General features: G+C 41.7%; 1 protein-coding gene across 2 annotated transcripts; it reads left to right on the top strand.

The window, feature by feature from the left end:
• Nucleotides 1-11,738: 11,738 nt before the first annotated feature.
• On the top strand, nt 11,739-41,916 carry rspo1 (R-spondin 1). 2 transcript variants are annotated; one of them, XM_024414974.1, is made up of 6 exons: nt 11,739-12,228; nt 25,713-26,412; nt 28,870-29,061; nt 33,425-33,568; nt 34,717-34,923; nt 40,120-41,916. In XM_024414974.1, the coding sequence occupies exons 2-6, from the start codon at nt 26,313-26,315 to the stop codon at nt 40,383-40,385; spliced, it is 909 nt and encodes a 302-aa protein (XP_024270742.1). In that variant the 5' UTR covers nt 11,739-12,228; nt 25,713-26,312; the 3' UTR covers nt 40,386-41,916. The 2 variants fall into 2 exon arrangements, with proteins under 2 accessions (XP_024270742.1, XP_024270741.1); XM_024414973.1 differs by having other exon boundaries at nt 25,710-26,412.
• The last annotated feature ends 30,173 nt before the right edge of the window (nt 41,917-72,089 follow it).

The raw sequence follows: 72,089 nt of genomic DNA, 5'->3' as shown, positions 1-72,089 counted from the left end.
GTCTTTCAGCATGACAATGATCCCAAACACACCGCCCGGGCAACGAATGAGTGGCTTCGTAAGAAGCATTTCAAGGTCCTGGAGTGGCCTAGCCAGTCTCCAGATCTCAACCCCATAGAACATCTTTGGAGGGAGTTGAAAGTCTGTGTTGCCTAGCAACAGCCACAAAACATCACTGCTCTAGAGGACATCTGCATGGAGGAATGGGACAAAATACCAGCAACAGTGTGTGAAAACCTTGAGAAGACCAAATACTTATTTTCCACCATCATTTGCAAATAAATTCATTAAAAAATCCTACAATGTGATTTTCTGTATTTTATTTTCTCATTTTGTCTGTCATAGTTGAAGTGTACCTATGATGAAAATTACAGGCCTCTCTCATCTTTTTAAGGGGGAGAACTTGCACAATTGGTGGCTGACTAAATACTTTTTTGCCCACTGTATGTCATGCAATAAAATGCAAATTAATTACTTTAAAATCATACAATGTGATTTTCAGGATTTTTGTTTTAGATTCCGTCTCTCACAGTTGAAGTGTACCTATGATAAAAATTACAGACCTCTACATGCTTTGTAAGTAGGAAAACCTGAAAAATCGTCAGTGTATCAAATACTTGTTCTCCCCACTGTATAAACAAATCCATCACCGAAACCCAATTGATTGTATGCTCATGACTTATTTAAAAAAATTGTTTTTTGACCAATCCACACAATAGCCAGCATCTGCCTTTCACAGTCACACCTATCGTTGAAATAGCGAGCGGTGTAAATAGGCTGTACTGTGAGAACGAGAACCTTCCCTCCTACAAAGCCCATGGCAATGCCAGTGCATGGTGTAGAGGTTAAGCCATCCATTAGTGTCTAATCCAGCAAGTTCAGTACTGCATCTGTGTCATTCAAAGTGAGCATAGCAACTGAGATACTGTTTGTGTGCACTTTGGATATGATAACATGGGGTCATGAAGATTTTTGCACAGATGACTGGGCAGATAGCTAGCTAGCTTCACCGTAAGCCTCAGCTGTAGTTTTTTTCTGTAAATAGGAGACATAAGCAAATAATTGATTACTGACTAAATAATGTTGATCTCTTGGGAAGAAGACTGTAAGGGACCTAAAATCATGCAGCGCATACATTTAACACTTCGCCAGCCAAATGCAGAATAACATCACACGTGGATAAACCATCAAACTCATGTGCCACATTGGAGGGTACAGTGTAGGCTAAGGCAAGCCACTATGGTAAAATGGTTACAGCTCTGAAGGAGTTAAATAATGTCAAGCATGCACTCATCATGTGAATGAATGAGCTAGTAAGATATTGAACAGGGTTGGCAAGAAGTGTGAGCTAGGATTAGACTTTTGAAGAGACGTGCATGTTCGCATTACTTATGCTTTATTGGTCCCCGTTCTCAATAAATTGCCTCGTGCATTGTCTACCAAGCTGTCTTTGTCGCAGTTTTAAACATTTCCCAGCCAATACAAACCCCCTAAACTCCAGCAGCAGTAAGTGTGATGTCATCTCCGGTGGGGAGTTGAAAGCCCAGTTTGTGTCTGATTGAATGAGAGCTCTGTATTCATTGCATGCGGCAGTGGAAAAGCACATAACTCATTTCAGAGGGCCTTGAGCAAATTTAAAGTGGCTGCAAGTGTAGTAAGTGTGCCTGACTGAGATTTCTTTTAAAGACTCCACTGAACTCATTGGTTCAATCAGACAAGAATGAGACATTCTGGAAGATAGCATTTAAGTTAAGACTTTATCCAAAAAACACTTTTTTCCGCCACCCAAATAAAAACATCACAATTTCTTCCCAATTACATTGACTTACATCTAGATTGTTAACTGCTGTATACAATTTCAGCCAACATAAACTTGGGATGTTCTGACTTATTGAGCAGCATCTCATATGAACAGAATATGTAAAACCAACCCCCTCTGTTTTCCGTTTTTTGGGCAAAAAGATCAACTTAACTGCAGCCAGTAGAACATTTATCCATCTACAGTATCTGTGTTTTATATGACATTCGACAATTATTCCCAGCCAGTCCCATCTATTAGTTTTGAAGTGCTCATGATCAAGCAAGGCTTTGTACATGCCCAAAAGGTTAAAGTACTTATGTTAGCACAGTAGTCTGAGAAAGGCTGTTCTTATATTCTGCATGCTAGGAACTAGGCATGTTTTTGCTATTACGTGGTGAACAACAGGGATTGTGCTTTATTTCATACATTTTTTACAATTTATTTCTTTCCTCTCTTTGGCAACTTAAGTTGATATTATATTCCTTTGTGTGTGATGGATTTGAAGCACATTGATATATTTTATTTTGACATTCATGTCCCGCTGTTCCGAACAGTCCGATTTTGGAGTCATAAACCTATCATTAGGCATCATTAATCCCCAGGCCCCTCGTTAAACTGGCTCTGCTGCACTCTACCCTGGAGGTATTACGACGACCTTAACTACCGTTGGCTGATAGACTTTGACAGAAATTATGACCTTAATAAAGTCTATTTGGTAACATTTGCATGCATAAAAAAATCTCATATCTGACACCAAAAAGACTGTCTGACTCGGTTTTAGGGCTCCCTCAGGACGTCTCTTGGCAGGCGGAGCGAGATGTGGCACTCCAACTTCGAGAGGGATTGCAGTGGATGTGCGTATGACTAAATGACCATTACGGTCGTTAACAGCGACTTATAAAGTGCTTAGGGATCTCCGGTCAAAGTGGCCCCATCACACATGGTTTGTGCTGCTTGTTATTTTCTCTCTCTTTCTGGTATAATGTGAAAATAACAGTGTTAACTAGAAAGTGGTAATGTTCCTTCTGATGCTCCAACTGAGATCTTAAGTACATGGCTTATAGAGACTGTGTGGTCACCAAATGTAAGGCTCAAGAAAAACACTGTGGTCACATCAAGAATATACAGACAGCCGGGTTGGTGGGTTCAAATGACGGCATTAACTTATTCTAATCTTTGACATGTTACAATCTGACATAGAAGGTGCCAAATTCAATTAAAATGAAAAGTTGACTTTGAATATGTTGAATAAACGATTAGAAGCTGATCAAGATGGTTGTTTGTTACTAGGGCTCTGCTATACAGTGTCAATATGTATGCTTTTGTTCATAATAGAATCACCTATTACAAAAAGAGGAAAAATCAAACGACTTGTAAATAGGGTCCAAAAAGACATAGGCATGCCATTTAGGACCAAATGTATGTAAATTGAAGAATCTTTCTATTTTTCTCCTAGGCTCCTAATAAGAATTTGCCCCCAACTTGTGCTTTGGAATGTGTACAGAGTTCTCGTTTTCCAAATTTAGACATTTAACAGAACAACTGTAAAGAAAGTACAACAATAAAGCTGGGCTATGATGCTGTAAAACAGAACATGAGGGTGCCCCATGCTGTCTATATACACTAACTGAGTAGTTACAGGCAACTTAAGTTGAGTACCAAGTCAAAACAATAGCAAAAACAAAATTACACTTAAATCATAAAAAGGGTTATAAAACCCAACAAATTGCCCAGCATGTTGTGAAGACATGCTACTGTAATTATTATATCTAGTCCATCAATCAAACAGACTTGCATCATCTTCAACTAGTGTCTGCATCCAAAACATATAAATCACAAACAAATGTGTGGCAGACAGTACATACAATCAATCTACTACATGGCCGATCATTGGTCGCCACCACAGTGCATACTGTCCCTACCACATGATAATCCCCCTGGTAACTAAAGCTCAGCTCGTTACGGTTTATATAGTGAGGGAAGGAAGACAAGCCAAGTAGAGGCCTGAGGATAAACATGCATAGATGCTCCCTCAAACTCAAACCACATGCCACAAATCACAAATAAGCAAAGCTCACTCTGAATATTAGATTATGCTCACTGTTTTTGATATTTCAAACTGATTACCCCAAATGTATTTGCTCCTGTACTTTCTATATCATTGACATGTTGCAAAACTACCATCTGCCTGTCCATCTACTTTTGTGTTTACCCTCTTGAAATGATGCGCAGGACACATTAATAAAGAGATGGCTAGTGGGGAAGATGACTGTATTAAAGTTGTCCTTGGGGAGAATGTTTCTGTTACTGTTTAAAGCTGAAATATGTCACTTTTCTGGCGACCTGACCAAATTCACATAGAAATGTGAATTATAGATCTGTCGTTTTCCTTGGAAGCAAGTCTAAGAAGCGATAGATCTGTTCAATGTGCACTGTTTCTAGGCTTCCTGTTCTTAAGTTTCCTTTCATTTCATTTCACCTCAGCTTCAAACAGCTGAAAATATAATATTTTTGATGATGGAAAAGATATTTCACAGCGGTTTAGATGGTGCAATGATTCTTTACACTATACATTGGTTGTTTTGTCACATTGACTGAAATTAAGTGAACTATTAGAAGTTAAGCGACCAGGAAATGGCGAAGCGATTTGTGCATAATGCACCTTTAATGTTTTGTGCAAGGCCTCTTTTATTGGTTATAAAGCAATTATTCTGTTTGGCATCAGTTCAGCTTTTGAACTCCAGTCTTCTCTCAGACAACATGAAGGGTCACTACTATCTTGCAGAAACTGTGAATGCCATTAATATGTAAACTCATGCTGTAGGACAACCATATGTTCCTCAACATAATAATGGCCACTGTTGCTACACTCTTTTTCAGAATGCATTGGATTAAACACCTGGGGGGGTGGATTTCAGCAATCACAGATGATTAATTTACTCATAACTGACTGAAAAGAACAGCCTGGTCCATTGAGGAAAACTAGAGGAGAAAAGGACACTTTCTTCAGGCTTGCTTCTGCAAGAGTCATTACTGTGTGCAGTTCTTATACAAAACGGTATTAAAAGAAAAATCATATTTTTGAACTGAGACCGTTTTTCAAGCACTGTTGTATGAGTTGGAATTGCCTTATAAGAAGTTAAATCACCTCTGTTCGCCTTCTTCAAAGACTGCTCCCCTTGTTGGGATCTCTCCATGCTTATTTTTTAATACATTTTTTTAAATTTCACCTTTATTTATCCAGGTAGGCTAGTTGAGAACAAGTTTAGAACTGGAAGGAAAGGCGGCCAAAGGAGGTATTGGCTTTGGGGGTGACAAGTTAAATATACCTGCTGGAGCACGTACTACGGGTGGGTGCTACTATGGTGACCATTGAACTGAGATAAGGCGGGGCATTACCTAGGAAAGACTTGTAGATGACCTGGAGCCAGTGGGTTTGGCCACAGTACAAATTATTACTGAATTGTATATTTTGCATGTAAAATTGTTTGTCTACTACAGATTTGGAGAACTACATAATGAAAATGTATGCCTGTAAAGTAGAAACATAAAAAATGATATATACTCCAATGTACTACTATGATGATGACTATTATGATTTTACTTAACAGTACATTTTTTAAACATTTGATATTAACAAGATCAGAGATGTACTGTATGTAACAAATCAAATCAAAGTGTATTGGTTGCGTACACAGATTAGCAAATGTTAAAACAGGTGCAGCTTTCTTGCTCCTACAGTGCAGTAATACAATATCAATAGAATACAATACCGATACGCAAATAATCGAGAACGTCCGAAACAAGCGAGAAATGCATCCCCTATATACAGTAAACATGTTTTACTAAAATTGCATTGGCCAATACAGTAATATATACCATTTATGGAGCAGAGACATTTATCCAAAGTGACAACGGTCCACACATTTTGGTATGTGACCCCAGTGGGAATCAAACCCGCAACTCTGGTGTTGCTAGTGACATGTTCTTATGAACTGAGCCACATACAGGACCACTACAATACATAAGAACAATTCAATACTGTACATTACAATACACGATTCTACATCCGATTGCTTGCTCTCTGGGGTTTTAAGCTCGGTTTCTGTATAAACACTTGGTGACAACTGCTGATGTAAAAAGGGCTTTATAAATACATTTGATTGATTGTATTACTTGATTAAAAAACAGGTGGAAAATGTATGATTACCATCCCCATGAGCAGACCACCCTCCGACAGGCCATCGATGAGGCATGAAATGATTTCAATCCAGACCTATGTTAGGCTTGGATTCGCCATGCCAAAAGGTTTTTCCCCAGGTGCATGAACAATGAGGATATTTACCGCAATTTCGATGAGAACCTAATGCCAAATGCTCAATACATTCCCCATGAGCGTACCACCCTCCTCCAGGGTCCATTTTAATGGGTAGTGTAAGTCTATTGCCAAATGTGAAAACAGTGTAATGTACTGTAATTTACAGTACTGTAGCATACAACATTCAAAGGGCAATTTTGAAATGTATCTTACAATTTTTGCTATTGGATTAACTGGTTGTTAAAATAACTAGATTGAGAAGATATGATTATGTTGTGTTTTGGCGATTAACCAATGTACTCATTTTATTTCACAGTATATTTTGGATCAATGGTCACTTACATTTTGGATCAACGGTTGTGTGGTGAAAGATGTCTACAAACAAAATTAATACACAATGAAAGGTTTTGAATGTAAGACTGGCTGTGTTACAAGTGTTACAAGTTTGGAGTTTTTACTAAGAGTTTTAAAAAAATCACCACATACTTGTGAATATAGTACCAATGCGATTTATAAACTGTAAGTTGTCTCACATATTGTGGTTTGAGCTAGAGGAGACAGGGAACCTCTAGCCCAAAATTCACAGTTTACAAGGATCACTGCTCTGAAGAATCTCCAGGAATTGATGTTTATGGCCCCCTGTTGGATTATGAGGAAATGGAAACTGTGTTGAGATTGATGTTAATTTAACATACACTGAGTGTACAAAACATTAAGAATACCTTCTCTTTCCATGACATAGACTGACCAGGTGAATCCAGGCAAAAGCTATGATCCCTTATTGATCTTACCTGTCAAATGTACTTCAATCACTGTATCAGGTATTCCCAAACTGGGGTACGCGCAATATAAATGTGATTCACATTTAAAATATATATAAAAAATAATTTTTCAAACAGTACATTTATATTTTCCAATGGGGCTATTACATTTGGGTGAGTTTTTTTTCCGCCACAGTAGCCTCGTTTCACTGCCCAAAATAAAATATAACCATCTAGTGTTCAGTGAAATAACAACACAATGTCAAATACAGGTAGCCTAGTCAAATAATTAACATCCAATCACAGAAACCATTACTCTCTCGCCTTCACCTTCACTCTTGCGCAGAAATTTAGAAACGAACAATGACAATTTGAAAGATAATCCATGGGAGTTTTTTGAGCGAGAATAAAGATAACTTTCGAGTAGAAGACATGTATAAAAGCAACAGATACCATTAACAAGAAGGGGAAAGAAGCATCTTATATGGTGAGCTACCGAGTGGCTAGGACAGGCAAGACCCATACTATTGTGGAGGACTTCATTCTTCATTCTGCCGCGTATATGGCTGGGACAATGCTGGGGAAAGGGACAAAAAAACTATACAGACAATGCATTCATCAAACAACATTGTTTCACGACACATCAGTGACATGCAGGAGATGTTTTGAAACAATTACAGCTTCGCATACAAGCCAGTGAATTCTATGAGTTACAGCTGGATGAGTCAACAGACGTGGCGGGCCTGGCACAGCTCCTGGTATATGTCTGTTCCTTTTATGGGGGGTCAAATAAGGAAGACATCCTCTTTTGCAAACCACTGGAAACCAGGACAACATGAGAGGATATTTTAAAGTACTGGACAGCTTTGTGACATCAAATGGACATTGATGATCAAGATGTGTTGGTATCTGTACTGATGGCGCAAAAGCCATGACAGGGAGATATAGTGGAGTGGTAACACGCGTGCAAGCAGTTGCTCCCGACGCCACTTGGATACACTGCAGCATCCACCAAGAGGCTCTTGCTTGCCAAGGGAATGGCTGAAATGAACTCAAGCTTACGGACAATGTCAAATGGGATATAGCGAAGCACCTGAGTGAGCTGGGTGCGCAATTACACAGGTACTTTCACAAAACAGACGACACAAACAACTAGATTCGTTATCCCTTTCATGCCCTGCCTCCAGTCCACTTACTGATATCTGAACAAGAGAGCCTCATCGAAATTGCAAGAAGTGGTTCTGTGAAAATGTAATTTAATCAGAAAACACTGCTAGAATTCTGGATAGGGCTGCACTCAGAGTTTCTTGCCTTGGAAAATCATGCTGTTAAGACACTGATGCCCTTTGCAACCACTTACCTATGTGAGAGTGGAGAGTTATTCACAATTTTTGATGAACAAATAAGGTTTTATATGTAAGATGGCTAAATAAAGAGCAAAAGTCTTTATTATTATATTGTTATTTGTGCCCTGGTCCTATAAAAGCTCTTTGTCACTTCCCACGAGCCGGGTTGTGAAAAAAACTCACACTCATTCTTATGTTTAATAAATGTATTGTATTGTGTGTGTGTGGCAGGCTTACAATGATGGCAAAAAACAACATTTGAGAATGCGCTGACCCTGGTGCTAGTGGGGGTACGCAGCTGGAGGTTGAATGTTTGAAGAGATACATACGGGTCTATAAAACGTTTGGGAACCACTGTTGTAGATGAAGGGGAGGAGACAGGTTAAAGAATTGTTTTTAAGCCTTAAGCCAATTGAGACATGGATTGTGTATGTGCCATTCAGAGGGTGAATAGGCAAGACAAAATATTTAAGTGCCTTTGAATGTGGTATAGTAGTACAGTAAGTGCCAGACTCATTGGTTTGTGTCAAGAACTGCTGCAACGCTGCTGGGTTTTTCACGCTCAACAGTTACCCATGTTTATCAAGAATGGTCCACCACCCAAAGGACATCCAGCCAACTTGACACAACTGTGGGAAGCATTGGAGTCAACATGGGGGTAGGGGGGGCAACTCAATATTTGGAAGGTGTTCTTAATGTTTTCTACACAATGTATACTGTCAGTGCCGAAGCTTACTAAGCTTGTCATTACTTCTACGCTTGTCATTTCTCTCTATCTTCTCTCACTCTCATCCTCTTAATCTATTGGGACAAATACTCTGATTGATTTGACATTCTGCAACACTTAAGCAAGAGAAACAAGTATGCTAACTGTTATTCATCACTGGGAAAGAGAGAGAGTGAGAGAGATTGATGGAACTATGAGTTTCCTATTACTAAACAACACTTTAAACATGATCATTCCATGTCATGCAAGATTGGTTTATATGAGGCCAGTTCTGGTATAAATAATACATAATCTCTTTTAGGTTGATTGGTGGGCCAAAACTCATTAGAAAACTTTCCTGCTCCTTATTAGTGAATAGCACGCACTCTCAACCTTGCCCCTCTGTTAAATGGAGAGGTGGTAGGAAGGAAATATGTGGGCAGCGTTAAGAGATACATGAAGTACACCATATTAGTTTTAAAAGGCCCATGGTTTTAGAGGTAGATATAATATTTGCAACTTTTCTGTTGAAATTGTGTTTATTTTGTTCTCTGACTGGATAGATTATTGTTCATGGCAATAAGTGCAACATTTTGGGAACTCAATGGCTTATTCAACAACTTGCCATGACTCCAGGACCACTTTCCCTACTAGTCTACACAGCATAGCCTCCATTTAATAATGCCCCTTCTGTCACAGTTCTATAATCTTATGCCAAACAGGTGGTTTTAAATAAGTTATTGAACATTAGAAAAGGTAGTACTTTTATACCATATTATAGAGGGCAGATAATTTGAATTGTATTTTATGTTACTTATTTATTTAACTAGGCAAGTCAGTTAAGAACAAATTCTTATTTACAATGACGGCCTACACCGGCCAAACCCGGACGACGCTGGCCAATTGTGTGCCGCACTATGGGACTCCTAATCACAGACAGGCTATCAATTGAGACAAATGAACTAACCTTGCTCTTCGAAGTCATACTGTATGTCCGAGTCATGCCCATGTAACAGTTTCTTCCATCCTTCTCATTGCCTTTCTTTTCTACCTGAAGACAAGGACAGTTCTTTTAAAACAATGATTGGCAATCAGTGGTGTAAAGTACTTACGTAAAAATACTTTAAGGTACTACTTAAGTCGTTTTTTGTGGTATCTGTACTTTACTTTACTATTTATATGTTTGACTACTTTTACTTTTACTCCACTACATTCCTAAAGAAAATAATGTACTTTTTTCTCCATAAATTTTCCCTGACACCCAAAAGTACTCGTTACATTTCGAATGCTTAGCAAGACAAGAAATTTGTCAAATTCACACACTTATCAAGAGAAGGTCCCTGGCCATCCCTACTACCTCTGATCTGGCAGACTCCGTAAACACAAACGCTTAGTATATAAATAACGTCTGAGTGTTGGAGTGTGCCCCTGGCTATCCTTAAATGAAATAAAACAAGAATATCGTGCCATCTGGTTTGCTTAATATAAGGAATGTGAAATGATTTATACTTTTACTTTTGATAGTTAAGTATATGTTGGCAATTACATTTACTTTTGATACTTAAGTATATTTAAAACCTAATACTTTTAGACTTTTACTCAAGTAGTATTATACTGGGTGACTTTCACTTTTACTAGAGTCATTTTCTATTAAGGTATCTTTACTTTTACTCACGTATGACAATTGGGTACTTTTTCCAACACTGTTGTCAATCAATATTACTTTAGCAAAACTGGACACTTCAAAAGAATCAAACATACTTAGATTAGCTTGGCATTTTTCACCTTGTTCGCACATGGCGCCAAAACGCCCAGTTCTCGTGGCAAGCACCTGTCAAGGACAGTTAAGTGTTATCAGCTACTGCAAATAAAATGACAGATGCACAACTACCATGGACGATATATTTTGGCTACTATCCTAGATAATAAGAGAAAGGTAGCACTTTTGGTAAATTACAACTTTTGTATCCTGTATAGCCTTTGGCTATGAGTAGAAAACATTGCCCCTCAAATTCATCCAGTATGTACTCTAGGATGATAGCATGGTAATGGCATAGCCTAGCTTGTAACCAAACGTTGTTACCTCAAGTCAATACTATTTCATTTAACAATTCAAATTGGCAGTTAATATTAGCCTACCACAAATATGGCCAATTCTAAAAAAGAAACCACAAATATGGCCAAGTCTAAAAAAATATCATAAAAAAAATAATAAACGAACACCTAACTCAACATTTGAATGGTGATTTCGATTTGGGCATAGTCTACATTTCTTTTGCATTTTTTGCACCGTTCTTACCCTGCGCCAAAAATGCACATTGACGCGCTGGCAGAAAACAGACGTCTAGGAGATATATAAATGATCAAATTTATTCAATAGTCTTATTAGTGTAGGTGTAGTTGTCAGTAAAAATGACTAGGCCTGTGCACAGCCACTAAAGATGATGTATTTAAAAGTAAAGTCAAAATATAATATCTTTTTAGGAATGAAAATATTATCGTTATAAATATTATCGTTATAAAATAAGATTGTATCCAATCGGTTGTCGGAATATGCCTAATTTAAATGTCTCATTTAAGCGTAAACCAATCCAGCTGGGCAAGGCTTGATGGCCGAACGTTACGGATATTTTTGCGTGCTTCATTATAACACAGATTAGCACTAATGGGATTTTCCAAGATTTGATGACATTAACAAACAGTACACTCCAACTGAGTTCCACCTCTGGTTTTTCGTCTCGCAGTCTGTGTGAGTTTGAGGGGTGGGGCCAACTCAACTTCATGCATGCGGAGACTCCGGCAATAGATGGGGTTGGACGCAAATAACCCAGGATTATGAGTGACTTGTCTGAGTTGGAAGGTTTCCGACGCTTAAAAGTGGATTTATGTGGAAATTGCATTAAGAGAGTGACTTACTATCAAGAGCCTTCTTATAAATAACTGCGCCGACTGAAAGAAATAGCAAAATACATACAAACATTTTTCAGTGGATTGCATTTGAAAGATTACTTTCTCATTTTATTTGAAATGAGTTGCAGATTTTTGAATTGCCATAAATAATGCACATGGAGAGTCCAAATGTTTGATGGCAACATAAATTGCCAACTGATAAAATACAACAAAGGGAATGATTTGTCTCTCTATAATGATGATGGATCTCTTTCCCATCTCATGTGGAGGTGTCATGTAGGAGGAGTTCTTTGAAACCAAACAAGTTACGAATTTTCCCTTATAAAATAGGAAATTGAGACCCGACACCTCACTGGATCTCACCATAAGAGGTTCGCAATGCACAGGTAGGTGGAATATTCCAAGATGTTATTCCGCTGTGTATTCTGTATGACTGGATACTGATAATGCATTTTGGAATAGTTTAGATCTCTGTAATTATGGGAAATATTATGGGATCTCTAAGTAATATGGGAAATAAAGTATATCATCATCTGAATTACATATTTATTAGGCTAGCCTATTAGCTTACTATGGCTTAATTAGCTTTGAATTAATGATGAATAATAGGCCTACCTCTAATAAACAACCCTCATTTAAATGTCAAAATGAAAGTATTTTTGAAGTGTTATTATTATGATGTTTTTTTTTTCATTATGGCAATCATGTTAGTATTCAACTTTTCAAATGTCAGTGACATTGAATTTGATCTTGTTTAATTTTGTCTGCTGTTATTATGTAGAACCAGGTCAGGTGTAAGGAAAAATAGTGTTTGTCTGAACAATATATTTTCTGTTATTAACACTCAAAAATGCATTTTCGAAAGAGGAATCATCTAATTTTCAGTAACCTATGTGCATGAGGAACCCCATGATGTTTAATAAAATAGATTTCTCACTTTTTCTGGAAAGAAATCTGAAATTTGAGACATCCTAAATGCCTCCGTTTGTATCTATTAGGGGTGCCCTGATTGTACGGAGGCATGCTTTTGGTTCTGCTGGTCGCTATTCAAGCATATTTAGGGAATAGAGTGCGCAGAAATTGAGCATTTATTTTGGCACTCCACATGTGGCAGCAGCAATTTGGCAGTTAATTAAAACAGCACTGGCCTCTTTTATCTCCCTCTCTCCTTCTTGCTCTCCTCGTTCTCCCTCTCTTTCTTTCTCTCCATTTTTCTGTATCTGTCTGTCTCTGTCTGCTTCTCCACCAGTCTTACATAAATACTGACCCCTTGAGTTCCGCTTCAAAGAGAGAGTGATAGGAAAGGTGGGAGACAGACAATTGGAGACTGAGATTATGGTAGAGAGAGATGCTGGAGTGGACTGGGGCAGGTGGAGATCTCCAATAGATTTTATTTTCTCCTCAGAAGACCATTGTAGGCGGCTGAAAGTCAGCATGGTGTGCTAGCATGTGCAGCATGCAGACACACAGTGCAGCTAACCCTGACTGCTGGCGCCCCATAGACTATGAGTGCGTTTGAAAGGGCAGGGTGGTGCTGGTAACACAGAGGAATTCTCCTCCTTGTAGATCTCAGTGGGAGCTACCAGACAAGGAGTTGGAGGAGGAAGTAAGGAAGGAAGGAAGGAGAGAGATCTACTGTACTGTACAGAGTAGGCAGTCATGTAGTGTTATAGTCAACATCTGTAGCACATTTTACCCAGCTTTCCCTGTACAGGAAGTGATTACCCAAATGGGCTGTGGAGGCTCCTGAAGCATTCCAGTGGCAGAGCCAGGTGTTTTTCAGCACACGTGCACATGCAGATGCCCTGCATGGTGCTACTACTACCTGCTGCTTTACATTAGAGAGTGTTGATGGTGCTGAGCAGTCTTTCGGGCCTAGAACATGAAGGAGAGTGACTACTGATAACGCTTTCCTACCAACTACAGTTGAAGTCAGAATGTTACATACACTTAGGTTGGAGTCATTAAAACTCGTTTTTCAACCACTCCACAAATTTCTTGTTAACAAATTATAGTTTTGGCAAGTCAGTTAAGACATCTACTTTGTGCATGACACAAGTAATTTTTCCAACAATTGTGTACAGACAGATTATTTCACTTATTATTCACTGTATCACAATTCCAATGGGTTAGAAGTTTACATACACTAAATTGACTGTGCCTTTAAATAGCTCGGAAAATTCCAGAAAATTATGTCATGGCTTTAGAAGCTTCTGATAGGCTAATTGACATCATTTGAGGTAATTGGAGGTTTACCTGTGGATGTATTTGAAGGCCTACCTTCAAACTCAGTTCCTCTTTGCTTGACATCATGGGAAAATCAAAATAAATCAGCCAAGACCTCCACAAGTCTTGGGGGCAATTTTCAAACACCTGAAGGTACCATGTTCATCTGTACAAACAATAGTACGCAAGTATAAACACCATGGGACCACGCAGCCGTCATGCCGCTCAGGAAGGAGACGCGTTCAAATCATTCCCAAAACAACAGCAAAGGACCTTGCGAAGATGCTGGAGGAAACAGGTACAAAAGTATCTATATCCACATTAAAACGAGTCCTATATTGACATAACCTGAAAGGCCGCTCAGCTAGGAAGAAGCCACTGCTCCAAAACTGCCATAAAAAAGCCAGACTATGGTTTGCAACTGCACATGGGGACAAAGATCGTATTTTTTGGAGAAATGTCCTCTGATCTGATGAAACAAAAATAGAACTGTTTGGCCATAATGACCATCATTATGTTTGGAGGAAAAAGGGGGATGCTGGCAAGCCGAAGAACACCATCCCAACTGTGAAGCACGGGGGTGGCAGCATCATGTTGTGGGGGTGCTTTGCTGCAGGAGGGACTGGTGCACTTCACAAAATAGATGGCATCATGAGGGAGGAAAATTATATGGATATATTGAAGCAACATCTCAAGACATCAGTCAGGAAGTTAAAGCTTGGTCACAAATGGGTCTTCCAAATAGACAATGACCCCAAGCATACTTCCAAAGTTGAAGCAAAATGGCTTAAGGACAACAAAGTCAAGGTATTGGAGTGGCCATCACAAAGCCCTGACCTCAATCCTACAGAAAATGTGTTGGCAGAACTGAAAAAGTGTGTGCGAGCAAGGAGGCCTACAAACCTGACTCAGTTACACCAGCTCTGTCAGGAGGAATTGGCCAAAATTCACCCAATTTATTTTGGGAAGCTTGTGGAAGGCTACCCAAAATGTTTGACGCAAGTTAAACCATTTCAAGGCAATGCTACCAAATACTAATTTAGTGTATGTAAACTTCTGACCCACTGGGATGAAAGAAATAAAAGCTTAAATAAATAATTCTCTCTACATTATTCTGACATTTAACATTCTTAAAATAAAGTGGCTATCCTAACTGACCTAAGACAGGACATTTTTCCTAGGATTAAATGTCAGGAATTGTGAAAAATTGAGTTTAAATGTATTTGGCTAAGGTGTACGTAAACTTCCGACTTCAACTGTATATCCTCACTATCATTGCTTCTCTCCCTCTCTTCCTTTCTATCTACTCTCCTCACTCACTCACTCACTCACTCACTCACTCACTCACTCACTCACTCACTCACTCACTCACTCACTCACTCACTCACTCACTCACTCACTCACTCATTAATTTCAAAGGGATTTTTTTGGCATGGGAAACATATGTTTATATTGCCAAAGCAAGTAAACATATAATTTCCACGTTTTGTCACCAAAGCCCCATATACCACCCACCACTGTGACCTGTATGCTCTCGTTGGCTGGCCCTGGCTAGATATCCATCGCCAAACACACTGGCTCCAGGTCATCTATAAGTCTTTGCTAGGTAAAGCTCCGCCTTATCTCAGCTCACTGGTCACCATATCAACACACACCCGTAGCACACGCTCCAGCAGGTATGTCTCACTGGTCATCCCCAAAGCCAACACCTACTTTGGCCACCTTTCCTTCCAGTTCTCTGCTGCCAATGACTCGAACCAATTGCAAATATCGCTGAAGTTGGAGACTTATATCTCCCTCACTAACTTTAAGCATCAGCTATCTGAGCAGCTTACCGATCAACGCACCTGTACACAGCCCATCTGTAAATAGCCCATCCAACTACCTACTTCATCCTCATATTGTTTTTGTTTACTTTTTTTGTTGCTCTTTTGCACACCAGTATTTCTACTTGCACATCATCTGCACATCTATCACTCTAGTGTTAATTTTCTAAATTGTAATTACTTCGCTACTATGGCCTATTTATTGCCTTACCTCCTTACTCCATTTGCACACACTGTATATAGATTTTTCTATTGTGTTATTGACTGTACTTTTGTTTATCCCACATGTAACTCTGTGTTGTTATTTTTTGTCGCACTGCTTTGCTTTATCTTGGCCAGGTCGCAGTTGTAAATGAGAACTTGTTCTCATCTGGTCTACCTGGTTAAATAAAGGTGAAAAAATAACATTACATTTTTTTATAAACAAAAGTGAAATAAACAATAAAAAACTAACAGCAAACATTACACTCATAATAATTTAAAAGGAATAGACACATTTCAAATGTCTTATTATGGCTATGTACAGTGTTATAACTATGTGCAAATAGTTAAAGTACAAAAGGGAAAATAAATAAACATAAATATGGGTTGTATTTACAATGGTGTTTGTTCTTCACTGGTTGCTCTTTTCTTTTGGCAACAGGTCACAAATCTTGCTCCTGTGATGGCACACTGTGGTATTTCACCCAATAGATATGGGAGTTTATCAAATTGAATTTGTTTTTAAATGATTTGTGGGTCTGTGTAATCTGAGGGAAATACAGCGCCTTCGGAAAGTATTCAGACCTCTTGGCTTTTTCCACAGTTTGTTAGGTTACAGCCTTATTGTAAAATTGATGAAGTTGTTTTTTCCCTCATTAATCGAGACACAATACCCCATAATGACAAAGCAAAAACGTTTTTTAGACATTTTTTCTAATTGATTAAAAATAAACAACTGAAATATCAAATCTACATAAATATTCAGACCCTTTACTCAGTACTTTGTTGAAGCACCTTTGGCGGCAATTAGTCTTGAGTCTTGAGTCTTCTTGGGTATGACTCTACAAGCTTGGCACACCAGTATTTGGGGAGTCTCTACCATTCTTCTCTGCAGATCTTCTCAAGCTCTGTCAGGCTGAATGGGGAGAATTTCTGCACAGCTATTTTCTAGGTCTCTCCAGAGATGTTCGATCGGGTTTAAGGCCAGGCACTGGCTGGGCCACTCAAGGACATTCAGAGACATGTCCCGAAGCCCCTCCTGCGTTGTCTTGTCTCTGTGCTTTGGGTCGTTGTCCTGTTGGAAGGTGAACCTTCAACCCGGTCAGAGGTCCTGACCATTCTGGAGCAGGTTTTCATCAAGGATCTCTCTGTAATTTGCTCCGTTCATCTTTGCCTGCTGCTGAAAAACATCCCCACAGCATGATGCTGCCACCACCATGCTTCACCGTGGGTATGGTGTCAGGTTTCCTCCAGACAGTGTTGTAAAGTACTTAAGTAAAAATACTTTAAAGTACTACCTAAGTATTTTTTTGTTGGTATCTTTACTTTACTATTTTTATTTTTGACTTTTGCTTTGTACTGGAGTACTTTTTACTCCATACATTTTCCCTGACACCCAAAAGTACTTGTTACATTTTGAATGCTTAGCAGGACAGGAAAATGGTCCAATTCACACGCTTATCAAGAGAACATCCCTGGTCATCCCTACTACCTGATTTGGAGGATTCACTAAACACAAGTACTTTGTTTGTAAATTATGTCTGAGTGTTGAGGTGTGCCCCTGGCTATCCCTAAATAAAAATAAAAAAACGAAAATCATGCTGCCTGTTTTATGTAATATAAGGAATTTAAAATTATTTATACTTTTACTTTCACTTTTAATACTTAAGTACATTTTATCGATTACATTTACTTTTTATACTTAAGTATATTTAAAACCAAATACTTTTACTCAAGTAGTATTTTACTGGATGATTTTCACTTTTACTTGAGTCATTTTCTATTAAGGTATCTTTACTTTTACTCAAGTATGACAATTGGGTACTTTTTCCACCACTACCTCCAGACGTGACGCTTGGCATTCAGCCCAAAGAGTTCAATCTTGGTTTCATCAGACCAGAGATTCTTGTTTCTCATGGTCTGAGAGTCTTTAGGTGCCTTTTGTCAAACTCCTAGCGGGCTGTCACGTGCCTTTTACTGAGGAGTGGCTTCATTCTGGCCACTCTACCATAAAGGCCTGATTGGTGGAGTGTTGCAGAGATGGTTGTCCTTCTGGAAGGTTCTCCCTTCTCCACTGAGTGACCATCGGGCTCTTGGTCACCTCCCTGACCAAGGCCCTTCTCACCCAATTGCTCAGTTTGGCCGGGCGGTGGTTCCAAGCTTCTTCCATTAAAAAATGATGGAGACCACTGTGTTCTTGGTGACCTTCAATGCTACAGAAATGTTTTGGTACCCTTCCCAAGATCTGTGCCTGGACACAATTCTGTCTCAGAGCTCTACGGACTATTCCTTCGACCTCATGGCTTGGTTTTTGCTCTGACATACACTGTCAACTGCGGGACCTTATATAGAGAGGTGTGTGCCTTTCCAAATCATGTCCAATCAATTGAATTTACCACAGGTGGACTCCAAGTTGTATAAACGTCTCAAGGATGATAAATGGAAACAGGATGCACCTGAGCTCAATTTCGAGTCTCATAGCAAAGTGTCTGAATACTAACGTAAGTAACGTATTTCTGTTTTTTGTTTTTAATACATTTGCTAATTCTTCTAAAAACCTGTTTCACTTTGTCATTATGGGGCATTGTGGATAGATTGCTGATGAAATTGTTTTTTAAATCAATTTTAGAATAACGCTGTAATGTAACAAAATGTTGATAAAGTCAAGGCGTCTGAATACTTTCCGAAGGCACTATATGTGTCTCTAATATGGCCATACATTTGACAGGAGGTTAGGAAGTTTCCACCTCATTTTGTGGGCAGTGTGCACATAGCCTGTCTTCTCTTGAATGCCAGGTCTGCCAATGGCAGCCTCTCTCAATAGCAAGGCTATGCTCACCGAGTCTGTACATAGTCAATGCTTTCCTCAATTTTGGGTCAGTCACAGTGGTCAGCTATTCTGCCACTTTGTACTCTCTGTTTAGGTCCAAATAGCATTCCAGTGTGCTTTGCTTTTTGGTCAATTCTTTATACTTTTTTTTATTTTTCATGGTTCGGTTGGGTCTAATTGTGTTGCTGTCCTGGGGCTCTGTGGGGTCTGTTTGTGTTTGTGAACAGTACCAGCTTGCTTAGGAGACACTTCTCTAGGCTCATCTCTCTGTAGGTGATGGCTTTGTTATGGAAGGTTTGGGAATCGCTTCCTTTTAGGTGGTTGTAGAATGTAACAGCTCTTTTCTGGATTTTGATAATTAGCGGGTATTGGCCTAATTCAAATGTTATGTTAGTTTTGATGGTGTGGTGTAGAAGGCCCTTCTTGCCTGGTGTTTCAGATCGTTCACATATTTGTGGAAGTTACCTGTGGTGCTAATGTTTAGATCAAGGTAAGTATATTTTTTTGTGTGTTCTAGGGCAACGTTGTCTAGATGGAATTTGTATTTGTTGTCCTGGTATGTGGACCTTTTTTGGAACACCATTATTTTTGTCTTACTGAGATTTACTGTCAGGGGCCAGGTCTAACAGAATCTGTGTAGAGGTTCTAGGTGATGCTGCGGCCCCCCTTGGTTGGGGACAGAAGCACCAGATCTTTAGCAAACAGTGGACTCTCTCTCTCGCTCTCTCTCTCTCTGTTTATGCTGGACTGTTGTCTCGAGGCAGCTGGCCATTGTGTTTGACTCCCCTACCATCGACCTGTGGGCGGGTTTGGCTAATGCGACTGGAGCTTACAGCTCGGAGGCAGAGATGGGAGTATAATAAAATAAAAGTAAATCAAACATTGATGTACTGTATGCCTGGGTGAAAGTGCACATAACCTCCCTGTTTCTTCGCTGCCTGCAGTTGTTGAACCAAATAATCTGGATCTGAATCCAAAGAAAAGAAAAAAGGCTCAGTTAAAAGCCCTTACACTGGAGCCAATCTCTCCATTCGGTGCCTATGTGGCAGGCACCACCTAGCAGTAATTTCATTATATTACAAAAATAGGAGGTGTGTTGGAGTCCATAAGTAGCACCAGAGCCGGCTCTGTAGGCTGCCACAGTTTTTAGGTGTTTCCCTGTGTCTGTGTGGAAGCAGAGGAAGGCAAGGCAGCTTGTGGGGTGGACAGGGCCTGAAATTTGGGAGTGGAATGAAACGCTTCTGTATACTCTTACTTTATTCAGTGCTTTTAGGACCCCAAAATGTACAGTGTTCTGGGAGTCACCATCAGAACATTGGTTTTGGCTAACCATAATAATCAGGACTATTTGAATGCACTTTTGGTCTCTTGAATGTCGTTGAATTAACTTAATTTAGAGTGTGGTACAGTGTCACTCCGTTACTGCTTTACTGAGCTCACATTTTCTTGTACTGCTCCTACCACATCAGCCAGTGAATTAGGCCTCTGAGATCTAAATTACGTTATTTTGACAGGTTCATCGGTAGGCTAGGTTTCTGACTCTGAGCTCTGTGTAGTGGCACTTTCTCAGTTTCGACAAATTCCCAGAGGGCGGGAGCTCCCTTTCACTGGAGCCTGCCTGATTTAATAATTGATTCATCAAAAGGACTTACAAAGCAGGGCAATTGAATCTCCTGACTATTTGATGAGGGAGTTCAGTTCCATTCAGATGACTGGAGCCGGCTGTGAAGAAGGGGACACAGTGCTTGTGTCTGTTTAATGGATGAGGGAACCGAGACAGAGCACATAGAAAACTGTCAAGAAATGGCACTGTGGCCCCAGAGTAGCTCAGTGAGATGTTCCTCATATCCAGAGGACAGGTCAGCTGTAAATGTGGAAGGATGACTCTCATGTTGTCATGTTGTGTGTTTTGTGTCCATCTTGCTCTTCATCTGTTTTACTGTCTTATCACTCTATGTAATTTCAACCATCTTTCGTCCTCATATCTCTCTCGCTCTCTCACACGCTGCACTCTCTCTCGTTATCTCTCTCTCCTCTCTAGCACCCCTTCTCTCTCTATCTGAGTATCAGTCGTCCGTTGCCACTTCTAGGCTTATCGCCACGCCGTAATATAAAGGTAGGATACGGATGGATGGGACAGAGTGTGCTTCATTGGCAGGTAGTAAAGCGTCGTAGGGCGGAGTGCGGTATGAAACATCTCTTAAATGACTCAGCCCTGGTCTGGACGTGTTGTTCTAGGTTGTTCATTCCCCTGGTCCAGGACATGTCCCCCTTGCTCTCCAAGCATCCCTCTCAATTAACAAACCTTATCGTTTTTGGCTCTTGACTGTAAATATAGGGGTAGGTGTTGAAGAAATGTCTCTAATATTCACCTCAAAAGGCAAATAAACCCGGGCAGCAGCAGAGGAGAAAGCTGGGGTGCAGGTGGGTGTTTTTGGAGATCATTTAAAAAATGTTTTAAATCCTTAAGCTGGTTAACTGAGATCTTTGACATGGCTTGGCAAGGCTAGTCTGCCTAAAGGAGTATTTAGGGTGTCAAACTGTTTGTCCGTATGTATGTGGACCACAGTATGCGCAATTGCCTTCATACTGTGTGCTGCTGTGGTGTGTTAGTGTGTGTGCCTGTTGTTGTTCTGTTTCAGCTTCTTTGCTGTGTGTGTGTTTGAAGTTTGACGTTTTATTAGTCGTATGTACAGGATACACATGGTATACGCCATCCAATGAAATCCTTACTTGCAGGTTCCTTCTCGAAAATGCAACAACAATAAGAACTAATAAAATATGAGAATATGAACATAAAGTAAATGGCTCAGTAGAATATAATACATATTTTAGCACAAGTATAATACAAGAGGGCACAATTTACAGTCCAATATTTGCACGTGTTTTGGGGAGCAAGTATTTAAATTGTGCAGTATATAGCAATCATAATAAGGGTCTGGTAGCAGCAGTTGTGATGTGTGTGTGTGTGTATAGCATGAATGTGTGTGTTTGTGTGTGTGTGTGTGTGTGTGTGTGACTTCTTCACATACTAACTCGCCGCAACAGAGGGACCCAGTCAGCGGCCCTTAATCTCAGAGACTCCCCTCGGAGAGACACTCTTATTCATCATGATGGACGAGACCCCTTAATTAAATACTGTCCCTGCTCACATTAATATTGTTTTACAATAGCAAGACATTTTTACACAAATGGGCTCACTAGGGAGGGGCTGTCTGGTCGATCTCAGCCACACTGGCTATCAATCTGGATTCATGTTCTGCCGTGTAGTTCAAATCAAATCCAATGTTATTTGTCACATACACGTGGTTAGCAGATGTTCATGCGAGTGTAGTGAAGTGCTTGTGCTTCTAGATCCGACCGTGCAGTAATATCTAACAAGTAATCTAACAATTTCACAACAACTACCTTATACACACAAGTGTAAAGGAATGAATAAGAATATGTACATAAAAATATATGAATGAGCGATGGCCGAACGACATAGGCAAGATGCAGTAGATGGTATAGCGTACAGTATATACATATGAGATAAGTAATGTAGGGTATGTAAACATTATATAAAGTGCCATTGTTTAAAGTGGCTAGTGATACATTTATTACATCCAATTTTTATTATTAAAGTGGCTCGCGATGAGTCAGTATGTTGTCAGCAGCCACTCAATGTGGCTGTTTAGCAGTCTGATGGCATTGAAATAGAAGCTGTTTTTCAGTCTCTCGGTCACAGCTTTGATGCACCTGTACTGACCTCGCCTTCTGGATGATAGCGGGGTGAACAGGCAGTGGCTCGGGTGGTTGTTGTCCTTGATGATCTTTTTCGCGTTCCTGTGACATCGGGTGGTGTAGGTGTCCTGGAGGGCAGGTAGTTTGCCCCCGGTGATGCGTTGTGCAGGTCTCACTACCCTCTGGAGAGCCTTACGGTTGTGGGCGGAGCAGTTGCCGTACCAGGCGGTGATACAGCCCGACAGGATGCTCTCGATTGTGCATCTGTAAAAGGAGTGTTTTTGGTGACAAGCCAAATTTCATCAGCCTCCTGAGGTTGAAGAGGTGCTGCTGCGCCTTCTTCACCACGCTGTCTGTGTGGGTGGACCATTTCAGTTGGTCTGTGATGTGTACGTCAAGGAACATAAAACTTTCCGCCTTCTCCACTACTGTCCCGTCAATGTGGTTAGGAGGCTCCTTTGTTTTGTTGACATTGAGTGTGAGGTTACTTTCCCGACACCACACTCCGAGGGCCCTCACCTCCTCCCTGTAGGCCGTCTCGTTGTTGGTAATCAAGCCTACCACTGTAGTGTCGTCTGCAAACTTGATGATTGAGTTGGAGGCGTGCCTGGGCACGCAGTCATGGGTGAGCAGGGAGTACAGGAAAGGGCTGAGAACGCACCCTTGTGGGGCCCCAGTGTTGAGGATCAGCGGGGTGGAGATGTTGTTTCCTACCCTCACCACCTGGGGGCGGCCCGTCAGGAAGTCCAGGACCCAGTTGCATTAATGCCACGTGGATGTATGGTTTGTCATTTTTCATTCCAGTCCTCCTTAGTTTATTAAGGCAGGGTAGCCTAGTGGTTAGAGCGTTGGGTTAGTAACTGGGAGGTTGCAAGTTCAAACCCCTGCGCTGACAAGGTACAAATCTGTCGTTCTGCCCCTGAACAGGCAGTTAACCCACTGTTCCTAGGCAGTCATTGAAAATAAGAATTTGACTTGCCTAGTTAAATAACGTTAAAATACATTTAAAAAAATGCAGAGTTCACTGGATTACACTCTGTGTTTTAATTTATCTGGATTCTTTGCACAGCCACTTGAGATTAGGGTCAGAATTGGAGGCTAAACTGCCTGGCGGGGTTGTGGCAGTAATGTAAGAAAAGCATGGTAAGATCTAGCTGGGATTCTTGCAGGTTTGATTCAAACTTTCTTTAGGGACACTATAGTGCGTGTTAGGGACATTATAGTGTATTGTAGGGATATTATAGGTCATTATAGAATGTTAAAGGGTGTCTGCACTTCCTGATTTGGCCTCGTTTTCGATTTGGTTCATTAAGAAATGCTAGCGGCCATGACTGAAGCTGGTTTTGTGGTGTGGATTGATGTGCATGTCTCGTGTTTGTTTGCAGGTGGGAAGAGATAGCTCAATTATTTTGACAATTAGCTTCAGTTGGCTGGTGTGAAACTGTGGCAAAATTGGCTTGACTTTGGATAGCCTATCTCTGAGGCTCTTTAGGGACCGTCAATAAATTACAATCAATTACACAATGTAAATGAGACAATATTTTCATGTTGCACACCTTTTTTGTTTTTTCATTAAATGCTTTCATTATTTGTATATGAATTTTTAAGTCATTGGAATTTGGAGCAATTGGATTTTTTACATTTTGTCCTATGTACACATTGTAATTGACCCTATTGTCCCTAACTAGCCCCATAGGGATATCCAAAGTCAACCATGCAGCTAGCTGCACTCCGAATTGATGATTGTGCTGCCAGCTGACGGCATGTGACTAGGATTGAAACAAATCCAACTTTAATTTCCATTGTGATGCAGTCACAGACACAAGTTTAAAAAACACACAAAAAAACTATATTTTGGTCGAGACTGACTATGACCAAAATGATCCTATTTACACTTTGTAGTACATTATGACAGTAGAATAAATGTTTGTGACTCATGTCTATGCCACATAGGCTGTTTTCTGAATGAGAAGTTGCTTTTTTAGGGGGCAGTTTTTTTAGGGGCTTTAAGAACTCACCCAAAATGTCTTTGTAGGCTTACTCTGTATGATTCACAAGCCACAATAAGTACAACAGCCAAATATGGCCCTGTTTGGCTGTTTCACCCTTGGGGTAGGAGACCCTGTTTGCACTGTTCCAGACAAGCTATGCCTTATGTTTTCTGTATATGCAAGAGCTGTAAATATAGCTTGACACTATCTGAGAAGATCTCTGCACCACTTGTTCATTCCAAGTGTTTGTAGAAGGACTATTATGTGTTTTTTCATTATTTTACTTTAAGAATGGAGCAAACATATTTTTCAAATCAACTCTCTTCTCCAAAGGCAACTGGAAGTGTAGCAAACGACCCAAAACTATTTGTGGTATTTTGTTTCATTGTGCCATAGCTGCTAATACTTTGAATGAATCTGCATCGATTTCAAAGTTTGGAAATGACTGCGGTCCATTTAAATCTGGAATGAAAGTGCATTATCTTATGCTTTGATTTCAGGTCAAAAGACAAATGGACGCTGATTGCCCTAAACAAGTATTTTACTTATCAGATATAATACTGTGTACTTTGGAAATGTTTCAATACATTTTCCCTCAAAGCAGTTTAAAGGACGGAGGAATCAAGTTACTGTTTTTGAATTCCAGTACTTATCATTGGTTCACTGTTGGTTGACATGGTTGGAATTGATATAATTTCCGTTCTTGTTACAAAACCTTGTATCTGTTTCAGTCTTGGCCAAGAGGTGGATTTTCTCTTGACATGCTAACTTAATGGCTTGGTGTTTTAGAGCTCATGTCTCATTATTTCTCTCTCCCCATCACACACACCCCTTCCCAACTCCCCTCTGTCTGTCTGTCTGTCTGTCTGTCTGTCTGTCTGTCTGTCTGTCTGTCTGTCTGTCTGTCTGTCTGTCTGTCTGTCTGTCTGTCTGTCTGTCTGTCTGTCTGTCTGTCTGTCTGTCTGTCTGTCTGTCTGTCTGTCTGTCTGTCTGTCTGTCTGTCTGTCTGTCTGTCTGTCTCTGTCTCTGTCTCTGTCTCTGTCTCTGTCTGTCTGTCTCTGTCTCTCTAGCAGGTCCTGGCACAGACAGATGCGTTGTCACATGTAGGAGTCTCCAGCTTTTTTTAGCAGCCCCACTCCTGTCCCTCCCCCCACGCCTCCTCAGAGCATCTTTAATAAGACACATGCTCCTGGGCTCGGGTGCTCATTCACACCAAACGCTCCTTGGCGATCCTCCAACAGGCTGCCTGCTCCCCTGCTAGCCCCGCCGAGTCTTCATGGGTTGAACCAACAGGAGTGCCACACTCTCCTCTCCTCCTTTTTCCACCTCTCCTCTCCTCTCATACTCCACGCAACGCTCCTCCATTACATCGTCAACCGACCCCCCCCCCACACCGTCATTATGGCTTGTGCCCCGGGCATGTTTGGATTTGCAGCCGCAGCAGCATAATCCTCCGCTGAAGGGAGTTGTGGACACAGCAGCCCTTAGAGAGAGAGAGAGACAGTGAGTGACAGAGAGAGACCCAGCGGACAGCAGCAGCGGAGGGAGGGAAGCAGCAGGGAGGAGCAGCAACAGCAGCAGAGTGATCCACCTGTCACAGAGTGGAAGGGGCCCCCCGCCTTATCCGTCTGCCTGCAGGGGGGACCCCGCTTGGCCGGTCAGCACCAGGGACTATGCAGCTGGGACTGGTGGCTCTGGCGATGGTCTTTCTCGGATCCATGGGTCACAGCGACAGCGGCCTCAAGCTCTCAAAGGGACAGAGGCAGAGACGGAGTGAGTTACCAAATCCTCAAATCCCTTCCCCTCTTTCACTCTCTCTCTTTCTCTGGTTTCCATGCAGCCACCGAGAGCCACAGTGGTACATTTCTTATAAACATTTAACGGCCGCAGTAAAGATTACATGTTGTTTATTTTTTCTTCCTCCTCATTATTTGTTTTGCCAAGATGGATTATGGTAGCCTCAGCTGTCTTTGAATGACCCTCTTTTCTTCCTCTTTTTATGATTTACGCCTCTCTTGATTTATGTTGAGCTTTTATGGGTATTAAGAATGTTTATAGTCGGGTTTTAGGCGGATTCACCCTGGGTTTTACGGCTAGAGCTTCAGCACCACAGTTGTCTCCATGTCTGCCTCTGAGGCACTGAGAGGAACAACTCTCGGACACTTCAGCTCATGGTTGTTGGACCATGTTCCATTGTTTGGTTTTCAAGCAGTTTTATAAACACTTTTCTGACCTCATGCACCCACAAATATAGAGCTTACTCTCAGCCTCAGTGTCTGCCCTCAGAGTGGGGTGAATCTCAGTGCAAGGCATTACCACTGGTTTTAATATAATGCCTTTTCCCTCAGAAGAGCTTTTAGAGGATACCAGCCTTTGCCCCCCCCACACACCCCCACCTCACAAAAACATCCAAGCAGTCAGGAGAGGTCAGAATTGTATTGAGCTTGGCGTCTGGTAAATAAAGCTTGGCTTCGGCATGGCTATAGATGTCCAGAGGAAAGGCATTATCAGATGTGTCTTGTTAGAATTGTCATGTCCTTTCAATTGCACAATAAATACCTATTTCTAATGAGCAAAGTGTGTTTTACTGTACCGTAAAATGCAAGATAGCAATGACCTACGAATCATGTGTCAATTATCATTTAAGAGGCTTATCCTTGGTGAACAGTGTTCCCCCTGAATTTTGAAGTGATTTTAAAAGGTTTCTTTTCCTGGTTATTTAAAATGTACTAGAAGACCCTCTATAGAGACTGAGACACAAAGTGAGATGGACATGGCAAGGAACCTTCAGTTGGTTTAACCCACAGACTATGTTACCCACTGCTGTTGGCTGGCAGGTAGATAATCATGTTGTTGATGTGTATGATTTAGTGTTATTCATGTTGTTGGAGTTAGGTCCAGGGAAACAGGTGCTCCAACTTTGCCATGCGCAACAAGCTTTATATGTTAGGACTGAAGCTGTTCATAGATTAGAAATTAGAAATGGACATATCTGCATTGAATTTACAGAACATATTTTCATCACATCATCTCTGTATGTTCTGTGCCGGTTTTTCCTGGTTCGACAACACCTCATCCAGAGGAGTAATACGGCTCTAGCACATGACCTCTAGCAGCAGGGTCAAAAACTGTCCCAACATACTGTCCGAAAACACCTTACACCCCCCACCTCTGGTTAACTATTGCACAGTGTGATTATTACTTTCTTATCATTATTAAAGTGTTAAGAATCTGGCTGTGTGACAGCTACTTTGGCTGCATCCCCATGCGAGGTCACCATGACTCAGCCATGGCGTAATTGATTTGCGGGGAGAACATTTTTAAAGCTTTTACCATCCCAACTTATCTCTGGGAGACAGGGATGGCAGATTGATTGCAGTGTGAGTGTGTATATATTTAGATGCTGATACCACATAGGCCTGTAAATCAACCCGGGATGACCGCCATTTTGGCACCAAATGGCCCCTAGAAACAGGATGTGCATATTGACACGCTTTCTGAGCAATCATTTAAATTACTGGCTGCAGCAGAGCAGAGTCTCCGAGTTCTAGCCTTTTTGGAAGATGAGGGAATAGGGATATGAAGATATGAAGTATGATCATGGGATTATATGTGGATGAGAGCCAAATGCAGATGGGCTGCTTTGAGACAGAGTTTTGTGGCTTAGTACAATTCTTAGATTGTTATATTCAGCTTCATGGGCGGATGGTTAAAACACCAAAAGACGTTCGGCTCTTGGGAAGAGACTTAACGCACTTGTGCGCATTTCCCTTTTTTGGCCGGCAAGCTCATGTAATTGGCGAGATCCCGATGGCTGAGTCACTTTTCGTTGACCCCAGGGGGGCCCCTGCTGTGTGATGTCATGGCATGATGTGGAATCGATCATCGCAGGATGTCAGTCCGAAACACTCGGACTTCTCCAACCAAAATCTGTTTAGGATCTCCGGCGAGCAGTTTCAAGTAAACAGTGAGAAAACTGTTCAAACAAAGATGTTTGGCATGGCCCCTGGTTAGATTATCTGCAACATGAACTACTGCCAGGTTTATGGCTATGTGGTGCAAAAATAGACAAGGGCCATGTCCTCACTGATATTGCCAGTGTTGAATGTAGTGTTTGTCTCCAACAGATAAATACTTATTCACTTTGTGGTAACTGGACCTTATATGCTGGTTTTTAATGACTCTTCTCTTTCTCCCTCTCTTTCTCTCTTTCCCCATATATTTCCACAGTTAGCACTGAGGGGCCACCATCTTGCTCAAATGGCTGTGAGCGATGTTCTGAATACAATGGCTGTATAAAATGTAAGCCCAAACTCTTCATTCTCCTGGAGCGCAACGACATCCGCCAGATAGGCGTGTGCCTCGCCTCGTGCCCACAGGGATACTTCGGCATGCGGACTCCCGATACCAACAGATGCATCCGTGAGTTTGGATTCTTGGACTTCATTGTTTGTTTTTTAAAATGCATTGTGTCCTAAATAGGGTGACACGTTTTTTGTGACTATGATGTGAACTGACCAGGAAAGCCCCAGTAAGAAGGTTTCCTATATTTGTATTGACATTTTTCGGTGTTGTACAAAAAAACCCACATCCAATGATGTTCAAGATATTCCCCAGTACAACATTCATATCATCACAATGTGTCACCATAATGGTAAACACACAATGGGCACTAATGTGGTCCAGTGGTAAGTGAGGTGTAATTTCCACTTTGAACTGCTGTGCCATGTGTGGAAGGAGCTGTCTTCACCACATGACCACAGCCACAGCAATGACATGCAACACAACAACACACTCATAAAGATCAGCAAATAGCATCTGTCAAGCTGGAGATGGGCCTTGAACTGCGACATGGCAGGAACATTATTGTTCTGTTGCAGTAATATTCAGACAGTTTAAAGTTAGACTCAGCGGTAGGACACAGATACAGAAAGTAAACAGCAAATTGGGTCAATTTCCACGACAACTAAGAGCGTTGAATCGGGATGCTCAACCTCCGCTATTTTTGTGAACAGCGTGAAAGTGAACCTGTGCATATGGGCAGATACTGTGTGTGACTGTGTGAGAGCGGAGTCCTGCATCTCACTCGTCTCAATATCTGTGCTGCTGCACGTGGTAACATCATTTTGCCGAGTCTACCTTTAAAGACCAACTGAATCAAAACAGGACCTTCTATTGTCAAAATTGACTACAAAGTGGAATCATAAAGTCAGTCTCGTCCAATACAGAGATTTGGAAGATGATTAAGGAAGAACATGTAAGTCATGGAATTAAGGTGTAATTCCCATGGTAAATTTGGTTTGACTTTGGATATCCCTATCAGTAAATTACACAATATACATGGGACAATATTTTAACATTTCAATAGCTCCAAATGTCAATGACTTAAAAACCCTTAAACTGTCTATAAATTGTAGAAATTCATATACAAATATTGAAAGCATTTAATGAGAACTAAAACATGAAAATATTTCCATTTACATTGTGTAATTTATTGATGATCCCTAACTTGCCCGTCAAACCTTTTTTTCAACGGTCGCACACCTGAAGCTAATTGGCCAAAGAAGTTGACTAGCACTAGCTAGCCTTGCCTAATTCCAGACACAAGACCTGGTTAGACTGTTTCAAGTTATCTAGAAGAGTGAGTGACTGTAACTGTGTACTGTTTTGGCAGAGTAAGTGTAGTAACGCTTCCCACATGCGAATACACACCCACATTATACCACACCCATAAGACAACTCTCATTTGGCTTCAGTCATGGCAGCTGCATTTCTTAATGAGCAAGCAAAAAAATGAGAACAAATAAGTAGGTCCAGCCCTCCTTTAAGGGGTGTGGGGTGAAGTAGGGTGGAATAGGTTTGGTATACATGTGTAATGTTTACATTACTCCTCCATGTTGGTTCTGGTGGCACAAACACCTTTTTTCCTGAACCAGGGGTGCCAAGGGCCCGGCTCGTGGTCTGTTTTCTCTTACTTGTGGGTGGAAAACAGGAATGGAAGAAACTCAAAACAAAAACATTTCTGATGCACTGCTGTTTGTCTGTTTTTTCAAGGATGTCTATGTTTTTTATATTTGTCTCGCGAGCCAGGGGTTCATGCCAGTTCACAGTCCATACCCGTTGTGTTTTAACATTTATGTATCAAAACATCCATGTTTTAAAGTAAATGTATATTTTCTGGACACAACTGAGTTATTCATTTTGCATGCTCCCTTGTGAATCATACAACTAAACTTGCCTCTCCAATGGTAAATTAGATCAACTTCTTATTTTTGAGGAAAGTGCGTATGATGATAGGCAATTAGAGCGCAAGGCAGCTTGTAGTCATTATATTTTGTTACAGGAAGAACACGCAGGCTGTTTGGTGTATGCAAGTTGTTGTTTTGTTAGATAGGTTGTTGCAACATCATTTAATACCAGATGTCTGTAATGTTTAGTTTTTTCTATTACAAACAAACTTCCTAAAAGCTGAACTCATGACGCAATACAAATATGGAAATGGTTCAGGGGTATTTCCCTTTAGTTTTTCGCCCTCAAGTCATAAGGTACATATCTTTGAAAACAGAATCATGTCACATTTGTCACCAAATGGAAGAAATCTGACTGAAAATGGGAGGGAATACCTTGACAAATAAGAAACACTCCTTTTAGTTTTCTGTTGCAAAACATTTTTTTTTTAAAAAGAACATTACCAAGATTTACTAGTAGTCTCGAAACAAACAGTAGTGTCTTGTGGTTCTCCAGTCAAAAGTTTGGACACACCTACTCATTCCAGGGTTTTCCTTTATTTGGACTATTTTCTACATTGTAGAATAATAGTGAAAACATCAAAACTATGAAAAAACACACATGCAATCATGTTGTAACCAAAAAAGGGTTAAACAATTCAGAATATATTTTATATTTGAGATTCTTCAAATTAGCCACCCTTTGCCTTGATGACAGCTTTGCACACTCTTGGCATTCTCTCAACCAGCTAAAGAAAAACCCTGGAATGAGTTGGTGTGTCCAAACTTTTGACTGGTACTGTACATACTGAGTTATAAGAAGCACTTATTGCTTTCTTTTAAACAGTGTTTCCCTACTCTTTAACCCTGGTATTTTATAGCTCTTACATTGAGAGGAAGGTTAGATAGCATACAGATTTACACAGCTCCTCCTGGACGAGTTGTAACTGTCCAGATGCCTTCGCAGCAGAGAAGCTTACTGTCAATCAGCAGGTTGGAATAAGGTTGGAATAAGGGGGGCTAGTATGTGTGATACTCCTCATACCAGTAACATGGACCGATATAGGGGCCTGTTCAATTAAACAAAGAGTTATTATCCCACATAGCGTTGTTTACACATGTGGCTACCTGAAATCACATTACAAGATACATAATGAGGATCAACCTGAACATATTGGCCTTTGCTTCAAGATATTTATTTGAAATAGCCTGTATTTCAATGTACATATATGTGAACATAAACACAGGGCCATAACCTCAGAGCATGTCTGTCTGCTAGATACTCAGGAAGACGGTTTTGGAAAAAAGTCCAATTTGGATAAAAACAACAAAAGTTCTGGCTCACTCTAATCCCCACATTTTTGTTCATGTTTTACTGTCACTTGAAATGAACTTAACCTCAGTCTTTATTGTTTCAATGTTGTCCACTGCATCCCGAAAGGCCGCTGAGCATGCTGGTTAGTCTCCTCAACCTCCTCCTCAAGCCTCTCCGTGGCTAACCTGCTGTTATTATCCAGTCAGCCGCTTCAATTTCGGACATATCGAAATCCCCAAGATGTCTTGTTAGCCACATGTATTTTACATTAGGGCTACATTTGTCAAAGTATTTGCTCCGTACATCAGTAACGTCAAATTTAGCTGTCAAGAGCTTAAAGTAATAATTGAGGTTAGGGCATTAAAATCCCAACGAGGATTCTTCCCTTTGGCTCGTTTCGAACTCCTGGCAAGACTCCAGCCGACTAGACATTCTTTATTTTAGTTGTTTATGGGAAAGGTGTCTAGTGTTTTCTGACTGGATACTCACCGATATTCCAACCCAGAGATGTAAGGATTACATCTGTGACCTTCGCTTAGCATGCCTCTGTCTCCACACTGGTTTTGGCAGAGAAAATGTTATTATTTCAGAATAAGATAATGATGGTCGTGAAATAAGGGGGCTAGGAGAAGGGTTGGGATGAGAAAGGGGGGCTCTCGGTAGTCCTCTAAGGTGTCTGTTTTTCATTCTCCCGCACCCATAATTACCCTCAATTTAAAGTAGTTGCTTGTTTGACTGGAGAAGCTGTGTTTTTAACGAGGCAAAGGTGCGTGGAAATCCGCTGACGTGCTCTCTACTCTTGGCCCGCACCCGGCCACCCGCTTTCCAAAAAATATAGCCGTGGTATGCATATGCTTTTAAGACATGGGTGTTATTCATGCAAAATCCCCCCGAAGAGTCTCTCCCCATTGTTTTATCACTAATAAATCTCTCATAGTAAATACAAATCAGGCTACATTCTTGTCCTCCCCCGAGGAGAAGAGGATCCCTTAGTGCAGTAGGAAGGCTTCACATTTTTTAAACATACTTTGCTGTTTTTGTATGGTAATACTGTATCATTCTGTATTAACGCGGAAGCTTGAAGCCAGAACAATGAACAGTGGTGTGTTATGCTGTCAGTTAATGCAAAGTGTACATGTATACTATGTTAACACAATGAATATGAACTAAACTAAGTGTGATTTGATTTTCCTCATTCTCTCCTCTCTTTGACTCATGTTTTTGTCTCCCCTTTTCCTTTCAGAATGTAAAATAGAGAATTGTGAGGAGTGTTTCAATCGAAATTTTTGCACAAAATGTAAGGAGGGCTTATATTCACACAGAGGGCGATGTTACCCCAGCTGCCCTGAAGGCCTCAGCACCACCAACGGGACCATGGAGTGCGTAGGTGAGTGACCTCTCACCTCTGACTTCTCTTCCTTTCACCCCCTGCCACAGCTTCACTCACAGCTGACACTGAACTGGATTATGAACAATGAGTTTAAGGGCACATAGCCTTTTGACACATTATCTTTTGATTAAGATAATATTACTGTAAGTCCCACACTACCCATACATTGAGTATTAAGCATATGAAGTTGAGGATGATGAGTTTTTGTGGTGAGAGTCTGTCACAAAGTCTTGAATGTTTCTCAGGTGTGGGCTGCATATTTGATCCCATAACATACCCAGTCCACCCTAACCCATCACACATGGTATACTAAATGCCCTTCAGCTATCAGCAGCCAAGTATGTTCTGCCTGTCGGATGAATATCGCCTGCCATATGAGAGTTCAGTTTGAGACTTCAGTGACGTGGAGAAGCTGTGTTCCGTTGAGCTCTCTTCCTCCTCTGTTCCTTTTTTCTTCTTTCTCTTTCTGCTGTTTCTCAATCACCAGCGAGCCAGCTGAACTTCGGAGGGAGGCCGGCAGGATCATTTTAATGATTTCTTTTGAAATGATTTCTGTCACAAGTAAGCAAATATCGCACTAATGGCATTAGTGCTAGCTGGCTGCTCCAGGCCACTTGACTTCTCAGAATGTCAACCCCCAGGTTGACATTCTGGCATTGCCCCTGCTCCCTTACCTTACAGAAAGTGCTCATTCCAGCCGCTCTTGTTATATATTCTCTAATTTCCTTGTTATTGTTTTTGGCAGTATCAAGTTTGCTTGCTTCACCCCCACCCACCCCCCAACCCTTAACAAATAAGTCAAAATATTTTCCCAGAAAAAGTTTGACATTTCCCCCACAATGGAAACCAGCTCTTGACAGATAGAGTCATGACTTAAGCTCAACATTATGTCACTAGCGGTAAAACAGTGGAGGTCTCTAGATAAACTGGACAGACTTGGTAAGATAGAGGCTTTGCACTTGACAAGGCTAAATGAGTGATGTCTGTTTGGGCTGGATAAGTTCCTCTGCCTTACTTTCTCACTGTGAACATGCAAGACCTTAAGACCTTAATGGGTTTCAATTTGGGCTTGTTGCATGTGTGTTCTATGTGTGTGCATCTAAAACTGTATTTAACTTCTGTCCTCTTTTATATCCCGTCTGTAGAATGTGAACTGGGCGAATGGAGCCCATGGGGTCCCTGTATGAAGAAGAACAAGACGTGTGGCTTTAAGAAAGGCACACAGACCAGAGTGCAAGAGCTTCTTCAGGCCCCCAGCCCTGACACGGTCTCTGCGTCATCCCCCCGGCCCTGTGCTCCACAGACTGAGAGACAGAAGTGCACAGTGCAGAAGGCACCATGTGGGAAAGGAGGTGAGCACTAACACAAAAAAAAGATGGAAAGATGAAACAAAAGAACAGTTCAACACAACTACAGAGTCATTAATATTGTGATCAGCATCTTTTCTGATGAAGTCATGAACTCCCTGTACTAAATAAGATTCTTTTTCTCTGCAATATTAGAAATGTCCAAGGCAATACACAACACCAAACCCCTGTATGACCATGACCTGGTACCTCAAAGGTGTTTGTTCAGTAAGGACACAGAGTCTCTGACTGAGAACCATGTAAACAAACATTCCAAAAGAACCAAACAGGCAAGACAGATGGGAGGGTGCCATGCAGTGCACTGCAGTGTTGGATGACGATAAGAGCTGGAGTTGGACTGTTTGTTTTGAAGCTCTGCGAGGCGCGAGTTTTACACAGTTCTTATCATTCATCTGCCGTCTTGTTTCAGAGCTGGCTAATTTTGCTAAGCTAGAAATCTGCCCGGTAACACTCAATTTGATAACAGCTTAATCATGCTGTAATTAGTACTACTCCGTTGTTGTTCTTTGGCCCATAACACATTTCTAGTTGTAGTTGGTATTATAAGATGGAGTTTATTCAAGTAGTTGAGAAACCAAAAGCCCTCTCCTTTGGTCAGTAAGTGTTTTTATTCGATATTTTTTTTGTATTTTACCTCCCTTTTTCTCCCCAATTTCGATCTTGTCTCATCACTGCAACTAACTCAATGGGCTCGGGAGAGCCGAAGTGGTCATGCGTCCTCTGAAACATGACCCGCCTAACCGCGCTCCTAAACACCCACCAGCTTAGCCCAGAAGCGAGCCTCACCAATGTGTCGGAGGAAACACCATTCAACTGGCGTTGGGGGTCAGCCTGCAGGAACACGGCCCGCCACAAGTAGTCACTAGAGCGTGATGAGACAAGTAAAGCTCCCCTGGCCAAACCCTTCCCCAACCCGGACGACGCTGGACTAATTGTGTGCCGTCCTGTGGGACTCCCAGCCACGGCCGGTTGTGGCACAGCCAGGGAAGGAACCTGGGTCTGTAGTGACGCCTCTAGCTCTGTAATGCAGTGCCTTAGACCGCTGTGCCACTTGGGAGGCCCGGTCAGTAGGTTTTAATGAACTCTGCCTTATAAAATAAAACGGACCAGTCAAACCTTTATTGAACAGCATGGCTGGGATACTTAGCTTTGTGATCGACCCAATAAAAAGGTAGAGAAAGGTTTGGAGTGGATTTGTTAATGTTGATTTGAAGTGAAAGGAGTTGTTTTGTATGGCTGACAACGGTGGGCCCATTTGGCCACAGTTTCTATCTCCTAATTTTCCCACTGTAATTCCTGGTTTTAATCCATGTGAATCTTTTATTTGGCAGCTAATTCATGTACATGTTGAATCAAAGTTGGAAGCTTCCATTTCTTTACAGGGACTTAGTGTGCAGTAAACAAGCAATATTCCCAAACTTTATGAGCGGGTGGTACGCTTATTGGATTTCAGGGCTGCTACTATTTTGAGTAACAGCTTTCAACGAATGTCAGTTTACCCATTGTAAAGAATCAATGAAGAATCATGTCAGTTATGAAATATGTAACAGATGGAGTACGTAAAAAATGCACACAGAAACAGCATTATACAACATTAGATGAAGAAATCCTTCGAGGGAGGATATATATACGAGCTCTTGCTTGTAATTCTTCAGGGAGGAGTGGACTTGCTTCACACTGGACAGGACCAGGACAGCACTGTTTGATAAATGAGAGGCAAATTTACACTGCATGACGCCTGCATCCTGGAAAGAATTTCCACCACGGATTGTGAAGAATAATTAACGGTGAAATATTATAAACTGACCCATAAATGTGTAGTGCCGAATGCCAAATTTCTAAACTTAGCGAGTGTTGTGAAAGGAGGGAAAATGAGGGAACGGGATGCTGTGTTGGAGCAACAGAGTGTAGTGTGTCAGGACTCAGGAGTCACCCGCATCTTGAAGGAGATTGAGATGTATGATGTGACACCATTTGTGAAATGTTGACAGTTTGACTTTGAGAGATGATAGCCATTAGCTTCAACGTATTTTCCTTATTCTGGTGTCAGAATACACCGTTGTGAAAATGAGTAAGGATCTCCTGTCAAGGCACATAACAAATACATTTTCTTCTCGTGTGAATGAACTCATAAGCGATGGTTATCATGACCTTGTCTAAGCCCTTTTTCATGTGCTTAAAAAAACTTGCCATGTGCTAAATTAGCGAGGCCGCGAATCCATCTGCAAGACTTGGCCGACGGGGCCGCTGTAAAAAAACACAGGGGGCAGTGCTTGTATAACACCAGTGATTTACTGGTCTGCAGATCTCACGCTTTGTGTCGATTTGGCCAAGCTCTCCCTTTTTCTTCCTGTAGCTTTTTACAAATGGGCCCACATGAAAACAGAATTTGCTAAATGCGTGATTGCCTTTGTCAGGCCACAGTTGTTTAGCTTGGATGGAGTGGAGCTGCAATCATGGCTGTCATAAATTGATGGAGTCCCCCTCGATCCATTAGCGGGCTTGTCAGGGGACTAATTAAGTCCTTACACAGTGAGAGAATCAGCCCAGGTCCTGCTGTGCACACTCAACAAATGGCCCTTACTGTAACTCCCCAGGTTCACTGACTAAAGCATATGACTCTAAACAGAAACAAATGTCTTCCAAATTCAAATGGTCTCCATTTTGTTTTCATTAGTGGGAGAAATTAATCCCCCAGAAATTGTTTATTTACTCAAGGCAGGCAACACATGCATACTTTACAAAGCTAGAAATCAAGTCTTGTCAACACTCCCCTAAGAAATGTGACACAGCCCCCAATGTCAGGAGCCAACTGGCCAATAGGGCCCTATAGTGACAGATGCTTTAATGACTTTGGCCCCTCGTGTCTCAAGAAAAGTTACATCAACTACTTCTAATTAGTGGACTACTGTATTGGGTCTGCCTCTGCCTGTTTTCTACCAAACAAAGGGAAAGATACTGCACACCTGTGCTCCTGCCAGGTCCTCGTTAAATAAATGATAGGAATGCTTATTGAAACTCATTTAGTTTCAGGGGTCTCTTTATTCAAAATATGCGCCATTAAATACGTAAATGTTTGCAGGTTTACTGCCAAATAGGTATTTTCATTGGTTTATACAGAGATACATGTCTATGGAGCAAATTTGAGTAATAACAAGGCTTTTTGTCTTTGCGTACTTTCAAATACACTCAAATAACAAAGAAATGATATAGAAAACAAGCTAAAAGGAGCACGTGGTGCAGAATGGAGGAAATAGACATAGGCCTATTACAACAGTTATATAATTAAGCAATAAGACACGAGGAGGTGTTGTATATGGCCAATATACCACAGCTAAGGGCTGTTCTTAGGCACGACGCATCACTGTGTGCCTGGACACAACCCTTAGCCATGGTATATTGGCCATATATCACAAACCCCCGACGTGCCTTACTGCTATTATAAACTGGTTGCCAGCGTAATTAGAGCAGTAAAAATAACTGTTTTGTCATACCCGTGGTATATGTTCTGATATACCATGGCTGTCAGCCAATCAGCATTCAGGGCTTGACGCATTGCGTTGTGCATAAGAACAGCCCTTAGCCATTGTACAGTATATTGGCCATATACCACACACCCATGTGCCTTATTGCTTAATTATTAACTGGGTGGTTCAATCCCTAATTGCTGATTGGCTGACAGCCATGGTATATCAGACCGTATACCACAGGTATGACAAAACATGTATTTTGACTGCTATAATTACGTTGATAACCAGTTTATAATAGCAATTAGGGTTTGTGGTATATCGCCAATATACCAAGGCTAAGGGCTGTAGACAGGGCACTCTGCGTTGCGTTGTGCATAAGAACTGCCCTTAGCCGTGGTATATAGGCTGTATAACACACCCCTTCCGGGCCTTATTGCTTAAATATTATATTATATTATTAAAGCAAATGAACAAGAATGCTCCATGAGCCTCCTGTTGTCAAACAGTTAGCCTTAGCGAATGCTCTCCAGCCCCCTTAGTGAGTGTTTTGAGTCTCTGTTTCTAGGGAACATGGAGACTCAACACACAAGTTCATAGCAAACATTCCTCAGCCTAACTTCCTAGTTTCCTCTCATCGTGGGAGCACTCATCAGCCGAGTATAAACAACCACTGTCTGACACCTGACACAAACATCCATTCCCGTTTATGTGCGTGAAAGGTTGTTCACACCCGCGCGAACACACGAGCAAGCCACACACACACGCACACACACAGACAGACACACACACACGCACACACGCTGTCATGAGAGCTCCGAAGTGTTAACCTCATTGTGGCTTAGTGGTGTAGTGGCATAGCCCAATTTACATCAACAACGTCAAGAGGATGTCAATGAGTGCTCGTATGTTGAACAATCTATAGCTGCATGTACAGGACATGAAGGACTCTTGCACTCCACTTCAACAGTGTTGATTTACTTTAATTCCTCTGTTTTATCCTTTCCTCAACTGTGTTTCCATCCCGAGTACCTGGAAAACTACTCTTAATGGATGTTTGTGTTTAGGGAGCAATTATGCACTTAAACTGTGTGACAGGTGGATGTCCAGACAACAGCCTACAGCGAGAGTGAGAGGAAGAGGAGGGGAAAGACGAGGATGCGGGGGGAGGTAGAGTGGAGAGGGAAGGCAGACGTTAAGAAAGGAGCTCACCTCGACCGGTTCCCAACTGTTTACATGAACTATTATGTTCCATCAGCCGTTGTCTCTGCGAGTGTTAAGACGTGTCCGGCTCGGAGTCACACTCCTCACAAAGGCTTGATTACTGTTTTCCGGCCTGTCATTATGGCACTGCTGTGTGTTTCCTGTCAGCCAAATGCAGCACTGTGTTGCATCATGGTGGCATTTATGAAAGGCTCTGGCTCCTGAGCTGCATGTCTGGGGCTTAGCGGCAATTAGCCAGTATTAAAAGGGCCTGTTAGGAAGCTAGAAACCGGGGTATCCACACAATGCCACTGAGAAACATGTTGTGAATATGGGCTAATGGGCTAATGTCAAGGTCTACCAAGCTAATTCGGACTCTACTGTACTTAAAACACACACCAAAGCCATCAAAGCCCTGTTTATAAAAGCTGAGCCCAACTACCCTGTTATTTTGGTGTCGTAGTCCGTGTAATAATGCATTTCAATCTGTTATTTTCCTCTCTCTATCCAGATGGGAATAAGAATAAGGGCGAGCGACGAGACCCGCAGAGAAGGCAAGACAAAGAAAACGTCCGAGGCCATGGCCACGAGGGCAAAGAGGGTGGCAAAGAGGGTGGCAAGAAGGGGGGCAAAGAGGGAGGAAAAGAAGGAAGCAGAGAGGGTGGCAAAGAGGGCGGGAAAGGAGGCAGAGAGGGTGGCAAGGGAGGCGGCAGGAGGAAAAAGGGCCAAAACCAGGCCACCACCACGCCCAGTCTTACCCCTAGCACTGTAGCCTAGGCTTTAGTCACGCTGGGACTTGGTGGGGACAAGGAGGGACAAAGAACTAGGCAACACCCACCTGCATTGGCCATTATTAAGAGACAGACAGTGGACTGAGGTGACAATATCAAACTGATGAAGAAAAGGATTAATGCTGCTATGCATTCTAGAAGATGCTGTAAGAGAACTGGAGGATTGCTGCAATACATAAGGAGCAGGACTTGGACTTATCAGACTTGGAGGGAAGAGGGGGAATGTGCACTGTGGAGGGTTCCACTGTAAGCCTTGCAGTAGGGTCAACATGTTTCATTTCACCGCTTCCAAGTTTATCTTAGAGTTGGCAGATGGAGATCCCAGTGGCTGAACAGTGGAAGACACTGAATATGAATATGAGCATTTCAAGATGAAGGCTTCACAATGATCAAGGATCTCTTCAGTCCATTAGAATCCCTGATGTGCTTTTCAAAATCTATTTTTCATTGTTGACTTGACTCATGTTTTGTGAACGGTAGCAAGTAGATATTTCTAAGGAGATGTTGTTGTAAGTGATATAAAGAAAATGAACAGTATTAAGATTCTTTATTTTAATTATATTTGTTGATGAAACAAAAGAAAGGCACTGGAACAAATGTGTGGTTTTGAAGGAAAACATATTTTAATTAATTTTTTGGTTTGAAGGGAATCCGCTCCAAAACAAACCAGCAACAATATAGAGAAAGTTTAGACGGCTTTAGTTCAAATCCTGATCTGGTGTTAGACAAAGGTTACCCACTTAATAGCTTAGTTCTTAATTTCAAGTAGAATAATGTTTTGGTATCTTCAGCATAAAAAGTTTAGATTTGAAAACTGGGTGCGTTGTGTATGTGTGTTGTGAGTGTATGTCTGTGTGTGTCTGTGTGTGCATTCTTGCCTGTCTGTATGTTTACAAAATTTCAACAAAATGTTTTTGTGAAGTAGTGGTCACACAAGCCTATGTATACTTGTGTGGGTGTGGGTATATTGTATGTGTTTCTGCACGTAACCTTAATGTGTGTGTGTGTACGTATCAATCTGGTAGAATGGGAAATTTGACATAGACGATGAGAGAGACCATTGTAAAGGCACAGTTATATATCAACGCATCAATATTTCCATAATCATATGGCTCTGGTTACATGTAAACCCTCTACAGCTGCTCAGTAATCATGTATGTTTGCAACAGGATCCGACATATCGGTGTTCTGTACTATATACACCTCGGTCAGTGGAAAGAATCATTGCATTATACAGCTACTTGTCAGCCTGATACGACAAGAGCGACGAAGGTTTTTGTACCATTTGACACTAATCTTTGAGCAACCGCTGTCACGTTTTGTTTAGCTTTCCCTGGGTCTATTTGCTTTACACCAAAAAAAAATAATATTAGCTTTGTGAGAAGGTATACGTTAAATATGCGTTCGTATTGTGGATAGTGGTACTGAAAATGTCAACATCAGTATATCATTGGTATATCTTATTACTTCTGTGAAAGCTTGAATAAAATGCAGATGCAGTAAACATGGCAGACACACTAAGCATGATCATTGTATATTTTACAGTAGTCAGTCTCTTCCTGTGCAATCAAATATTACTGTGGTCTTTCCATATCCATGTTTCCATTCCCTGTTTGTTCTCCCGTGGTCTCTCAATGGTTTTCACTTGTCACACGTACAGTAGTTGGCCTGTATATGATCTGTATTTGTGTACTATACCAGTAAGTATACAGTCACCATAATAATTGACACACATATTAAGACGGCCTTTCACAGGCTCTTTAAATGTATAATGACAGCACCTGAGGAACTCAACATTCGCGGCATATGTTTGTCATTGCTGTAGGAAGTGCACAAATCTCATGTGATGTCTCCATAAAAACTGAACCACAATGCACAAGCCCAAATTAAAATGACATAAATCTGACAACATTGCGCAGTCCCCTCAGTCAATCTCTCCAACCGCTCTATGATGTCTCTATTATAATGTTGATCTCATTCAGTGTCACAATAAGAGTAGAGCAACGTCAGGGATGGGCAACTGGCAGCCCACGGCCTGGGGATCGATTTCCCAAAATGTTTTAGGGGAAATCGAGTCGAGTCTCAATTTACTGTTGAGAGTTAGAATAGTAAAATACACAAGGTGCAATTCCAAAATGTGGTTGTGCATCAGCATTTTTTCTCTTGTTATGTCAGTCACTGACAGTCACTCAATTAGTCTATGTCAGCTAAAATGTTTTGGATTTGTAAGTTAGTCTAGACATCTAAACTTGTAATAATCATGGTGGAATTACCGATTGGGGGCCCCCACTGATTTTCTTAGTCACTTTCAATCAGATATATTAAGGATTGCAAACATTTCTCTCCACCGTATGGCAAAATGTGTACAATCGTAGGAAATTTGCTGTAAAATTGCACATTTTATCTCTCCGCCCCATGGCAAAATGAGTAGAATTGCATGAAATCGGTTGTAAAATTGCTAAATCTTTCCCACCTTATGGCTACATTTGTAGCATTGCAGCAAACTCACTTAAAAACTGCAACATTTTCTCTACGGCCCAGGCAAAATGTGTAGAATTGCAGGAAAAAAAGTTCCGCTGTCAAGAGGGAGATCCCTAACAACATTTTACTTCGGGCCCCCAAAAGGCTAGGGCCAGCTCTGACTGCATGTGTGGATTTTTTTTGTGGCCCCAAAGTTGCCCAAAACTGATATAATCATAATATAATCATAGTATAATCATGCTGGGCTGTGTTGGTGGTACATTCAGCGCTGGACCGTTAACATAGGATGTATAAAATGGCTGTGAATAGCCAAATGGATACAATACTGTATTTCTTCCATTGAAGCATGGGAAAACTGCTTGAAATGTGGGGCAGGTTGGGGAATTCCGGTTAATCCAGTGATGGCGGTTTGGAGCAACAGTATGGGAAGTCAGCTTCCGCGCTGCATGCCGCTGGGAGTGACGGGAGACCATCTTGGGAGGTGGAACGGGAATGGCCCAGCTGGCGCAAGTGGGGCGGCAGTCTCCGAGCGCTGGGCCAAATGTTGGCGCCTGGGCAGGGGCTGTAAAAGCAGGGACAGAAATAAAAACTAATGATGTGTCATAGCCAGGGGGATGGGTCTACTCTGGTCTAATCTACCAGGCCTTCGCCCTGTGCAACAAAAACAGCCGTTTCTCATTACAAGAGGGGGGGGGGGAACGGTAGAGTTTAGATTGTAAATTACACTTTCATCCCTCTTCCTGACTATAAATTCTCAACTCCGGCTCCATGGGACTGAGCTCTCCATCACATTCAAGCTCCAACTCTCTTTTTTTCTCTCTCCCTCCCTCCGTCCTTTCCAGGGAGAGAAATTGATGGTAAGTCTCAAGAGTATATAGGTGCCCTCGCTTTTCCAGGATCATAAACACTTGATCTCATTACTTTTGCTTAGCTTTTAGGACACAGTCTCTATGTGTGTGAAACCTCATCGCCACGTCTGTGCTTGCTCACTTTTCCTTGTTTGTACTGTACCTGTCACCCCTATTAGGCCCTGCTTGCCAAACCAACCCCCTGCAAATAATAGAGATGGGAATCCTTCCTGTTGTCATTTTCATCATTCACTGAAAAAATAGGCCTCGGAGCCATGGTTAGTTCCCATAGACTGAACTAAGAGACCGGGGGCTTTTCTGAGCCACTGCCGCCCCCATCCCCCTATCAGTGGGGGTGACCGGGGGGTTGGGGCCACATGAGGCCACTGCACTGCTAGTCACAGGCTCAGTCACAGCAGCAACTCCAACAGCGGTGCACTACATTAGGGTTTACACTGTTATTACGAATTACCCATTGCTGTCCTCCATTCAAAGCCTCTCCCCAAAATCCAGTGGAGCTCACGGCTTCCATCCAGCTCTCCTAAAATGAACCCACTGAGACTTCCCCCCAGAGACTACACTGATCCATGGTTTCCATCTCTGGAGCACAACAGTCTCTCTCTCTCTCATGGCTACAGATCTGAGAGGTAGACCAGTAGGGGCCAGAGGGAACATTCAAAGGGAGGCCACGATTACTCCAAAAGATATATTTGGAAATGTGTCAAGCCAGAAAGTGACTGACAGGCCACACTTTTGATTTTGAAATGGCCATCCATCGATAGGGAATCCACGCCACTGAAGCTGAGAAACAGTATCACAGAGAGAAAAATGTCTGTGATCATTAAATGCCATCAATGTCAATGCCTTAGCCCTACTCACAGTGAGTACTCTCATTGACTGAAGAAACTGACTGACAACATTACATCGTCCACATATGTATCTGACGACAATTACAATTGAGACTATAAGGCCAGTTGGCCTGTATTGTTGATGAGTCACTTATGCTAAGGGATGAAGACTGAAAACCCCAAAGTCTTGAATGCATCCTCGTTGCTTTACGTACTATACTGCCCCCCTTTGGGGTAAACCAATATTGTATCAATATTGATACAGTAGATCTACACTACAGGTAACTGCCAAAATAAAGGAAACACCAGCATAAAGTGTCTTAATAGGGCCTTGAGCCATCATGGGCCAGAACAGCTTCAATGCGCCTTGGCATAGATTCTACAAGTGTCTGGAACTATATTGGAGGGATGTGACACCATTCTTCCATGAAAAGTTCCATAATTTGATGTTTTGGTGATGGTGGTGGAAAACGCTGCTTCAGAATCTCCCATAAGTGTTCAATTTGGTTGAGATCTGGCAACTGAGACATAAACACACACACACTTTAAACCCTCGATGCCCCTTTGAGAGCCCCCTTTCAAAGTCATTGAGATCTCTTCTTCTACCCATGGTAGCCAAAAATAATGGCCAACTCCGCATTTTTATACATTCAACTATAGATGGTGGGCCGAAGCCTTAAAACGTGAAGTTGATCGTTCCCCATCGAGGGAGTAGCAAATGTTTTGTATATGACAGTAAAACATTCTTACTATAAAATTTGTTGGCACCTTCAATTCTTGCACATCTTTAAAAAAAAAATGTATTTTCAACACTCGGCTGTTCAGGCAAATTTGCCGAACTACTAAACTTGAAACCAATCAAACTCCAGTACATACCCCTCGTGGGTATGATGAAGGCAGCCTATGGCCTGCTTCTATCTGCGATATAAACACGGCCTCATGAAAACACCCAGCTGCACTCTGACGAAGAGGAGCAGATACAGCTGGCTAGATCCCAGCCTGAAATTAGATAAATATCTGTTTTCGAGTTCACTTTAAATATGCATCATGCAATACGAATTGTCTTGATCACATGAAGAGGTAACTCCATTGACCATTTACCCAATTTATTGAAAGCTAGCCAATGTCACAGACTAGCCTAGCCAGCTTCTGTAAATATCAGCTTGTGTTTCGTTAGCTACCTCTGTCAGTTAATTCAAATGTCGACTCATGTTTCTGGCATTATTATAGGTCTCATTTAAAGCAGCTAGCTGCAGGCTCAAAGAAACATTCAATCATATACTTTTCATAGAAACCCAATGAAAACATGCAGATAGAAAGATGTGTGTGTGTGTGTGTGTGTGTGTGTCACGTGTGCTAGAATGGAGGTTTAACAGCTGCAGATGCATATTAGCCAATACATAGCCCACACATATGACATACCTTTGTAATACAATATTTTTCTAAAAACAGTTGTATAATGTGCTCTGCAATAAAATAACAAATCTGGTTTAGAAATCAAACTCTGGTTATCAAATAGCAGCTGCCCAATACCATGGGGGCCATGCATAATGTTGGATGCATTGGAAAATAAGGTATGGAGAATGATAGCGCCTGCAAGATTATGGGAACAGCAGTTGGGAAATTAGTGTTTGAGCTTCAAATACTAAATGTTCAGTGAATGTGAGTATATTTAGGTGGTTTAAAACGATTCCCTTTCCTGCCAAACCTTCTAAAAGTTAGGTGCCAAAATCCTGCATTCATTATTCTCCAACCAAGACTGTGAGACATTTTTTCCAGAATGTACGTTTCCTGCATGTACTGTATGTGCGAATAAAAAACACCATAAAAAATAGTTACACCATTTGAGTACAGAGACAAATAGCAAAGGTGTTTCAGGCAATATTTGGAGTATCTACAGTACATTTGTCATTTAGCAGACGCTCTTAAGAGCGACTTACAGAAGAAACTAGGGTTGAAGAACTAGCGTTAAGTGCCTTCCTCAAGGATACGTAAACAGATTTAACTAATTCGGCTCCGGATTCAAACAAGCAAACTTTAAGTTACTGGCCCAACGCTCTTCAAAAAAAGAAAAAGACAGACAAAAGCATTTGCGGTCTCAATGTCCAAAATAGAACGGCAGGGCTAGTTCAAACTGCAGGACTTAGTGAATAGATCATGGGAGACAAGTGAGAGACAATGCTCAAACAAGCACATGTAGTGGGTGTTCTTCAACTATAAAATGCACTAGACTGTAAGACAAAATTCAGAAACTACAACAGGCAAATGCGTACAATATGTGGTCCCAATGTCTAAATGATGATGGCAGGGCCAATTCAAACTGCAGTAGTAGGATGGTTCTCCTCACGGGTGAGTGAATCAGTCCATGCTTGGTGAATTGAGTATCACAGTATAACCTAGCGCTAAAATCCGGAAATTGTTCCAATCGTTTTCCACCATTCATTTTTCCATAGGGGATTTTAGAACTACTTCAAATAAGATCTGTGTTTCGTGTAGGCTTACCCTGGCGCGACATTGATAATTGCGCAAATCTCTATCGGACAAGGTAACTTATCAATATTTGCCTGTAATTATCCCCTAAAAATGAAATGCTAATGTGGCTATAATACAGAACTACACAAGCTTTGACGTCGTCACTCAAAGCGCAAGGTGGGAAAAAAAAACACAGTTCTCCATGCAAACTCTCTTCGACAAGTAGCAAGTAACCTAGCTGGCACATGTGTATAGAGGAGTAGGCAGTCGCAGGTTTAGAACTACTGAGTTTATTAGAACTCAGGAAATAGTAGGAGATTCCTCTCAAGCAACATTTACAATGACCGACAAATGACAGAGGGAGTATATATACAGTGATAGAGTGGGGATTGGAACCAGGTGTGTGTATAATGATAACGAGATAAATCCGGGGTTGATGAGGGAAGGGTGTTTGCCAGTATCAGGTTCAGCAGCAGTTACATAGAAGGCCGACGACGCCGAACGCCTGGCTGGACAGGAGGGGGAGCCAAAGTGAAGGCTGGTGTGACATTAGCAAGCACAGTCATGGCCAAAAGTTTTGAGAACGACACATTTATTTTCACAGTTTGCTGCCTCAGCTTGTGTGATGGCAATTTTCATATACTCCAGAATGTTATAAAGAGTGATCAGATGAACAGCAATTAATTTCAAATTCCCTCTTTGTCATGCAAATGAACTGAATCCCCCCCAAAATTTCCACTGCATTTCATCCCTGCCACAAAAGGACCAGCTGACATCATGTCAGTGATTCTCTCGTTAACACAGATGTGAGTGTTGACGAGGACAAGGCTGGAGATCACTCTGTCATGCTGATTGAGTTTGAATAACAGACTGGAAACTTCAAAAGGAGGGTGATGCTTGGAATCATTGTTCTTCCTCTGTCAATCATGGTAACCTGCAAGGAAACATGTGCCGTCATCATTGCTTTGCACAAAAAGGGCTTCACAGGCAAGGATATTGCTGCCAGTAAGATTGCACCTAAATCAACCATTTATCGGATCATCAAGAACTTCAAGGAGAGCGGTTCAATTGTTGTGAAGAAGGCTTCAGGGCGCCCAAGAAAGTCCAGCAACCGCCAGGACCGTCTCCTAAAGTTGATTCAGCTGCGGGATTGGGGCACCACCAGTACTTGCTCAGTACTTGCTTGCTCAGGAATGACAGCAAGCAGGTAAGTGCATCTGCACACACAGTGAGGCGAAGACTTTTGGAGGATGGCCTCGTGTTAAGAAGGGCATCAAACAAAAGGGCATCAAAGAAGCCACTTCTTTCCAGGAAAAACATCAGGGACAGGCTTATATTCTGCAAAAGGTACAGGGATTGGACTCCTGAGGACTGGGGTAAAGTCATTTTCTCTGATGAATCCCCTTTCCGATTGTTTGTGGCTTCTGGAAAAACGTTGTCTGGAGAAGACAAGGTGAGCGCTACCATCAGTCCTGTGTCATGCCAACAGTAAAGCACCTTGAGAGCATTCATGTGTGTGGTTGCTTCTCAGCCAAGGGAGTGGGCTCACTCAAAATTTTGCCTAGAACACAGCCATGAATAAATAATGTAACCAACACATCCTCCGAGAGCATCTTCTCCCAACCATCCAGGAACAGTTTGGTGACGAACAATTCCTTTTCCAGCATGATGGAGCACCTTGCCATGAGGCAAAAGTGATAACTAAGTGGCTCGGGGAACAAAACATTGATATTTTGGGTCCATGGCCAGGAAACTTCCTAGACTTTAATCCCATTGAGAACTTGTGGTCAATCCTCAAGAGGCGGGTGGACAAACAAAAAAACACATTCTGTCAAACTCCAAGCATTCACTTTGCAAGAATGGGCTGCCATCAGTCAGGATGTGGCCCAGAAGTTAATTGACAGCATGCCAGGGCGGATGGCAGAGGTCTTGAATAAGAAGGGTCAACAATGCAAATATTGACACTTTGCATCAAATTCATGTATTTGTCAATAAAAGCCTTTGACACTTATGAAATGCTTGTAATTATACTTCAGTATTCCATAGTAACATCTGACAAAAATATCTAAAGACACTGAAGCAGCAAACTTTGTGGAAATTAATATTTGTGTCATTCTCAAACCTTTTGGCCACAACTGTAGATATTATAGCCTTTTGAGTTTCTCGTGTAAATAACAGATTGTGTATTTCTCGTCTGCATTCTTGTTTAGCACTACCATAGCATTTTATTTTAAGCCAGGCTTCCCAAAAATGTTTACCAATCATTTAATCTCTAAGTGTTTCAAAATGTTCCTTCAATTAGCAAGAGCCTGTTCTCCAGTTCACCCATCATTACACACACCTGCCACCATCGTTACACGCACCTGCACTTAATTATGGGACTTACCTGGACTCCATCATGTCATTTACCTCCCCTATATCTATCACTTCCTCAGTTTAATTTCCGAGTCGGCATTGATGTTATATTTCTCCTGTCTAGACACTGTTCTTGTTTTGTTTCATGTCTATTTATTATTAAATCCACACCCTGTACTTGCTTCTCGTCTCCCAGCATCTGTTGTTACATAACCTTTACACTGTGTGTAGGCCATCTATCTGATGATGTCTGGTCCAAACAAGTAAGACATTGTTGCTGCCCATAGCATTGAAGGCAAGGGAAGCCAATGAGCATCTGGCCTCCCTTGACAAGAAAAGTATACCAAATTTGCCAATCAGCGTTGAGCTCAACTGTGAATGGTCCTGGCGCACCAAAAGAAATTGTCAAGGGAAGCAACGACAATTCTGATCCAACCATTAATTCATACATTGTTGTGCCCCTGGCCTGAGAAGATGGAAGTTCAATATGTAGCTAGATGTAGAAGGCTAATGTTAACTAGCTAATGTTGCCCATGAATGTAAGTTAGGCAAGCAAGCATTTTAGCCAGGTAGCCTAGGACAACAAAAAAAAAGCATGTACTGTATGACAGAGTGATAGGCCATTTCGTCAACATGAAAGAGAGGAGGATGACATTGTAGAGAAACGTCAAGTAGGGTGAGTCAACATGTTTTGCTACTTGCATGAATGCACACACACACACAGAAATCAGAATCATGGACAGCCACATCATATTTAGCTTACGTTGATTGGACTAAATTGTTTTGGTTGTCACTGTATTAGACTAAGCAGAGGTGATTTGATGATGTTCAAATGTTGAAGTTGGTGCTGTAATATGGTGCTGTAATAGTGTAAGCAGCTGTAATAGTGCAGGCAGCTCCTGTTTTCTTTGCGACTTGTGGTAACTCTCTCTGTGGTTTTAAATCAATATTTGTTTAATGGTCATGTAACTATGTTCCTGTATATGCAATATGCTTTGTGGACTTCACTGGATAGAGATTGCTGTCCGGTTTTGTGATAAATCCAGTGGCGCAACTTTGGTTTTAGAAGTGGGGGGACATAACCTGGCAGGGGGTCCTCCCTCACAATTTTTTGGGGGCATCTAAAGCTAATTTCCTGCATTTCTACTATGGCTGTCCCTGACAAGAAAAAAATATTGGTCTAACAATAGTAGTCTTTTTTTGTTGTATTCTTTTCCATATAGACACCCTATGTGTTTGAATTAAATCAACTGTATGTACTGAACATGTCTGCTGCTTTAAGCACTGCTTCAGAAATTCTGGAAAACAGTTAAAGACCTGGAGAATTAACCCTCTTCCTCACAGCTGCCCATGTCCCTTAATGTTGATGATGTGGTTGTTACTGAAGAAGCACAAGGCTGAGCTCTTTAGTCACCACTTCATTAAGTCAGGATTCCTATTTGACTCAGCCATGCCTCCTTGCCCGTCCAACATTTCCTCATCCCCCAACTCTTCTAATGCAACTATCCCCAAAGCACCTCCCTCTTTTCTCCCTGCTCTGCTACAAAGTTTCTACCTGCAGGCGGTCACTGAGTCCGAGGTGCTAAAGGAGCTCCTTAAACTTTACCTGAAAAAAAAAACATCTGGGTCAGATGGGCCAAGCCTATCTCTGAAATTTTTTACCTGTATCTCCCCCTGTGGAAGTTCCCAGTGCTTGGAAGGCAGACTTTATTTAAAGGGTGCGATCAAGCTGATCCTAACTGTTATAGGCTAATTTCTATTTTGCGCTGTTTATCAAAAGTGTTGGAAAAACTTGGCAATAATCAACTGACTGGCTTTCTTGGTGTCTGTAGTATTCTATGGTATGCAATCTGGTTTACCCTCGGGTTATGGATGTGTCACTGCAACCTTAAAGGTCCTAAATATTGCCACCATTGCCCTTGATTCTAAGCAATGTTGTGCTGCTCTTTTTATTGACATGGCTAAAGCTTTTGTTACGTTAGACCATTTTATTCTTGTGGCCCTGCTAAGTAGTATTGGTGTCTCTGAGGGGACTTTGGCCTGGTTTGCTAACTACCTCTCTCAAAGACTGCAGTGTATAAAGTGAGAACATCTGCTGTCTCAGCCGCTGCCTGTCACCAAGGGAGTACCCCAAGGCTCGATCTTAGGCCCCACGCGTTTCTCATTTTACATCAACAACATAGCTCAGGCAGTAGGAAGCTCTCTCATCCATTTATATGCAGATGATAAAGTCATACTCAGCTGGCCCCTCCCGGATTTTGTGTTAAATGCTCTACAACAAAGTTTTCTTAGTGTCCAACAAGCTTTCTCTGCCCTTAACCTAGTTCTGAACACCTCCAAAGCAAAGGTCATGTAGTTTGGAAAGAAGAATGCCCCTCTCCCCACTGGTGTCATTACTACCCCTGAGGGTTTAGAGCTTGAGGTGGTCATGATATCATAAATAGCACTGGTGGAGTTGTCACACATGTAACTAACAAAAATATATGGAAATGTCTGCTCTACTCAAAATTACAACCAACTAATTGCAGCATTACCGCAAAAATGGAAAAGGAGCGTGAAAGGGGGAGAAAGACCAACATTGGCTAAAGACAATTATGATAAAGTATACCAGTTTCATTTAAGGACCAAAAATGGACACTTGTGTCATATAGATTGCAAAATAGTTGAGAGTGAAGAGATTTTCAATGTACCGATTCCATGGCACATGGATTCAAAACAGAGTTTTTCAAATGAAATAATTATACAAAATTCTTGCAACCAATAGAACGCTATATATATGTGGAATACAACCATCCCAGCGCTACAGATTTTGCTGCAAAGAGACACAATCATTAGATCATTTGTTTTGGTACAATCTATATATGTAGCTGGTCGCAGGTTCAGGAATGGCTGAAGAATTGCAACATTTACCTGGAGCTAACTCTGCAAATAGCAGTGATGGGTGACTTATTAATAATACTCTTATTTTGCATTTACAATATGTAGAATCTATGAGAAATGAAAGGTTCAGAACTTTTGTGAAACAGCACAGTTGAAAATATATATGTCAAAAATAAATCAAAACTGGATGGTGTTCAGAGATACATGGGAGGGGTTGAAGGGAGCTGAATGATGAGACTAAAAACAAACAAAAGATAACATTGTAAAATATTCTGTGTCCGTAAAATCTATATGGTATGTTTAAGCTGGAAGTAGAAGCCTAAGAGTCCATTAGTTTACTCCAATCATGGGAGGGATGGCAGGGTTAAGGTAAAATAAAGAAAAACAATATATACTGTATATATATATATGTGTGTGTGTATGTGTGTATATATATATATATATATATATATATATATATATATAGTACCAATTAAATGTTTGGACACACCTACTCATTCAAGGGTTTTTATTTATTTTTACTATTTTCTACATTGTAGAATAATAGTGGGACATCAAAACTATGAAATAACACATATGGAATCATTTTAGTAAACAAAAAAGTGTTAAATCAAAATCAATGTTATTTTAGATTATTCAAAGTTGCCACCCTTTGCCTTGATGACAGCTCTGCACACTCTTGGCATTCTCTCAACCAGCTTCACCTGGAATGCTTTTCCAACAGTCTTGAAGAACTTCCCACATATGCTGAGCACTTGTTGGCAGCTTTTCCTTCACTCTGCAGTCCAACTCATCCCAAACCATCTCAATTGGGTTGAGGTCGGGTGATTGTGGAGTCCAGGTCATCTGATGCAGCACTCCATCAAATAGCCCTTACACAGCCTGCAGGTGTGTTGGGTCATTGTCCTGTTGAAAAACAAATGATAGTCCCACTAAGCGCAAACCAGATGGGATGGTGTATCACTACAGAATGCTGTGGTAGCCAAGCTGGTTAAGTGTGCCTTCAATTCAAAATAAATCACAGACATTGTCACCAACAAAGTACAACATACCATCACACTGTCTCCACTCTAATGTCAATTGCTTGTGTTTCTTAGCCCAAACAAGTTTCTTATTATTATTGGTATCCTTTAGTAAAGGTTTCTTTGCAGCAATTCGACCATGAAAGCCTGATTCACACAGTCTCCTCTGAGCAGATGATATTGAGATGTGTCTGTTACTTGAACTCTGTAAAGCCTTTATTTGGGTAGTAATTGCTGAGGCTGGTAACTCTAATGAACGTATCCTCTGCAGCAGAGGTAACTCTGGGTCTTCCTTTCCTGTGGCGGTCCTCATCATAGCGCTTGATGGTTTTTGCGACTACACTTGAAGAAACGTTCAAAGTTCTTGAAATGTGCCATATTGAATGACCTTCATGTCTTAAAGTAATGATGGACTATCATTTCTCTTTGCTTACTTGAGCTGTTCTTGCAATTATATGGACCTGGTGTTTTACCAAATAGGGCTATCTTCTGTATACCACTCCTACCTTGTCACAACACAACTAAAACACATGAAGAAGGAAAGAAATTCCACAAATTAACTTTTAACAAGGGATACTTGTTAATTGAAATGCATTTCAGGGGACTACCTCATGAAGCTGGTTGAGAGAATGCCAAGAGTGTGCAAAGCTGTCATCAAGGCAAAGGGTCGTGTCACATTCTGACCTTAGTTCCTTTGTTTTGTCTTTGTTTTAGTATGGTCAGGGCGTGAGTTGGGGTGGGCAGTCTATGTTATTTTTTCTATAATTTGGGATTTCTGTGTTTGGCCTGGTATGGTTCTCAATCAGAGGCAGCTGTCAGTCGTTGTCCCTGATATGGTTCTCAATATAGGTAGCCTGGTTTCACCTTTGAGTTGTGGGTGATTATTTTTCAGTTTCAGTGTTTGCACGATTCGGGACTGTTTCGATTTTCATTTTGATTATCTTGTTCTTTTGTATTTTGTATTCGTTTTCCATTAAATCACATTATTGACACATACCACGCTGCATTTTGGTCCTCCAATCCTTCCTACTACTCCTCCTCAGAGGAGGAAGAAGAAACCCGTTACTTCAAATTAGCGACCTGTATCTCAAATATATTTTGATTTGTTTAACACTTTTGTGGTTACTACATGATTCCATGTGTGTTATTTCATAGTTTTGTTGATTTCACTATTATTCTACAATGTAGAAAATTGTAAAAATAAATAATAACCCTGGAATGAGTAGGTGTGTCCAAACTTTTGACTGGTATTGTGTGTATGTGTGTGTGTATATATGTGTGTAGATGATGATGTGCAAGTTGAAATACTGTTGGGCAAAAGAGCAGAAAAGTAAATAAAAACAATATGGAGATGAGGTAGATTGGGTGGGCTATTTACAGATGTGCTATGTACAGCTGCAGCGATCGGTAAGCTGCTCAGATAGCTGATGTTTAAAGTTAGTGAGGGAAATATGTCTCCAGCTTCAGAGATTTTTGAAATTTATTCCAGTCATTGGCAGCAGAGAACTGGAAGGAAAGGTGGACCAGTGAGATATACCTGCTGGAGCGCGTGCTATAGGTGGGTGTTGATATCGTGACCAGTGAGCTGAGATAAGGCAGAGCTTTACCTAGCATAGACTTATAGATGACCTGGAGCCAGTGGGTCTGGCGAAGAATATGTAGCGAGGGCCAGCCGACTAGAGCATACAGGTCGTAGTTTGCTTTGGTGACAAAACGGATGGCACTGTGATAGACTGCATCCAGTTTGCTGAGTAGAGTATTGGAAGCTATTTTGTAAATTAAATCTCCGAAGTCGAGGATCGGTAGGATAGTCAGTTTTATGAGGGTATGTTTGGCAGCGTGAGTGAGGGAGGCTTTGGTGCGAAATAGGAAGCCAATTGGAGATGTTTAATATGAGTCTGGAAGGAGAGTTTACAGTCTAGCCAGACACCTAGGTATTTGTAGTTGTCCACATATTCTAAGTCAGAACCGTCCAGAGTAGTGATCCTAGTTGAGCGGGCGGGTGCGGCCAGAACGGTTGAAAAGCATGCATTTGGTTTTACTAGCATTTAAGAGCAGTTGCAGGCCATAGATGGAGTGTTGTATGGCATTGAAGGTCATTTGGAGGTTAGTTAACACAGTGTCCAAAGAAGGGCCAGATTTATATAGAATGGTGTCATCTGCATAGAGGTGGATCAGGGAATCACCCGGAGCAAGAGCGACATCATTGATGTATACAGAGAAGAGTCGGCCCAAGAATTGAACCCTGTGGCACCCCCATAGAGACTGCCAGAGGTCCGGACAACAGGTCCTCTGATTTGACACACTGAACTCTGTCTGAGAAGTAGTTGGTAAACCAGGCGAGGCAGTCATTTGAGAATCCAAGGCTATTGAGTCTGCCGATAAGAATAAGGTGATTGACAGAGTCGAAATCCTTGGCCAGGTTGATGAAGACGGCTGCACAGTACTGTCTTTTATCGATTGCAGTTATGATTTTGTTTAGTACCTTGAGCGTTGCTGAGGTGCAACGGTGGCCTCTCCTGTACTCCCTGTTCACCCACGACTGCGTGGCCACGCACGCCTCCAACTCAATCATCAAGTTTGCGGACGACACAACAGTGGTAGGCTTGATTACCAACAACGACGAAACGGCCTACAGGGAGGAGGTGAGGACCCTCGGAGTGTGGTGTCAGGAAAATAACCTCACACTCAACAAAACTAAGGAGATGATTGTGGACTTCAGGAAACAGCAGAGGGAACACCCCCCTATCCACATTGATGGAACAGTAGTGGAGAGGGTAGTAAGTTTTAAGTTCCTCGGCATACACATCACAGACAAACTGAATTGGTCCACTCACACAGACAGCATCGTGAAGAAGGCGCAGCAGCGCCTCTTCAACCTCAGGAGGCTGAAGAAATTCGGCTTGTCACCAAAAGCACTCACAAACTTCTACAGATGCACAATCGAGAGCATCCTGGCGGGCTGTATCAACGCCTGGTACGGCAACTGCTCCGCCCTCAACCGTAAGGCTCTCCAGAGGGTAGTGAGGTCTGCACAACGCATCACCGGGGGCAAACTACCTGCCCTCCAGGACACCTACACCACCCGATGTTACAGGAAGGCCATAAAGATCATCAAGGACATCAACCACCCGTGCCACTGTCTGTTCACCCCGCTATCATCCAGAAGGCGAGGTCAGTACAGGTGCATCAAAGCTGGGACCGAGAGACTGAAAAACAGCTTCTATCTCAAGGCCATCAGACTGTTAAACAGCCACCACTAACATTGAGTGGCTGCTGCCAACACACTGACACTGACTCAACTCCAGCCACTTTAATAATGGGAATTGATGGGAAATGATGTAAATGTATCACTAGCCACTTTAAACAATGCTACCTTATATAATGTTACTTACCCTACATTATTCATCTCATATGCATACGTATATACTGTACTCTATATCATCGACTGTATCCTTATGTAATACATGTATCACTAGCCACTTTAACTATGCCACTTTGTTTACATACTCATCTCATATGTATATACTGCACTCAATACCATCTACTGTATCTTGCCTATGCTGCTCTGTACCATCACTCATTCATATATCCTTATGTACATATTCTTTATCCCCTTACACTGTGTATAAGACAGTAGTTTTGGAATTGTTAGTTAGATTACTTGTTGGTTATTACTGCATTGTCGGAACTAGAAGCACAAGCATTTCGCTACACTCGCATTAACATCTGCTAACCATGTGTATGTGACAAATAAAATTTTATTTGATTTGACCAACTCGGAAACCGGATTGCACAGCGGAGAATGTACGGTGGGATTCGAAATGAATTAATTAACTTGGCTTTTAAAGACTTTAGAAAGGCATGGCAGGATGGATATAGGTCTATAACAGTTTGGGTCAAGAGTGTCACCCCCTTTGAAGAGGGGGATGACCGCGGAAGCTTTCCAATCTTTAGGGATCTTGGACAATACGAAAGAGGTTGAACAGACTGGTAATAGGGGTTGCAACAATGGTGGCGGATAATTTTAGAAAGAGAGGGTCCAGATTGTCTAGTCCAACTGATTTGTACGGGTCCAGGTTTTGCAGCTCTTTCAGAACATCAGCTATCTGGATTTGGGTGAAGGAGGAGCTGGGGAGGCTTGGGCAAGTAGCTGCGGGGGGTTGGCTGGGGTTGGGGTCTATGATTGTTATTCATTGTTCACTTGTTTTTCAACATTGTCAGGTACGGGAAGGGATGACTGGGGCCTTCAGCAAGTAAGACATAGGATGTAATAAATAATTTGATCATTACAGATATACGTTCCCACTGTGCACATGATAAAGTTAACTACATTACTTAGTTGGCTGCTTTGAACAAAATCTGTATGTAATATAACCTATTCGGGGAGCCTAGTGTGTGGTGTGTGTGTATGAACTATGCAGAATATTTTTGGACCATTGGCTTCACTGAAAACAGGAACTGACAGGAGGAGCAATAGGAGTCTGTCGGAGGTCATCACACTGGATTGGGATGGTGATGGAAGCTTTGGTGGTCCACACAATTAAGAAGCAGGTGTCCCTCCCAGTGATGTGGAGCTGATCTTGGACCTGATGCCAGTAAGGATGGTCTTCATGGATATAGAAATCCTTTAATTTCACTGCCTCTTCAGTGGTAAGGTCCCTTGCACCATAAGGACACTTGACCTCCACTGCTGCTATGGTGCCACCAGACCACCCAGGAACAGACTCCATGACTCAAAGCTCTGACTCCTGCACATGTCACAGCCTGATCGGTTTCACCATCACCCTGTGCTTGGCTCACCTGCTTGTCTCTACCCCCCTCCAGGTGTCACCCATTTTCCCCTTCAGCCCCTGTTGCTAGTTTGTCTTGACTCGTTCAAGCCTACCAGCAGTTTTCCCGTCCTCCTGTTTCTCGATAGTTCCTGTTTTCGAGTTCTCACGTTTTTTTACCATTCTGCCTGCCCTGACCCCGAGCCTGCCTGCCGTTCTGTACCTTTCGGACTCTGCCCCGGATTACTGACCTCTGCCGACCTTTGACCTGTTGTTTGCCTGTCCCCTGTTATTTTGAACGGTCTGCATCTGGGTCTTATCATGAGGTCTGATAGCACGTCCATCCCTGTAGCCATTTTGAATTCTTTGAGGCCCTTCTCTTCATTATATATGCCCCACGAGATGGAGTAATGCACTTGGCCCGAGTCACTGCTCCATCAACCTCCCTCTGTGCTCTGTCCAACTGTTGCCTGCCATATAGTGTTATATACTGTTGCCTGCCATATAGCCTCCTGCTGCGCCAGGATGCCTGCAGGCCCCAGGTGCCCTTGTTTTTTTTTAACAATGTCCAGTACATACAGGGATGGTAGCAGTTGTTCTGGCTCAGGTTCAAGGAGACATGCCATTCCACTGAACCTGCTCCGGAGATGGTTCCTTAGCCACTGAAAATCCTTCTCTGTGGGCTCTCGGGACAGAGGGTTGTAGTTGGCTTCCTCTACTCGCATTCCATATCCGTATGGCCAATATTGTGAACCACAGAAGTAGGCTGTATGGGTACACTTATGAGCTCCACAGAGTCATTTGCATGTGGAGGAGAGAATCCCCTGGTCACCTACAGAGACCTGCCAAGAGGAAGGATGTTAAGTGACACATGCCTTTCAATGCATGAAACTTTAAACACCTTGAAATGTATTTGTTGTAAGAAATGTGCTTTAGAAATAATGTTTGATTTGATTGATGAAATTTCAGCTGTATGATATTTAATAAACTGTCATTTTCACACGAGGACGAAGTGCGGTGTTTCCATAAACTTTTAATTGATCATTTGGGATTTTATCACTTGACATATTAATCATAGAGTGTGAAGGATCCTATAAATGAAGACTGTGTGAATGCATGTACCACTCTGAATAAATACTGTTCCTTTGAAGATGTGTTTCTGGTCATGCAACTACAATACAGGATGTACAAAGTCAATTGATTCATTGCCATCATTGACAACATTCTAGAACTGAGTTATTGCTCATCCAGCAGCAATTTAGGATGTAAATCTTGGTTCGGCAAACAATTCCTTCCAAACCACTCATTGTTGAATTTGCGATTTCCAACTTGTGTAATTTCTATGTCCAATGAGCACCGATAAGTTTTATATTCATAATTTCTCATCATATGACAAGGATCAAAAAGCATTTGCCAGTAGATTGTCGACATGATTCATGAGGATGACTGCTAGCTTGCTGGATAAGATCAGTCCAACCAAAGCTACTATAGATATAATGTGATTTGACCTAATTTTATCTGTGGCCAATGACCTTGAGCCTTCTTGGATGGGCTCTTCTGATGTAACTCTATGTCAGCACCCAAGAACTTTGAATTTTCGAGCTCTATCCTTAGATTTGGCGGAGTCGTAGTGCCCCCATGAGTGATAGAACACTGAACCAATCAGGGCGCAACTGGAAAACATTACCCAATCACGGCGCAACTAGAGAACATTACCAAACCCTACGCTCCTTATTTTCTGCTGGCTGCCCCACCACCACAGAAAGCACTAAGCTAGGCTGAAACACCTGCGTTTTGGAGCTGCCTTAAGAAAGCAAGTTTGTATGCGGCTTTACTAACTCAATTATTATTTATTTTTTACACAGTTTGCAAACTGATATGTGACACGTATTAATGTAAAAAATAATATGCGAAAAAGGGCCTTCCTTGAATGACGAGCCGCCACTGCTCATCTAACTCTGGTATCTGGGGTACTATGCTTAATGATTATATAATTAATTCAGTGTCTCTTTCCTTGTAGAATGTTTACAGCGGTGTAGAACACATTTTATTGCTGAGATACTCAAACTTATCTTAGTAGCTACAATTACCGGCACGGAATAAACTATCCCTCATGCTGGCTCTGACCAACCCAGTAAATTGCCCCTCACTATAGCTGCATGAACAGACTTATAGTGGTCTTCTCCCCTTTCAATGCTCATCCTTGAAAAATGCCATAAGGTCTGAAATAGACACCAATGTCGACATACTGTACAAACAATTATCTAGGCTAAGTAATACATTTTAAAAATGGGGGGGGATCTACTGCTCTGCTAAGTAGCTAGCTAAAGTGCAGTCAGTGGCTGGCTAAGACTGAGAAAGGGGACGAAAGAAGTTTATTCAGTTAATTTCAATACAGCACATGGATTCATCATGGATTTGGACACAGGTCTCTGATTGCGCTGGTGAACGGTAGCTGACAGTGTCGGCTAGAGATGACGTGCCGGAGCTTCCTGAATGAATTTGTAGTCTTGCTGAGGTCTTCTCTGTTGAGATAATTGAGGTAATTTGTACATAGAGTTAAAGTGATTATGCATAGATAACCAAAGAGTAGCAGCAGTGTAAAAGAGGGGTTTGGGGGGGTGCAAATAGTCTGGATAGCCATTTGATTAGCTGTTCAGGAGTCTTATGGGTTGACGGTAGAAGCTGTTAAGAAGCCTTTTGGACCTAGACTTGGCACTCTGGTACCGCTTGCCGTGCGGTAGGTGAGAGAACAGTCTATGACTAGGGTGGCTGGAGTCTTGTACAATTTTTAGGGCCTTCCTCTGACACTGCCTGGTATAGAGGTCCTGGATGGCAGGAAGCTTGGCCCCAGTGATGTACTGGGCCATACGCACTACCATCTGTAGTGCCTTGAGGTCGGAGGCCGAGCAGTTGCCATACCAGGCAGTGATGCAACCATGCTCTCAATGGTGCAGCTGTAGAACGTTTTGAGTATTTGAGGACTCATGATAAATCTTTTCAGTCTCCTGAGGGGGAATAGGCTTTGTCGCGCTCTCTTCACGACTGATGGTGTGTTTGGACCATGATAGTTTGTTGGTGATGTGGACACCAAGGAACTTGAAGCTCTCAACCTGCTCCACTACAGCCCCGTTGATGGGAATGGGGGCGTGCTCGGCCTTTTCCTGTAGTCCACAATCATCTCCTTTGTCTTGATCCCATTGAGGGAGAGGTTGTATATGTTATGTAATCAAGGCAAATATATTGATAAAACTTACCTTGTCCGAGAGAGAATAACATGGTTATCAAAACGTCATGCCAAGGAAAACTGTGTTCAGAATAAATATATACAAGATGTAAAAACCAGCTGCTCCCGCTACAGAGATTGATTATAAAAAATAAATAAAAATAAAGCAGCTACCAAGCATGATGGAATATTAATTACTTAATTAACTCAGGAACCACACCTGTGTGGAAGCACCAGCTTTCAATATACTTCGTATCCCTCGTTTACTAATTTTCTTTATTTTGGCAGTTACCTGTATATTGAAGAAGTAATGTTTGCCTCTGAATTAGGCATAGGAAACCCTATTATAGTAACATTATGATAGATAAATAATCTGTATCCAGGTTAATTATAGGCAACCAAGTTATATTCAGAAAAACTGACTAGAAAACATCCCCAATTGTATTACTTTGATGACCTGGCATAAATGATTGAAATTACACAGGCCTATAGCACCCCCTGTTGGTTGTCAATTGAAAAATCAATTAATTGCACACAGAAGACTACATCACCGTGGCTTTGTTCACGTTTTGTGCTTTACAGTGGCATTAGCCCTAAACTTTCTCTGTATATTATAATGCATAGGCCTTGGCATAATTGCAATAATCATACAAAACAAAACGTTGGCATGCATTGCCTAGAGTCGCCTACTGTAGACCTATTATCTGTGCTATAGCCTTCAAGAGAGGAAGAGAGAGGTTTCACTCTTGCCAAAATCATTCCAAAATAAGCCCAATGCGTTTCTATGGGCTTATTTTGGACCTCTGCTTGTCACCTGCTCTTGGGACAACGACTCCCATTGTTAGGGTGGAGACATAAGCATCTCATCATTACATACAGATCTCTGAGCCTACCCAATTCCCAGTACTGTTGGTCTATAGGCTGTTGTCCATAGGATCCATACTGTTGTGCTCCATGTGACTTTGCGTCATCACCCTGCAATTTGGGGAAGTGAACGCCAGAGGCCTCTAGTGACCAAAAGGCCATATTCACAAGAGCATTGCAATTGAGGGCCCTTGGAGTCATGTCGGGGTCGTCAAAAGAGGGACCAGTCAATCGTGAAGAATAAAAGAAAAAATTGAGATAAAGAAATCTATGAAAAATTGCATTTGTAATTTGCGTGCATTAATTATTGCCTAGATTCAAGCACATCAAGTGTTAACTGGCAATAGCCTACACCCGCCTAGCTGATGTTTTGGGGGTGTCTACGTTTGCGCTATCAAATCGGTGAGCAGCAGCTCTTGTTCCAAACTAGAGCTCACATATTGTGGAGTATATTATGTACATGAGCACATGGTTTATAAATGAGCCCCTGCCCATCTGAGCAAAACGTCTTGGTCAAAGGGGGTTGGGAATTCAAGGGGAGGCAGGAGAAACAAGCCAGCTCAAGGAGGGTTGCTAATGTTTATCAGATAATAAGAACAACATTTAGTGTTTGCTATTATATGTTAGCTTTGAAAATACTATCTGAAAGATGGGGCGAAAGAAGAAAAGTAAGTTGGAAGGCTCAGACGATATGCTCGAGGTTAAAGGCCGGCTGGCTGCAATGGCTGAGAATTTTTTTTTTTACTTTTTAAAAAGTTTTATAGTGTGAATATGGATAGTGAGGAAGAGAAAGAGGAGTTGAGTTCCGAGGGAGGTGGGTGGGTGAGGGGCGTCAAGTACAAGTGGGGTGAGCAGTACTCCAGTAGCTCTGAAGGTGAATTGGATGATAGTGAGGATTAATTACTTGGGAAGGAAGGTGTGGCTCGGGCTACTGAGCCCGAGCCTCATAACGGTAGTCATGAGGCGGATGGTTCTGGTCCAGTGGGAGTGACATTTTTGGAGAAGGTGGACCCCTTCCTTTTGGCTGACCCATATGTCGTTTCAGGTGCTGTTGAGAGCTGTTGAATCGGTGAAGGTAACCCAAAGTGGATTTGTGATCATTTGCGACGCAGACAAGATGGTGAGCGTAGTGAAACTGAAGAGTCACTATCTATCCTATTGAGTTTTGATGTTGAGTCTTTACCCAAAAAGGTAATGTTGGGATATATCAGTTATGCCTTACAGGCTTTTGTGCCACCCCAAAGTGCCGCATGCGTGACGGCGCCTAACATCCTTGCTGAACTCCACTGGCTACTAGTCAACTATAGGATTGACTTTAAAATCCCCCAAGTGTTTCATAAGAGTAGATGTCCGTGGCCCTGCAGAAATCAAATTCTATTTCTATTCTATTACAGGTTACAACTTCCCCCAGATTACTGTATTAACCCCTCGTTCCATGTGTCTCTCCTCAGGCCGGTGGTGGCTGGTCTACTCCAGGAGTCTGAGGTGCGGGAGGTTCCTCCGCCCCCTCTGGGCATCGAGTGGGCCCCGGCGTAAGCTGTTCGAGCCATACAGGACTCGAGGCGTCGGGCGAGGAGCCTTCAGTACGGTCCGGGGGAGAGATGCTGGGTGCCGGTGGAGGACGTTTTGGACCCTTCGTTGCTGCGGAAGTTCCCCTGTTTCCATCCGGATCGCCCTGCGCCTCGTCCTCCGGGTCGTCCCCGAGGTCGGTGTCGACGCGCTGCTGGAGCCGTGCGTCAAGGGGGGGTACTGTCACGACATCCGCCGAAGTCGTCCCTCTCCTTGTTCGGGCGGCGTTCGGTGGTCAATGTCACTGGCCTTCTAGCCATCGCTGATCCACTTTTAATTTTCCATTTGTTTTGTCTTTGTTTTACACACCTGGTTTCAATTCCCCAATTACATGTTCATTATTTAACCCTCTGTTTTCCCCATGGTTTTTGTGCGTGATTGTTTTATGTATGTTCGGTCCGTTATTGTGGGCTCGGTATTACGACATGCTATTGGAATATTTGAATAAAGTTAGTTGTGTTACTCATCTCTGCTGTCCTGCGCCTGACTCCTCTGCATCAGCTACACCCAGACCACTACAATTCCACTACATTCCTAAAGAATATGTACTTTTTACTCCCATACATTTTCCCTGATACCAAAAGGCACTCGTTACATTTTGAATGCTCAGGCAGGACAGAATTATGGTTCAAATCACACACCTATCAATATAACACGTCATCCCTACTGCCTCTGATCACTAAACACAAATAATAAGTTTGTAAATTATGTCTTAGTGTTGGAGTGTGCCCTTGTCTGTCCATAAATAAAATAAAATAATAACATTGTGCTGTCTGGTTTGCTTAATATAAGGAATTTTATGTATAGCATTTACTTTTATTTCCAACTTTTACTCAAGTATGACAATTGAGTACTTTTTCCAGCCCTGTACTTAAGTACATTTAAATCCAGATACTTTTAGACTTTAACTCAAGTAGTATTTCTCTGGGTGACTTTTTATTTTACTTGAGTCATTTTCTATTAAGGTATCTTTACTTATACATGTGACAATTGACTACTTTTTCCACCACTGCCCATCTATGGAACGATGAGACTCTACATGAACACGATGGTGTACTCCAGATGGTGTTCACAATGGTGTTCTCCACAAGCTGGTACATCCGATCTGTCTAGCACGCACACACACTTTTACTATCTGTTTATCCATGTACGAAGTTGTTATTCAATGTTTTTCTATGGGTCAAATTCAAGGTTTCGTCAAATAATTGTGTTATTTTTTGGGGGGATAGCTTAAGGGGTCCTAAAACTCCAAATCAAATAGCTAAATGATCCTTAGTATGACCATCTTAAAACAATTTCATATGTTAGCTTAGTAGATCCAAACCCCACAACAAAATAGGAAAAACCGCTAAATACAATAGTTGCTGGCCAAATTGTCAGAGAGAGAAAAAAAATCTATTTCAAAATGGCTTTTTATTCATTGATGGATATACCAGTCGATGGGCTTAAACTTCAAAGGAAAATATACTTCATAAGCTAATAAGACCTTGAAGTGCTTGCAAATTAGTGTCTGTGTGTTTCTATTTTTACTCATGTAAAAGACTTGAGGTCCTCATAAGGGACTTCAGCTAAGTGTACCCCGATTGGGCAAAATTGGCAAAGATTGTTTTGATTATCCCCATATACAGTGTGCCCATCAAGAAGGGATTCTTTCTCCGAAATAGAGTAAAGATGGCCACAAGATCGCTCCTTCTTGAGGACAAAGTAATGAGGTCGATGCACATCGCAAGCTGCTCTAAGGAGTTGGACAGTTTTGACTTCCCAACAGCAGTGGCCCACTTTGAGCAGGCCAAGGTCCACTGCAAACACAAGTAAATTAGAGGCAAATTATTGTGTTTGTCAGGTCTGGTCCTAGCAGTTCTGCTGCCGCCCTAGACAAGATTAACATATTTTGTCATGTATAGTATGCATCTGTTGGTTACGTCGATCCAGAGCATCCAAAAGATGCTCAATGGGTGAAATGTCTGGTGAGTATGGAGGGAATGGAAGAACTGAGACATTTTCAGCTTCCAGGAATTGTGTACAGATTCTTGCGACATGGGTTCCTGCATTATCATGCTGAAACATGAGATGGCAGCAGATGAATGACATGAAAATGGGCCTTAGGATGTCATTATGGTATCTCTGTGCATTCAATTTGCCATCAATAAAATGCAACTGTGTTTGTTGTCTGTAGCTTATGTCTGCCCATACCATAACCCCACTGCCACCATGGGGCACTCTGTTCACAATGTTGACAGCAGCAAACCACTCGCCCGCAAGACACCATACGCCATTCATCCGTGAAGAGCACACTTCTCCAGCATGCCAGTGGCCATCGAAGGTGAGCATTTGCCCACTGATGTTGGTTACGACGCCGAACTGCAAACTGCAGTCAGGTCAAGACCCTGGTAAGGTAGACGAGCATGCAGATGAGCTTCCCTGAAACGGTTTCTGACAGTTTGTGCAGAAATTCTTCGGCTGTACATCCCCAGTTTCATCAGCTGTCCGGGTGGCTGGTCTCAGACGATCCCACAGGTGAAGAAACCAGATATGGAGGTCCTGGGCTTGCGTGGCAACAGATCTGGTGGACATTCCTGCAGTCAGCATGCCAATTGCATGCTCCCTCAAAACTTGAGACATCTGTAGCATTTGTGTTGTGTGACAAAACCGCACATTTTAGAGTGTCCTTTTATTGTCCTCAGCACAAGGTGTACCTGTGTAATGATCATGCTGTTTAATCAGCTGCTTGATATGCCACACCTGTCAGGTGGATGGATTATCTTGGCAAATGAGGAAATGCTCACAAACAGGGATATAAACAAATTTGTCCACAAGATTGTAACATTGAAACATGGGACATGGGACCTTACATGTTGCGTTTTTATTTTTGTTCAGTATATAAAGATTTGGAATGGATTGATAAACTAGAGTATAGTAATGATGTGTATCATGTGCAATTGGTGCATTTCAGTTGGGCTAAGTCAGTAGCACTTGGAAACGAAACATCGTTGCCAACTATTAACATCGAAGTTACAATGCTGCCATCACTAGGCAACCAACTGCCTGTACCAGGAAAGAGAGTTGTTCTCAATGAGCAGCGTATATCACACACAACAGAGTCACGAGCCCACAGTAGTTCAAACTACAGTAAACATAACATTTATTAACATGATCCAGTAGAACTGTAAAAAGAGTGAGATATAATTTGAGCTTTGGAAACAATTGCTTTCATAAATGCATGGGGCGGGCCTCGTTTCACAGGAGTATTCATGGTGCGAATTACAGGGGAGCCAGAGGGGTTCAGCTCCCCTGAATGAGAAATTAGCTCCCCTACATACAACAAAAGTCTAACTTTGGGGGGGGGGATCTCTAAATAGTGCTAATTTAACCGTTTTCCCATTTGTTTAAAATGCAGTGGTAAATATGTTTTATAGAGGTAAATATTTAAGTAAAACCATCCAATGAAACACCGCCACCTCTCTGTCATGGTTTAAACCATTTATTTCTATGTGCTGCTGCTCATCCAGTATTGCTGAATTTTGGCCTCAGCCGAGCTCCTTTACGCATAGATTTCCTTTGTACTTCCTCATTTTCACTGTTTGTTTGCCGGTGCGCCCTTGGTAAAAAAAAGAGCCTTGATTCCAACGCATAAGATTTACCCGTTGATTTAGCATTGTTTTCTGTTGTCAGTCAGCTGCTTAGAGCGCTCATTGCTTTGTTTTTCAAGTGCACGGGGGTACTGGTGTTCTCTGTGGCTCTCTGATATTTGCAACATTGTTTCAATATTTAAATCCGATCTCCAGGTGTTCCATAGTAATGAACGTGTCGGGAGTAGGGATGAGACAGACAGGCTGGCAGCATTTCTCAGCCAGTCGAAATCATGAATCAGCATATTTTTTCTGGATATATACAAAGACATATCAATAGAAAACAGTGAGTGGAAACGCCAAGCGGATGCTTCACACCCGGTGAAATATCTGTCTCATTGTTCTCTCTGTGATATTACAGTATGGCTCTGTCAGGGAAGTCCTATTGTCATGGTGTAAAGTTACAGTTAACCACTAGAGTGTCCCACACCACATGGAATCATTACAGTCACTACGAATTGTTACTCAATGGTTGCTACGATGAATGCTGGTCAACTTGAATTACACAGTGTAAAGACATATTTGTGCAGAATATATATGACATACATTGTTCAGTCTATCATTTCTACAAACAGATTACATGGTCAGTAATGCAGAACTCACCCTGGGTAGGCAGAATATAATAAACATTTTTTGTGAACCTTTTTGTTGTTCTGAGATTCATATTGATGACCATGCAACTGTATTGACCACCTGATTTTCATTAACTAATGAGCTTTTTTTCATGTCCACATCACCACCTGCAGTGCTTTTTGGTTGTCTGGTTCCTTCACCATTTATAGCCCTCACACAAGAAGGTAAACAGAATGGCAGGGGAAGATGAAGTATCAGTAAGATGCATCTTATTCTTGCCATCTGTGGAAGATCTGGTGTTGGCCCCCTGTTTAGCAACATGACCACACTGAGACTTGATCATACTTCAGGCTGACCTCTCTCCAGGTCACCATGTGATGGATTATTCTCTGTGTGTGATGACACCATCGCCCCGCCACACTCACCTCTGTCATGATGAAGAACTTTGAGAGGTTGGTCATGGCCCACATCAAAGCCAGCACACTGGACCAAATCCAATTTGCCTACCACTCCAACAGATCCACGGAGGATTCCATTTCCATCGTTTTTCACACGGCCCTAACACATCTGGACAAGAGGAACACCTATGTGAGAATGCTATTCATTGACTACAGTTCAGCATTCAACACTATTGTTCCCTCCAAGCTCGTCACCAAGCTCAGAGCAACTGGATCCTGGACTTCCAGACGGGCAGACCCACAGGCTCTGAGGATTGGCAACAACACCTCCTCCACACTGACTCTTAACACAGTGGCCCCCCCAGGGGTGTGTCCTAAGCCCTCTGCTGTACTCCCTGTTCACCTACGACAGCTTAGTTTTGCACGACACCAACTCAATCATCAAGTTTGCTGACGACACCACAGCTGTAGGCTGATAACCAACAACGATGAGCCAGCCTATAGGGAGAAGGTAAGTGAACTGGCATTGTGGTGCCAGGATGACAACCTCTCCCTCAACATCAGCAAAACAAAGGAGTTGATTTTTGACTTCAGGAAGCAGAGGAGGGAACACAGGCCAATCCACATCAACTGGACCGCAGTAGAGAGAGTCAGCAGTTTTAAGTTCCTCGGCATTACACAGATGCGGTGCCTGTCTAGCTCTCATTTACCTACATTAGATCCTGCTAACAAGGAGATTTCATAGAATCATCGGACTGAGTAACATTTAATTGAATTTAATCCTCCGTGTGTGACCCCGATGTGTCACCTGGTTAGCGGTCAATTGTACCTACATTCTTATCTCCTTATACAGTATGTCTTAGAAACAAATGTACTACTTCCATAAAAAGGGCTAAGTCACACTCTTTCATTAATCCAATTTCTGACCCTTGTGGTGATCCGCTAAGTTTTGGAAGGATATTAAATCACTAAAAAGAAGCAGCCACACCTCTCTGCCCAAGGAGGTTCTATTTAACTCCAGTACTATAAAAGGCTCAACTGAAATAACTGACGCATTCAACCAACATTTTTTTGCAGCAGGCCATTTATTTTGAAAGGGGAAATAGCAGCAATAAGGACAACTCTGAAAAGACTTCATGACAGAAACACATCTCTTATGAACCCCTGTTCAAGCACAGACTTGCCTGCTACTGTAAATGGTGACCCACTGTTCTCTCTTCGGCAAGTCACGACTAGGGAAGTTCTGGACACTCTCTTTGTCGTTGATGTTAAAAAGCCCACTGAGGCAGACTTGCTTGACCTGTGTCTTCTACGGCTTACTGCACCTCTGATTGTGGAGCCCTTGACACAACCTTTTTTAATCTGTCCATTCTATTTGAAAGTTTTGAGATTGGCCGATAATTATGAAGATCACAGGGATCACCGCCTTTATGGAATAATACCCAAGGTGTGGAGGTCGGCCCTTGTTTTGATCCATTAATAATTATCGCCCAATCTCAAAACTTTCAAGTCTAGCGAAAATATTAGAACTCTTGGTAAATTTTCAGCTGTGGTCTTTTTTTTAATAGAAAAAACTGAACTTTATTCTGAACTCTCACCACTCTCACCGAGCCTTTAGGCTCGGACACAGCCCCATCTCAGCTGCTTCTCTAGTCATAAATGACATAAGGTAGTTAAAAACACCAGCATTGTGCTGCCCTTTTATATTGATCTGTAGAAAGTATTTGATACGGCTGATCGTACACTCTTGCTACGTATTTCTAGACCAAGCAGCCTGCGTCTGGTTAAAAAATGACCTGTATGACAGAACTCAATGTATATCTGCTGATGGAGCTCAGTCTAGGCCATTTATTGTTCACTTTTTACATGGATAATTTTGGTTTCCCTGAAAACCTCTAGATGTCTTGTAAAATTGATCCTAAAGACCTGCATGCATATCTGTGCCTTGAGAGGACCCTAAATTGAGCTAGTCCCCCATTAAAAGTATCTAGGTATTTGGATTGACAATAAGCTGTACTTGAAAACACACATCAATAAGCTGACTAAAAAGTTAAGAGTATAGATTGGTTTTCAGTATAGAAATACATCCTGTCTCACTTTTGAAAATAGGAGGAAGATTGTTCAAGCAACACTCCTCCCAGTAAATGACTATTGCGACTCAATCTACATGCACACAACAGCCTCTATGTTAAACACCTATAGATTCAGTCTACTACTCAGCTTGGCTCTTTATCACTGGTGATCATTTCCATATGCATCATTGTTTCATATAGTTCTGTTGGCTGGTAGTCTCTGACTACCCAACGTTGGCTATTATTTGTATGTTCAGTAAAGCACTTCTCCAGAAACTCCCATACTACCTCACCTCACTTTTAAATTGAAAACCTAGCAACTATAAGACTCGCTCTCAAGATTGATTAGTTCTAAAGGGTCTGCAGGTCTCCTCTGATTTAGGGAAAACTGCTTTCAGTTACAATGCTCCTCAGTCCTACAGGTCACTGTAAATCTTGATTCTTTGGTCACAAAAGGTGAATTTAGGGATCTGATTTTTTTTAAATGTGTGTTTTCATTGATTGTATATATTTGTTTCTAATACCCTTTGGAGTGTAACGTGATTTATTTAATATGTTGTAACTGTAATTTTGTAATGATCCTGCTTGAATTGTTGCTTACATTGCTTGAACTGTTCTTCTCAGGGCACCATTGGAAATGACACTCTGGTCTCAATATGTTCCCCTGGTTAAATAAATGCTATTAAAAATGTCTTAATTTGTGTCACAGGCACTCAAAGAAACACTGTTACTCTTGGACCTAATGTTCTTTCATGCCTCGAAAATGAGATATAGGTTTATAGTGCCTTCAGAAAGTATTCATACCCCTTGACTTATTCCAAATTTTGTTGTGTTACAGCCTGAATTCAAAATGGATTAAATAGGTTTTTTCTCTCACCCATCTGCACACAATACCACATAAGTGGAAACATGTTTATTGAAATTTTAGCAAATACATTGAAAATGAAATACAGACATATCTCATTTAAATAAGTATTCACACCCCTGAGTCAATACATGTTAGAATCACCTTTGGCAGTGATTACGGCAGTGAGTCTTTCTGGGCACGTCTCTAAGAGCTTTCCACACCTGGAATGTGCAACATTTGCCCATTATTCTTTTCAAAGATCTTCAAGCTCTGTCAAATTGGTTGTTGATTGTTGCCAGACAACAATCTTCCCTCAGGAACATTCTATGTTTTCTTGGTCAGCAACTCCAGTGTATATTTAGTGTTGTGTTTAGGTTATTGAACTGCTGAAAGCTGAATTCATCTCCCAGTGTCTGGTGGAAAGCAGACTGAAGCAGGTTTTCCTCTAGGATTTTGCCTGTGCTTGGCTCTATTGCTTTTCTTTATATCCTAAAAAAACTCCCTAGTCCTTGACAATGACAGACATACCCTTAACTTGATGTAGCCACCACCATGATTGAAAATATGAAGAGTGGTACTCAGTGATGTGTTAAATTTTCCCCAAACATAACACTTTGTATTCATGACATGAAGTTAATTTCTTTGCCACATTTTTGGCAATTTTACTTTAGTGTCTTATTGCAAACTGGATGCATGTTTCAAAATAGTTTTTGTTCTGAACATGCTTCATTCTTTTCACTTTGTCATTTAGGTTAGTATGGTAGAGTAAATACAATGTTGTTGATCTATCCTCAGTTTTTTCCTATCACATCCATTGATCTGTAACTGTTTTAA

The sequence above is a fragment of the Oncorhynchus tshawytscha genome, linkage group LG03, assembly GCF_018296145.1.
Source record: "Oncorhynchus tshawytscha isolate Ot180627B linkage group LG03, Otsh_v2.0, whole genome shotgun sequence".
Lineage (NCBI taxonomy): Eukaryota > Metazoa > Chordata > Actinopteri > Salmoniformes > Salmonidae > Oncorhynchus > Oncorhynchus tshawytscha.
Note: the sequence above shows the minus strand (reverse complement) of the source record. Positions and strands in the feature narration are given on the sequence as shown.

What these genes read in the sequence shown, in the direction of transcription:
- rspo1 (XM_024414974.1), top strand. Translation starts at nt 26,313, where the DNA reads ATGCAGCTGGGACTGGTGGCTCTGGCGATGGTCTTTCTCGGATCCATG. An exon ending in CGGGACCATGGAGTGCGTAG is followed by an intron (nt 33,569 to 34,716) that starts GTGAGTGACCTC and finishes TCCCGTCTGTAG; the next exon opens with AATGTGAACTGGGCGAATGG. An exon ending in GGCACCATGTGGGAAAGGAG is followed by an intron (nt 34,924 to 40,119) that starts GTGAGCACTAAC and finishes CTCTCTATCCAG; the next exon opens with ATGGGAATAAGAATAAGGGC.